Here is a 72089-nt window from a genome sequence, read left to right on the forward strand (position 1 = left end):
TTCCATGGTTAAGTAGGTCATCCCTCTGATTACGGCAAGAAGGCTGTGATTAAAAAAGAACAACTGATTTGTCAGGCTTGATCGCTGACAACTAATTGCTAAAAGAATTCAACCATTTCAATTACCATATTTCTTTATAACATTACCTGAAATAACTGTGCCTTTTGAAAGTGAGACTAATTCTAATGGTATCAATAGCACTTTTGCAATGTAAAAAAAAATTAGCAGATTATTATGAGAGGCACCCTCATGCAGTGTGATGAGTACTGGAGTAAGAGTAGGGCTCAGACAACCTGTGTGCTGTTCAGCTCTGACACTCACAAACTGTGTGGCCTTGGATGAGTCACGTGACTTTCATGAACATCAGTTTTCACATGTTAAGATGGGAATGATAATGCTTATTCCACTTTGAGTTTTGTTGATGGAGAAAATATTCAAATTCTAGGATCAGGAAAATAAAGAACAGTGGTGATATGGTTTGGATCTGTGTCCCCACCCAAATCTTGTGTTGAATTATAATCCCCATTGTTGGAGGTGTGGCCTAGTGGGCGGTATGGATCACGGGGCTGATTTCTCGTGGTTTAATACCATCCCCCTTGGCGTTGTTGTGGCAATAGTAAGTGAGTTTTCTCGAGATCTAGTTGTGCAGCCCCTGCCCCCAACTTCCTCCTGCTCAGGCTATGAGAGGTACTGCTCCTCCTTTCCCTTCTGCCATGATTGAACGTTTCCTGAGGCCTCCCCATGCTTCCTGTACAGTCTGTGGAACATGAGCCAATTAAACCTCTTTTCTTTATAAATTACCCAGTCTCAGGTGGTTCTTTATAGCAGTGCAAGAATGGACTAATACAGTTGGTGATGAAGCATTGACAGGAAGACTAAGACAAGCTTGATTCTGAAAATGACATGTATTTTCTTTGGAGGAGAGTGAATCCAAGCCGATTCTCACATCTGTATTCAACACAATTTCTAAACTTGAAGAGATACACTGATATTATTGAGGGTATGGGGGCAAGATGTCCACTCTATGGAAGAGAATGCATACTAGACTTCAGTAGAGTACCTGATGGAGGAACTAAACTGTGAACCACACAGGTAGTATATGCCTACACTCTAGCTGCAGGCAGATCTTGAGTACAAGTTGCTACTAGTCACATGTGTATGTTACATACTTGGGTGGAGGAGAGAAATGGAATGGGATTTACTTGGAAGATCTTATCTTTTATTATTTAATGACTATCCACCATCCTACAATGATCTCCCATTATAGATCCCCTCCCATCATAAAAATAATATTACCAATTATTATTGCCATTATATGTTGGTCACTATCCATATATAAACTTCCTTTAATATTGACAACAATTTTGAAGTATGTAGTATTACTTGCGTTTTACACATGAGCAAACCTTTGTTCAGATAGGCAAACTGATTTGACCAGGTCCCCACAACTACTAAGTAAAGGAAGCAGACATCAGCCCTAGGTTTGCCTGAATCCAAATCTGAATTTTCCTGGCATTCTTTTCATTCTTTTCATTCCCTGTATAAAACTGGAGAAGCACTCCATGTCCAGGATGGACTCCAAGCTTGGCATTGTTTCTAATGATGAATGATGGGCAAGGTTGCCTTGTAACCCCAGCTTCTCAGAACACTAGCTTTGTGACCACCTGGCTGGAGTGATTTATTGAAATGTATCAGTTCTTGTTTCGATGCACTTAAGTGCGTTGCCATTGTACCTTGGGGTAAATAGAATGTGGATGAAGAATGGCCACGGCAACCACCCATGGAGTTGTTTATGTCTTGAAGCTGCAGTGCATGGCCCCCAGAGGGCTCTTCATCCTGTTAAGGTTTGCTGCGGGTGGTAGAGGCTGGGGAGGGAGATGGAGGGATGAGCACTTACCTATCACCATGGAGACAGGGATGCTGATAAAGAGCAGGCATCCTGAGGAAGCAGCATCTGGAATAGCAGTATTGCATTTCTCAGAGGGCCCTGGTGAAGCCGACCTTTTTCAAAGGTTCCATAAACAATTTACAATCCATCTCCAAAATTAGTCCCCATGCTTTTTTCTTAGAACCTGCAATTCTTTTGGCAGTAACCAAATTCCAGCTCAAAACTTATTGTAATTCTTAAAACATTTTCACCTTAATAAGCCCTTTGGTTGAAATCAGATAATGATGTGGCTCATCTACCTTTAATAGCGGGAGTGGACATTTGGTGGATTTATGTTTGCATTTGAATTTCCTTTGAATAGCAGTTTATGGTTCTTCCAATGAAAGCTTCCCCCAAAGAGCCTCTATTTTCAGCTGTATTTAATTAAACTTTTAAGACTAAGCCTTCCCATCCACGTTGAAACCCAACCAAATTTTTCAGATAAAAAGTGAAGGAGAAAGTTAACTAGCATGTGTTGAAAACCTTATTTTAAAAATAGATTTTATTTATATGTTCCAACAAAAGGTAATACTTACTTTATACGGCCTTTTCAAGAATTAAGTTGTGACGCAGATGTGGCAAACTCAAAAGTCTATAGGGGACAAGAAGATAGTATCATTGGTGACATGAGCTATGTGCCATGTAACAGGGCAGAGTGGGACCTGGAGGAAACTGCAGAGCATGTGTCTAACCTAACATAGGTATTTATTACTCAGCTTTGCCATTAAAAAAAGAAAAAGCAACCAGAAAGGCAAAAATGGCAAAAATACATGGTAAAATTCCCCCATTTTAAAATGATGACAACTAATTTTAAAATAATGGAACAGCTAGTGGTTAAAAAACATGCCAACATACAAAACAAACATGTCATGAGCTTCCAGTTTGAGACATCAGTTGATGTACATACCTTAAAACCTTAGCACAGTGCTGGCACCTAGTAAGCTGTCAGTAAAAATTAGCTATTCATATATGTATATGAATATATATATAGTATATAATAAAGTGAAAAATATATAATATATAATAAAATATATAAATAAAATATGCAATAAAAATTATGTATAATTATATAAAAGACTCATATATATGAATTATATATATAAGTATTCATATATATTTTTGTACTTGAGATACTGAGGTTTTGTACTTTTTTCCTCATTTATGGAGGGGAAACTAAGGCTCAAAGAGCTGAACTGGTATGTGACCTACGTGTTTCTGATCTTGAGTCTCAGCTACCCAGCAGTGGCTGGTAAGAGTGTCATTAACAGCTTATACTTTTTTAATGCTGACCTGAATTCCATAATTTTTTTAAACAAAACATTACTTTTGCTGCTTTTACCACTCTTGTATTGCATGTCTGTCTTAAATTCAGAGAATTAATAGGCAGAAGCTAATAAGACACAGAAGTGTCTTATTTATTTATTATTAAAGGAAAAAGGCTCATATATGGAAATCTCAATTTAAAAAAAGAAAGACCTAGAGGGGTATTCTGGATTTACTCTTTTTAGGCCGAACTGCTTGCACTGTGACAGTTGCAGGATCTGAATTCACAGTTGTAACACTTTTTTCTTATCTTCAGAGAAAATAAGTCTCAAAAGACTCTTTGTGGCCTCAGTCTAAATTCTGGGTTCCCTAATGCTTTTTTACTTTAAGGATAAAAAGATTTCAAACAGACAAAAGCTTCCTCCATTCTTGGTATTGCTTACAAAGCAAAAACCATGAAGGTAATATTTCATGTTTTTGCATCTTTATTTTTGAGGTCCAAATATGTCCATATTCTAGTAAGGAGAACCAAGGAGCAAAATCAAGGTCATTGAGATGTGAGTTAATGACCCAGGAAGTAGAACAAGGTCAGTGAATGCAGATAAGTTATTGATCTAGGAAGTTGAAGTAGGTCAGTAAAATAAAATTAGAACTATGACCCAGGAAGTAGAAGGTGGTCAGTGAGTGAAACATGAGCTTGTGACCTAGAAAATAGAATCAGGTCAACAAAAGCAAGACAGTGTCTTAGTTAGAGAGTAGCTGTTGGAAGTCAAGAATAATGTTTTCTTTATTTCTGTGTCTTTATGCCAAACAAAGGCTGGTAACATCAGGAGATTATTTGAAGAAAAAAGAATAATTTCTTTTCTTAAGGCAGAGTCTCACTCTACTGTTTAGGCTGGAGTATAGTGATGAGTGATGTGATCATTGCTCACTGCAACCTTGAACTCCCGGGCTCAAGGGATCCTTGTGCCTCAGCCTCCCGAGTAGCTGGAACTACAGGTGCTTGTCACCACACCCAGCTAATTTATTTTATTTTTTTGTAGAGATGGGGTCTCACTATGTTACCCGTTACCCAGGCTGGTTTTGAGAGTCTCGAATGACCCTCCTGCCTTGGCTTCCCAAAATTTTGGGATTACAGGTATGAGCCACCACGCCCAGCCATATGATTCCTTTTAAATTAAACTTTGTAGGTTCTCTGCCTCTTTGCAGTTGTCAAGCTTTGGGGATTTCCTTAACCTCTTTCTGCCTCAGTTTCTTCATTTGTACAATCAAGATAATAATATGGCATACCTCACAGGTTGTTGTGAGAATTAAATGATGTATGTGAATGCTTAGAACGGTGCCCGATAAGTATTCAATAAGTACTTATTTTTATTATCATTATTAGTATAATCATTATTACCATTATTATTCTCTTTTAAATATTTCAAATTGCCTTTCTCTTTCTTAATGAGCATATTCTGTCACCTACTGGTGTGTTTCTCAATTATCTACTGGCTTCTTTATGCACAGAACCATCCACTAGTTATTAATTAATAGACAGCAAGGGGGTTCTTCGTGAGACAGGCTCTCTCCTGCTGTGAAATACTATCGAAATCACATCTGCTAATTCAGTAGCACCGAGCCCCAAATTCCCAGGGCATTCTCCCAGAGTAAATCTATGATAAATAAATTGATAACAAATGAGTTGTTTATTTCCCGGTAAAAGGAACATGGGAGAGTAAGGGATATTGGTTTTGTTTTATAAAACAGATTGTCATGCAAAGGATAGCTTTAAATCAGAGATTGTGGGTTTGATACACATAATGCCTGAGGGAAAGAGAAATCTCAGCCTGCTTTCCTTAGCATTACTTGACAGTTGAGTGGAAATTTCCTCTCTATTGTATGGACATAAGTATGATGAAAATCATGTCTACTTGGCTTGAGGTTCTTATAAAGATGAATTTGGGTAGGAGCTATGTATTAATAAAAAGCACACTGGATTTCTTCCCTCCATCTCCATAGAGGTCTGCTTTTGTGACCAATATCTTTTTTTGTTGTTTCCTTCTTGCTTTTTATTGCTCATTGATGTGCATTTTAACAAAATCTGTATTGCTTTATTACAAGGTGAGATTTTAAGTCCCTGGCAAAGCAGAAGTCTATATAATATAATGTATATGTCTAGCTTTGATAGCCTGGTTTCCACTGATTTGCTGACTACTTAAACTACTATACGGTTATCAAAGCAGGGCCACTACACACAGTGCATCCCTAGCCCCTGCCCCAAATTTCTACTTTCATAAAAACTGGTTTGGGGAATGCCATTTCAGCAGAATAATAACCATTCTTTCTGTGTGTATGGTCCTCTACAGTTTCAAAAGCCCTTTCCCACACAGCTTGTCATTTGATTTTCATAATAAACCTGTGAGTCCAGCAGAGCATTATCATTTCTATTTCATATATAAGGCAAATAAACCTGAAAGAATATAGTCAATTCATAGAAGGTCACAAAGTGACAGTGTGGGGATTTGAACTCCAGAATACATGACTCCAGGGTCCTTGCTTTGTCCTGTATTCTCAGGCAGAGAGAAGTGATTTCTCAAAAACCAGTCCATTCATTAGAGTGCCTCTTTTTCTAAAAGGATCTGTATACTGAAAGCATGCTTAGAGGCACAATCTGAGCCATGAAATTCAGCAGTATTTTTTATCCAGAGTGCCTCTGATCTTGTTCTGGCCCTTTACCTTTTTAAAACTGTTATGGAAAAAAACGCAAAAAAGTGTGGATTCTTTCTGGGTTCAAGTTTGTTAGGACAGAAAATCATCCAGAGGTCACTGATGTTGCTGGTCACTGGTGAGGTGGAATAAAGGGGTGAGGAGTTAGACCTGGGGTTGGGTACTGGAACCACCTGTTTCTAGTTGTAGTATCATAAGAAATCTCTGTAAGCCTCAAAGTATTTATCTGGTAAACGGGCACAATAACAATATGTGCCTTATATAGCTGGCATGAAGATTAAAAACTTATTTTCTATAAACTGCTTAGTAAAGAACATTGTTTCACAACCACTTAAATAAATTATAGTTACGGTTACTATTATGCCAATTTTGTCATTGCTATTTGAATGGTATAATACAGGGAAATAATCCTACTGGAAGTGCCTCAAGCACATTTTGCCTTTGGGGGTCTTACAAATCTTTGGTTCTTCAGACATAAAGATGATGAGTAAAGAGAAGGATACATGATAAGTGTTTGCTTTCATGCCCTCTATGCCCCATCTGTCCTTGTACAAAAACTGATCATAACAGTTACCACATTCCTTTCAATAAATTCAGTGTATTTCAACACGTGTTATCTGAGAGCCAACCGCATGTCAGTCACTGAGGGGAGAGATGGAGAGGACATGGGTTTCAGCTTCAAGAAGTTAATGGTTGAAGGGGGATGATGAAAAAACAGATGTCTTAGAACTGTGCTTCATGTACAATTATGTCTGTATGCCCAGAATAATGTGAAAACTATTTAGAGTCATTATGACATACCAGGGGCTTAGAAGACAGTGAGAGGAATCTTTAAAGCACTTTGACATTAACAAAGTATAAACAAAAAGTCAACAAGAGGTGAAAGATAACTCTGAAGTGGATTTCTGAAGTTAGGTTGCCTTAGTCAGTTCCTGCTGCTGTAACAAAATGCCTGAGACCGGGTGATTTATTAGGACAGAAGTATATTCCTTACAGTTCTAGAGGTTGGACAGTCAAAGTACCAGCAGAACTGACATCTGGTGAGGGTTGCTCCCTGCTTCCAAGATAGTGCCATGTTACTGTATCCTCACATGGCAGAAGGGCACGAAGGCCGAGGTAGTTTCCTCTAGCCCTTTTATAAGGGCACTCATCCCACCCATAAGAGCTTTGCCCTCATGACTTTATCACCATCTGAAGGCCTCACCTCTTAATACTATCACATTGGAGTTTAAGTTTTAACATACGAATTTTGAAGGACAAATGCATTTAAACCATAGCACAGGTCATGGGATGCTATTGATAAGATGTGGGCATTATCTTATAGGTTAGAGGTCATACAGGCACAGAACATGGGCCACATGCAGCTCATACAGATTTTGATTGATCACCAAGATCTTTTAAAAATGCATTCACATAAATATGAAAGCCTACTTCACTTAAAAATCTCAATGACCATCATCTGGAGAAATCACTCAACCCACATTTCAACACAATATCAATTAACTGGAACTAAAGTATGGCTACCTACAAAATACCAGGCACGCTAAGATTTGCCACAGTTTCTATCAGCCCTTTTAATTACACTTGGCCTATTGCACTCATTTTTACTATGTATTTGATACCCACAGATGTATGAGACTGCCTAATACTTCCTCCATCGTCCAGTGCTTAACACGCATATAAAACTACACCTATCAGAAAATTTAATGTCGATCTCTTTACTGCAATGAATACTGCTTTGCAAAGAGCCAACAAACTGCTCCACTCCCCAAACACCAACATTCCCATCAAATCATCTCTATCTGAATGCAGCAGATTAGAATAAGGCTGATAGGCAGGTTACAGCAAATTAATAGCAGTAATGTTGGTACTACTTCTTACTGCTGCTGATAATAGCTAACATTTATTTAAGTCGACACTATGCTAATAAATTTACATTGATTATCTCAGTTAATGGTCCTACAAAAGCAGTTATATTATTACCCCCATTTTACTGATGAGGAATATGGGGCTTAGAAGTTAATAAAATTGTCGGCAAGGTGCAGTGGCTCATGCCTGTAATCTAGCACTTTGGGAGCCCAAGGCAGGCAGATAAGCTGAGGTCAGGAGTTCGAGACCAGCCTGGTCAGCATGGTGAAACCCTGTCTTTTTGAAAAATATTTAAACAATTAACTGGGCTTGGTGGCATGTGCCTATAGTCCTAGCCACTCAGGAGGCTGAGGAAGGAGGATCGCTTGAACCTGGGAGGCGGAGGTTGCAGTGAACCAAGATGGTGCCACTGCACTCCAGCCTGGACGACAGAGCAAGACTCTGTCTCAAAAAAACAAAAACAAAGTCAAGGTTGGAGTATCTTAAATACACACACAAACACTCTGTAGTGCTGCATACTAGAGGGAAAATCCTCCCAGGTGGTACTGTGAGTAAGAGGGGAAAGGCAGAAACAGGAAGAACTGTGATAGAGTACATATACTGGGGCTTATGATGTTTGCTGTTTTATATCTTCAAAGAAAATATCATTTTAGCCCAGTTCAAACTTATTCAATGACAGCTGCTTGATAATTGGTCTAAGAGTTGTACAAATAAACCTGCCACTCAGCTATAGACCTGTCTATAGCTGACCACTGTAGCAGACAGAACCTATTAATAGTGATCTATAAACTCTGTCAATAAGTCTGAAAGAACTTCTAACAAAAAAAAAAACCAGAAAGACCAATTTAAATAAATTGGGGGACAAATTTTTAGATAAAAGAAAGGGAACATTATCCTGAAAACTCAGAAGAATAAAAACCTTATGGGTATTTGAGAAAACAGCCTGGTATTTTCAGCAGGATGTGAGAAAATCTTGCCTCTCTGAAACAAAGGCAGAGTCCCATAAGGAAGAACTGGTTAGCAGAAAAGATAGTAGGATGAGATGAAAATATGCAAATTAGTGAAGTAAAAGATGGCTAAGAAACGGAAAACACTGCAATAGCACAATTAAAATAATTGCCCAAAATAGAAAAAATAGGAGGAAAAGTCAGAAATTCTGCTTCCTGAATGGCAGACTATGAAATTCAGACTAACCTTCTGTTGAAAAAAATATTTTAAAAAATGGGCAAAATGTTTAAAACCAAAAGTATTTGCACATTTATTTGAATGAATTTTAGGGCCAATAAGGAGATAAAGAATTAAAAAGCCAACATTAAAGAATATAACAAAATCTTGAGAGATAGTTTTGGCCTTTAGAGCCATTTTTCTTTCTAAAATCCTCCCAGTTTGTCAAAAGGCAGATTAGGGGTAGGGAAGCTGAAATGAGATTTCAACAGCCTCATGGGTTTGTAGAGGAAACAAACAAACAAACAAAAAATGTGATTTCAGTACTTGTTAATGATGTGTAGTACTCCATTCAGGTCTTAGAATATGACCATACAGGCTACATCCTATGAATAAAGGTCAATAGATCAACCTGCAAAGGGATTGAAGCCGAGTTTTGAGTTATTTAATAACTGATACTAGATTAAATTATTTCTGAGTTGATCCTCTAGGTTTATGCCTTCTCTAGAAGAAAGTAAATCTCCTAAGGCTGAATTTTTGAATATATTTTTATTTAGACAATTCAGTGCTCAATAGAAAATTAACAGGATTTTATGGAGTAAAATCACATGATATAAAATCAAGAGAAAAAATGAACAACAAAAATGGATGCAGAGGTGACAAATATAATAAAGCTGTCAGACATAGATAAAACAAATAAACAACTCTGTTAAATATCTTTAAGAACGTAAATATAGGATTGATAATTTTGACAGGGACTTGAAAACTATAAAAAGAAACCAAATCAAAATTGTAGACATGAAAATATATAGTAACTATAAATAACTTAATGTATTATGTGTTAAAGAGTTAAAGAGCAGATTAGACAAAGCCAGAAGTAGAATTAGTTAACTAGAGGATAACCCCCAAAGTTATATTATATTTTATTATATCCAAAATAAAGCATGTAAAGACAAAAGAATGAAAAATCCAGAAAAATGTGTAGCATACATAGAGAAGCTAGCAAAAAAGTCTTAAATGCACATATAATTGGAGACCCAGAAGGAAAGAAGAGGGAGGGGAAGGGCCAAAAAACAATAAGAATTTTCTTAAAATGACAAAATAAATTACAGATTCAGGAAATGTCTAAATCTCATGCAAGATTAATATAAAGCAAACCACACCTACGACCATGATAACATGACTGCTAAAAACTAAGGGCAAAAATTAAAATCTTAAAAACATTTTCTTAATCCAGTCTATCATTGTTGGACATTTGGGTTGGTTCCAAGTCTTTGCTATTGTGAATAATGCCACAGTAAACATATGTGTGCATGTGTCTTTATAGCAGCATGATTTATAGTCCTTTGGGTATATACCCAGTAATGGGATGGCTGGGTCAAATGGTACTTCTAGTTCTAGATCCCTGAGGAATCGCCACACTGACTTCCACAATGGTTGAACTAGTTTACAGTCCCACCAACAGTGTAAAAGTGTTCCTATTTCTCCACATCCTCTCCAGCACCTGTTGTTTCCTGACTTTTTAATGATTGCCATTCTAATTGGTGTAAGATGGTATCTCATTGTGGTTTTGATTTGCATTTCTCTGATGGCCAGTGATGATGAGCAGCCATAAAAAATCATGAGTTCATGTCCTTTGTAGGGACATGGATGAAATTGGAAATCATCATTCTCAGTAAACTATCGCAAGAACAAAAAACCAAACACCGCATATTCTCACTCATAGGTGGGAATTGAACAATGAGATCACATGGACACAGGAAGGGGAATATCACCCTCTGGGGACTGTGGTGGGGTGGGGGGAGGGGGGAGGGATAGCATTGGGAGATATACCTAATGCTGGATGACGAGTTAGTGGGTGCAGCGCACCAGCATGGCACATGTATACATATGTAACTAACCTGCACAATGTGCACATGTACCCTAAAACTTAAAGTATAATAAAAAAAAGAAGAATGAAAATGGTTACAGAAGTGAAAGAATCTGTTTTATCAGATACAAGGTTTATTATAGAGCTGTAGTAATCAAAACAGTGCAGTGCTGGAAGTCTTGGTAAAAAAAAAAAAAAAAAAAAAAAAAAAAAAAAGTGAAGTGAGGGAAGACATATTAGCTTCAGATAACCAGCAATAAGACAGCCTATTTATCAGAGAAACAAAGAAAGCAGAATACGAAGGAATAATATCTTCAAAGTACTGAAAGAAAAGGATAGCCAATCTAAAATACCATACTTAGCACTGGGTGTGGTGGCTCACACCTGTAATCCTAGCACTTTGGGAGGCCAAGGAGGGCAGATCACCTGAGGTCAGGGGTTCAAGACCAGCCTGGCCAAATAGTAAAACCCCATCTCTACTAAAAATACAAAAATTATATGGGCATGGTGGTGTATACCTGTAATCCCAGCTATTCAGGAGGCTGAGGCAGGAGAATTGCTTGAACCCAGGAGGCAGATGTTGCAGTGAGCTGAGATGGCACTGCTGCACTCCAGCCTGGGTAACAGAGTGAGACTCCATCTCAAAAAAAAAAGAAAAACAAAAACAAAATAACAAACACAAAAACAAACTTAGGAAAAACGTCCCTCCAAGAATTAATGTAAATTTAAGATCTTTTCAAAGAAGCAAAAATGAAGGAAATGTATCACCAGCAGAATTTGCACCAATACAAACGCTAAGAACAGTTCTTCAGTGCAGAAAGAAGATATGTTATATGGAAGCTCTGAAATGCAAGAATGAATAATAACATCAAAAAGAATAAATGTACAGGTAAATGTAACATAACCTATAAAAATTATTTGATAGAGTTATCAAATAATGAGAACACACAGCTTTAGGAATGTGGACAAAATTTTTTAGTCAGCCACATGTGAAAGAAAACTTCTGCAGCCAATAAACATGTAAAAGTGTTAATCCTCATCAGTAATCAAGTAATGGAAATTGAAACCAAAATGACATGTCACTAAACACTCATTAGAATACTAAAATTAAAAGGGAGACCGTAGCTAATTGTTGGTGAGATTGTGGAACAACAGGATCTCTCATACACAGATTTGGAAGTTAAAGTGTAGAATCATTTTGGAAAACAGTATTGACAGAGCAGAAGCACCGTCATGTTGGACAAACACTGCCACTTTAAGTTCCAGCTCCCTTTGTAGTTTCATGTATTTTAAGAAAATCCTTTCTCCTCTAACTACAAGCAGCCAGAAAGAGCAGACAGTAAAACACAGATAAGACAGCTCGGGCACAGAGGGAGGTTGGGGTAAGTCTCCTGGGTAACTGCCAAACTTCACCCTCATACAATACGCCCCAGTAAAACAGTGGGCCTTAATAAGCACATTCCTTTTTCTTTAGGTGCGCTAAGATAGGGAAGCTAAAAGCAGATTTAGGGGTATGCCTGTAACTGCAGAAAAATGTATGGGAACAAACACACAACTCTCCCTCCCAGATAAGCACAACAGAAAGACACAGAAGCAGTCCAAGCCTCTGATAAACTCTCCCACCCTGTATCTTTAAAAACTCTTAGTCTATAAGAGAGTGGGCCTCTGATCTAACTTGGCCAGAAGCTCCTCTCAAGTTTGTTTTCTCTAAAATAAACCTGTCTTGACTAGTGAGCCACCTTTCATGTTTCTTTCCTCTTTCTTTAATTCTTACAAGTATAACATTATCAAAACTGAAGAGTGTCATGCTTTATGACCCAGCAATTCCATTTCTTTACAAATACCTAATAGAAATGTGAGCACATGCACAACAGGAGACACATTCAAGAAGGTTCTTAGAAGCAATATTTGTAATGTCCTAAACTGAAACAACCCAAATGCCCATCAACAATGACATGATGTGGGCACAGTGGCTCACGCCTGTAATCCCAGAGCTTTGGGAGGCTGAGGTAGGAGGATTGCTTGAGGCCAGAAGTTTGAGACCAGCTTTGGCAGCATAGAGAGACCCTATCTCTAAGAAAAGGAAAGGAAAGAAGAGCAGAGGAGAGGAGAGGAAAAGAGAGGAGAGGAGAGGAGAGGAGACGAAAGGAGAGGAGAAGAGAGAGGGAAGGGGAGCAGAGGGGAGGAGAGGAGAGGAGAGAAGAGAAGAGAGGAGAAGAGAGGAGAGGAGAAGAGAAAAAGCCAGGTGTGGTGGTGCTCACCTGTAGTCCTAGCTACTAAGAAGGCTGAGGCCGGAGGATGACTTGAGCCCAGGAGTTGGAGGTTACATTGAGCTATGATTGCACCACTGCATTCCAACCTAGGTGACAGAGCAAGACCTGAGACCCTGTCTCTAAAAACAAGCAAACAAACAAAGATATGATAACAAACCATGACCTAGTTGCATAACAGAACAGTGTAGATCAGGGATCAGGAGATTACAGCCTGTGGGTCAGATCTGGCCTACTATTTTTGTATACACATTTTATTGAAATACAGCCATGCTTATTTTACATATTGCCTATGGCTAATGGCCCTCAGGTCTGCAAATCCAAAAATTTTTACTGTCTTCTTTATGGGAAAAGTTTTCCAAAATAAACAAACTATGGCTACATTTGTTAACAAGTATGAATGTTACAAATAAACACTTGAGCAAAAAAAGCCAGACCAAAAAAAATTACATAAATATTATGCTTTAAACCGTATTTCTGGTCTCCTTTCCCTACTTCTCCCAGAGTTTTTACCATGTTAAAATGTAACCCTGTTCTTCCAGTTTCCCCCTACAAACATCTATGTTTCCACATCCAATTCATCAGAAATCTCATTGTGAACAACATTAAATATCCAGCCCCATGGCTCTACCATTCTGATTGAAGTCATCATCATCTCTCATGAGGATGATGATGTAATAACCTTCTCACTGATGTGTCTCTTTCTGCCCTTGGCCCTGTGCACAGCAGGCAGAGTAATTCTATTAAAAATCAAATTTGCTCATGGTATTCCTCTACTCAAAACTCTTCACTGCCTTTCACTCTTATTCAGTACAAAAGCCAAAAGTTTCACTCTTACTAATGTGGCCTTTCTTTATCTGGCTTTTTGATTCCTTGCTGGCCTCATTTCCTACTACTCTCTCTCTGGCCAGGGTCTTCCTGGAACACACAAGTATTCTCCTGTCTCAGGACAATTGCACTTGCTGCTTATTCTGTCTGGGAGACTCTTTGATGTATCCGGTTGGCTCACTCTCTCAGCTACCTGATGTTTTTACTCAAACATTTCCTTCTTAGTAAGATCTTCTTTTCTCACCCCATTTAAAAGTTCAGTTTCCCTCTTCTGACCCTCACTTTCACTTTATTTATCTCCAAAGTATTTGGCACTTTCTAAAATATTCTCCATAGCTCTATTTTCTTTTGTAGGCTCCACAAAGACAGATATTTTTGTTTGTTTGTCTCTCTTGTTCTCTGTTGTATCCCCAACACTTAGAACAATCAATGGCATAGGGTAACACTCAATATTTATTAAATAAATAGGGAATTAACTGAGAAGTTATTCTGGAATGCTAAAGAAAAAACAAGTGAGAAAACCACAACAGAAATGAATATGAAGGACAAGGGGGGGAGGTCTGCTCTGAAGGTGCAAAAGTTCACAAAGGAAAAAAAACCAAAGCAACTGCAACATGGGCAAAAGAGACATAATTTCAAAAGACCCTCATAGGAAATTAGATTAGAAGGTAATGACAAAAGTGCTCTTGCTTCTTTGATGAAATCAGTGAAAAAAAGACAGATTCCAGCAGTATTGATGTACCAGGATAAAGGAAATTTTGACAAGCACTCTCAGCTAAGAAAAAAGGAGAGAAACAAACAAAACAGGTTACTAACAAAAAGCACAAATCAGTATGACTCAGACTTCTTCACTATCAAAAGCCAGAATGAAGAGGAGTGACAGCTCATGAGTTTGAAGAGAAGAAGGTTGTGACCCAAAATCTTTACACATGTCCCAGCTATTTCTCATGCATGTGACAACAGAAATATATTCACAGCTCTCCAACAGCTTAGAGACAGGCTACCCATGGATCCTTATTGGAAAAAAAAATTACATGAAGAGATGACTATAAAATAAATTCAAATTTAAAAATATCAAGACTAGACACATAACAACATAAACATACCAATATCCTTTGTCTTTATCATCAGGGTAACAATGCCAAAGAATGAATACAGTCGAGCAGAAAGAGCAAAAGATAGAACATCTGGGTGTGAATCCCAGCTCATTCACTAATTAATGTTGTGACTTTGGACAAACCACTCAAGCTCTTTGAGTCTTAATTTTCTTATTTATTAAGTTAAGAAAGCAATACTTAACTCTCACAAGTTGATTGAACAGATAAAACTAGATAACGCATGTATGAGGGATTTGTAAATTACTCTAAAAATGTCAGTACTTATTATTATTCCCTAATGGCTTATGCATTTTTCAATTAAATCCTCACAGTGGCTTCCACTTTTCAAGGGATGGGCATATCCACGAACAGGAGAATTGTGGAGCAGTGAAGATAGCTCAGTGTATGCAGAAAACATAAATCTTTTTATTGTGGGTCTCAATTACCACATATCTCTGCAACACAATGACTAGCATCACTTATTTCTATAGAATGCTTAAGAATTGGATCTGGCCAGGCGCAGAGGCTCACGCCTGTAATCCCAACACTTTGGGAGGCCGAGGCGGGTGGATCACGAGGTCAGGAGATCGAGACCATGGTGAAACCCCGTCTCTACTAAAAATACAAAAAATTAGCCGGGAGCGGTGGCGGGCGCCTGTAGTCTCAGCTACTCAGGAGGCTGAGGCAGGAGAATGGCGTGAACCCGGGAGGTGGAGCTTGCAGTGAGCCGAGATCGGGCCACTGCATTTCAGCCTGGGCGACAGAGCGAGACTCCGTCTCAAAAAAAAAAAAAAAAGAATTGGATCTTACCCTTGCCTTTGTGAACGCCTGTATTAACAAGTCAGGTTACTCTTTACTGGAATCTATACCTCCTACCTGGAGCATGCTTATTTATTATTCAGGTTGTATGTACTTGCTCTCATCCTAGCTAGGGCTGCCTTGATCTTGTGTTCCAGTCTTTCCAACCTTTGCTCAAATCCCTTCTCTGCACGGTCTTTCCTCTTATCTCCAGACACCCATCATTTTTGGTCAGCCCCTTTAAAACCTTTAGTGTGAACCACATACGCACACTATTTGCAGCTTAATCATATTCTTTACTATCTTGCATTAGAATTTAGTATTGTGTTGGTTACATTTTTCATGAACATTTATACCGGAATTGCAACTAAACTATCACTGATGTCCATAAAAATATGTACACTGATCAGAACAATGTTCATGACATAACATTGAGAAGAAGTAAAATTATTTGTACCATGTGATCTACACAAAGTAAAAATGCTAGCAAAAGATTAGAAAGTCTGGGACGTAGGATTAGGACACTATTTCAGAAAATTGGTTTTATGGTGCTATAGTTCTTGAGCTATTCCAAGTGATCAAATGTTTAAGAAATTCTACAAGTGAAATCCTCCTCTTAAAAATTCATATCACAAGTAAAATTATTAAGTAATGTAGCATCATTCAGCTAAGATAATTGTTTAAATGTATCCTCAAATACAATTCTCTGGAACACATTTTGGAAACTAAACATTCCAAAATTTCCCTAGTGGACATAAACTATTTGAAAAAATATTTTTGTTTAAAGTTTTTTATATTAACAAAGTAACATATCGTCTTTTGAAGCAGTAGAACAATGCAAAGTTGTATTTAAAAATTAATCTTCTCTTCCCTTTCCATTTTATTTCCATTCCTAAGGTAAGAAATATTAGCAAGTTGATGTGCATTAATTCATTTCTTTCCCCACAAAACAAGTATAAATGTACTGATGCACAAATGCTTAGGACTTGAGTTATTTATTTTACAAATAAATTATTTACAAAAGCAAGATTATATTTACACGTTTTGCAAGTTTTTATTCTCATCTAACAAAATTAAATAACTATCTCTCAAAGTCTAACTCAGCCTTTCGATTAGCTGGATAATTTTGCAGAGTAATATGCCACCATTGATTTACTTATTTTTCTACTGATGGATATTACATTTGCTTCCATTTTATTTTTAACACAATTAATGATGCATCTTTGCACAACCACATTTACTTAGAAGCAATTCTGTTTTTATGGAATCAATGTCAATATGTAAAATTCCTGAGTTCAAGGACATACATTTATTTTGACTTCAGTAGATAATGTCACTAAAATCATTACTTTTTATTTTAGTAGATATGGTCATGAAAATCATTACTTTTCAATATTGTGACAATCACATTCTCTCTTGGTAAATATGCCCATTTCTCTACATCTTTGCTAGCACGTGATGCTGTTATCATTTTTATTTTAGTAGTGTAATGTAGAAAAATTAAATGCTTGTATTTTCTTAATAATATTGCCACATATGTCCATAAATTAATAATTCTTTGTTTTTCTTGGTTTTGAACTTGAAAAAACTGTATCCGGTTATAGGTGTTCTTTCACAACTTGATTTTTTTCCACATTGTTTTTAAAATCCATGTTGAAAATCATAGCTATGATTCTCATTTTCACAGCTGAACAGTATTTCACTGTGTGGATATATTTAATTAATTTATCCATCTCCTTTCAATGGACATTTATGCTGCTTCTATTCTTCCTTCTCTTTATTTCTACTAGCATCAAGACTACCATAAAGATTCCTCGGAATATCAATTGATATACATGCTCCATGTCTATACAGCTCCATAATTAGGAGTAAGGTTACTAGTTCATAGGATATACACAATTTTAACTTCATAATTTTATTTAGCAAATTCTTTTCTATTGAATTTTTTGATCCATTTATATATTAGAGGCTTTTACTTTGTTTTCTTTTGTTTTTTTGAGATGGAGTCTTGCTCTGTCATCCAGGCTGGAGTGCAGTGGCACGATCTCGGCTCACTGCAACCTCCACCTCCTGGGTTCAAGCGATTCTTCTGCCTCAGCCTCCCGAGTAGCTGGGACTACAGGCTCATGCCACCACACCCAGCTAATGTTTTTGTATTTTTAGTAGAGACAGGGTTTCACCATATTGGCCAGGCTGGTCTCAAACTCCTGACCTCGTGATCCGCCCACCTCGGCCTCCCAAAGTGCTGGGATTACAGGTACGAGCCACCGTGCCTGGCCTATATTAGAGTTTTATACAAGTTTTTATTTCCCCAAATTCTTTCCTATACTTGGCGCCGTCAGGTTTTAAACATTTCTGAAAAATGTGTTGGTTTCTAATGGTCTATCACTACAGTATCTCATTTTAAATTTTCATTTCCCAGATTTTTAACAGGGTGAGACTGGAAAGAACATCCTTTTTTGTTTCTTAGCCTTTCATGTGCCCTCTTCTTGCAATTGTCTATTTAAGGCTTCTGTGAATTTATCAATAAGATATTTGCCATATTTTACCTACTAATATTCTAGAGAATTATTTGTCTTTTACACCTGTGGAAGATACTGGTTAACAGTTGGGGGTTGTCTTCACTTTGTTTAATAAATTTTGATAGAGTTACTCACTGTTCCAGTTTGTTCGAGACTGAGGGGTTTCTTGGGACACAGGACTATAAACTGCTAAAACGTGAAAAGCCCCAGGCAAACCAGGGCAAGGTGTTCACTTCGTTTTCAATGACTACACATTTTTAATTTTGACAAAATTGAATGTACTAATCTTTGCATTTATGGCTAGTGCTTTTTGTGTTCCAAAAATAATGCTTCATTTCCTGGATCAGAAAAGAACATATTCTTGTAACTTACTGTCAAAGTTTATCTTTCATATTTAAGTCTACAAACATCTAAAATAGAATTTTGTGTATATTGTGATACAAGAATGCAATTTAACACATTTTAAAAGTTTATTTTATTAAGTTATTGTCTACATAAAGTCCATCCATCTTAAGTGAACAGTTTTGTCAATTTGGGGAATTATATACAGCACTGTAACCTCCACCATAACCAAGATACAGAACAATTCTCTCACCTTAAAGAAGTTTCATTGTGAGACTTCACTCCCAGCCCTGTGGCAAACACTGATCTGATTTTCATCCCTTTAGTTTTGCCTTTTTAAAGATTTAATTCTAATGGAAGATAGAGTATATAGTCTTAGATTTGACTTTTTTCACTTAGCACTGTTTTGAGATTGATCATGGATTTCATTTCTTTTTATTGCTAAGTGGTATTTCATAATATGATATGTCAAATTTGTTTATCTTTACCATTTGATTAGTTGGCACCATTTGGATTTGCTATTTTCAGTCTGCGTCTATTATGAATAATGCTGCTATGAATATTCACATAAAAGAGTTTGTGTGTGCATACATTTCCATTTCTCTTAGGTAAATACCTAGGATGTATGGTAAGTGCAGGGCTGACCTTTTAACATACTGCTGTACTGTTTACAAAATGGCTGTGCCACCTTTTTTCATACCAGCAATGTCTATACACTCTTTTTGGTTCGTCCAAGAAATATTTTCTTAAGCTAGTGTTAAAATGATTTCTTCCATGTTTTCCTCTCTAAGTGTTAATAGCTTTAGCTTATACGTTTAGGTCCCTGATTCATTTCAAATTTATGTGTATGGTGTGAAGGAATTGTATGATTTTTCTTTTTATTTTTGTACATATACACAGCAGTTTCATCACTGTTTTTGGAAATGCACACTTTCCACTCTTTAAATAACTTGGCACTTACGTGGAAAATCAATTTTCCACGTAAGTGCAGGTCTATTTCTGAACTTTCCATTGATTTTGGATCTATCTTTACTTCAGTATCTCTCTGTCCTGACTAATGTAGCTTTATATTGCCTTGAAATCAGGTTGTATGAGTTTTAATTTTTTTTCCAAAATTATTTTGGTAAGTGCTGTGGTCTGAATGTTTGTATCCACCTAAAATTCCTATGTTGAAAGCCTAATCACTAATATGATAGTATTGAGAGGTGGAGCCTTGGGGAGGTGATCTCATTTTGAAGGGGAACCCTCATGAATGGAATTGACATCCTTATAAAAGAGACCCCACAGAGCTGATCATCCCATCCACCATGGGAGGACACAGAGAGAAGGCGCCATTTCTATGAACCAGAAGGCAGCCCTCACCAGACACTGAATTTGCTGATTATCTCCAGAAATGTGAGAAATAAATTTGTTGTTTACAAGCTGCCAGGTTGACAGCATTTTGTTTTGGCAGCCCAAACAGACTAAGACAGCTAGTTTAGATCTCTTCCTTTTCACATAAATTTTTAAATAAGCTTACCAATGAAAAAAAAATGTTGTTAGAATTTTGATTGGAATTACCTTGAATCTCTAAATCAATATGTAAAGGACTGCCATCTAGGCAGTGTTGACTATTCCAATAGTTATCTCTGCATTTGTTTAGGTGCTTATTACTTTTTATTTGCAATGTTTTGAAGCTTTTGTTGTATAAGTATTAGGCATTATTATTAAATTTTCCACTAAGGATTTTTAATACTATTATAAATGAAGTTTAAAATATTTATTTTCTAATCACACATTAGTTGAATATAGAGATGTAATTGTTTTTGTATATTGGTATTGAATTCTGCAATCTTGCTAAAATCATTTATTATTCTAGTATATGTAGATTTTTAAGGCTTTTTTGCATACATGGTTATATAGCTGGAAAATGAGGACTGTTTTGCTTCTATTCTTCTAATCCATGTGGGTTTTATTTCTTTGTGTTGGTGGTGGCATTGGACTTCCAATATAATTTTAAATAGAAGTGGTGAGAGTGGATTGTCTTGCCTTGTTTGTGATCAAACATTGGGCTTAAAGTATGATGTTAAATATTATGATAGTTCTAGGTTTTAAACAGATGTTCTTAAATTGAGTAAGTTGCCTTCTATTTTTAGTTTGCTGAGTGTTTCTGTCATAAAATGGTGTTGAATATTTTTAAATGCTTTTTCCACACCATTGATATAATGATGTGGTTGTTTCCCTTTATTCTATTATTATGATGAAGTACATTGATTTGTTTTCAGATTTTTAATGAATTTTGAATTTCTTGTCAAAAAACTCTTGATCATAGTATCTCTTTTTCTATGTGGTTGGATTTGATTTATTACCTTTTTAAAAGGATTTTTATATTATGTTCTTGAAGAATATCGGTCTACAGTTCTCTTTTAATGGCCTTTGATTTTGAAATCAGAATAATATGGGTCTCACAAAACGAGCTGGGAAATGTTTCCTTCTTCATTGTCTGAAAGAGTTTGTCTGAGATTGGTGTTATTCTCTGAATGTTTGACAGAATTCATCAGTGAAGCCATTTAGTCCTAGAGTTTTTTATGTAGAAGATTTTCAATTTCAGACTCACTTCATTCAGATTTCTTCATATTTTGATTTCTTTGTCATTTATTCTTAGTAAGGATTTTTTGGTGGCAACTCAGTTTATGTTTTTCTCAATGTCTTTATTTTATCCTCATCCTTCAAATAGAGTTTACATGGGTAAATAATTTTAAGATATTGTCTTCTCTTCTGATTTCTATTGTTTTTATTGAAAGTACGCTCATAGTCAAATTTCTATTTCTCTTCCTTTATCATTTGTAAGCTTTTCAAATCTGAGTTTTTATCTCTGTAGCTAAGTATAAAAAATTTATGATTGGATTCTTATTCTGCATCTTTGGCAGGAATATCACAGGAGTAATGCCCTGTTCCTTCTTTTCTTGACTTCTGTTAAATAATGCCCAATTTCTATTTGTTATTTTACTCTTGATTCGCATTTTGCTTATTTCATTAACTTGGTATTATCTTCCTCTCCAGAGTAAAGTTTCCTTTATAATTAATATGTATTTTGTGGGGAGTAATTTAGAACTACATAATTATCGCATTCCTCACCAAACTTTCCATATTTTCACTTGCTTATTAATATCTATGTGGATTCATAGCTTCTTATTTTATTCAATGTATGACAATGCACTACTACCATTATTTATTTTAATGCTCCAGTTGTCTTTAATTTACCCAGTGGGCATCCCTTCAAGTTGGCTTCTGTGTCTTTTTGGTACATCTCATCCTTCTTTGTGTCTTTCCTTGCTTTCTGGCATCAAAAGATGTTTCAGGCCCATTGTATTTTTTCATGCTTCAGCTCTGAATCAGCCATTTCTCCAATGAACCCTCATTTTTTTTTTAATTTTTATTTTTAAGTTCTGGGGTACATGTGCAGGATGTGCAGGTATGTTACGTAGGGAGACGTGTACCATGGTGATTTGCTGCAACTATCAACCCATCACCTAGGTATTAAGCCCAGCATGCGTTAGCTATTTTTCCTAATGCTCTCCCTCCCCTGCCCCTGCCCTGCCAGGTCCCAGTGTGTGCTGTTCCCCTCCCTGTGTCCATGTGTTCTCATTCTTTACAGTGGAGAATGTTATTTAGAAGTCCTGCTCTGGGCCCTTTCACGTGTGCTCATTACTATTGGAGTGTCATTAGCCCCAGGATTTCCCAGTAGACAAAACAAGGGAATAATATGTGTGTATCCACAGGCTCACATATATGTATAAATACATATACACATTTAAATCTATATTTACTTTTCTATCTATACATACTAAAAATTGTAAATATTCTGTAGGCAGAATAATGGCTCTCCAAAGATGCCCATATTCTAATTCCTAAAACCTGTAAACATGTTAGTTACCTTATGTGGCAAAAGAGACTTCAGGTAGTAGATGGAATTAAGCTTGCTAATCAGCTGCTGTTAATAATAGGAAGTTTTGCTGGGCGCGGTGGCTCATGCCTGTAATCCCAGCACTTTGGGAGGCCGAGGCAGGTGGATCATGAGGTCAGGAGATCGAGACCATCCTGGCTAACACGGTGAAACCCCATCTCTACTAAAAAATACAAAAAAATTAGCTGGGCATGGTGGCAGGCATCTGTAATCCCAGCTACTGAGGAGGCTGAGGCAGGAGAATGGTGTGAACCCAGGAGGTGGAGCTTGCAGTGAGCCGAGATTGCACCACTGCACTCCAGCCTGGGCGACAGAGCAAGACTCTGTCTCAAAAAAAAAAACAAAAAAAAAAAAAAAGAAGTTTTTTTCCAGAATTATACAGGTACATCCAACGGAATCACAAGGGACCTTAAAAGTGAAAAAGGAAGGTAGTGATGCAATGTGAGCATGCCTCACCTGTCATTGCTGGCTTTGAAGATGGAGGAAGAGGGCACAATCTAAGGCACCCAGGCAGCCTCTAGAAGCTGAAAAAGGCATGGGAAAAAAATGACATCTTGTGTTTCATAAAGAAATGCACCCCTGCCAACACCTTGATTTTAGCCCAGTAAGACCTATGTTAGATTTCTAACTTTCAGAACTGTAAAATAATAAATTTGTATTGTAAATCATAAAGTGTGTGATAATTTGTTAAGGCAGCAATAGAAAAATAACACAACATTGATGTTTTAATTCCAATTCCATAGCCCATAGTCTATTCCAATTTTCTCCTGTTTTGTATTTATAACTACTCTTTCCAACAGTAAGAATTCTGTTTCTTATTGTTTTTAATAAACTTATTTCATCAATCTCTGGGTATGTAAACAATCTCCCATCCCCACCTCCACCTACCTGTAAGTGTAGATTTCCTCTACGCTCAAGTTCCAACATTGAGTCACCTTCATGCAAAGATGGCTGAATCCTGCTCAGTCTCTGACACCACATGCTGGACTGCCCCTTAATGGGCATACCTTCCTCACTCTGCTTGGGCTTTCCTTACCAATATCGAGTTCCCTTTCCCTCTGCATGAATGCCTTCTCACCCTGCTTAGTTCTAACATTCTGTGCAACTATTTCTCACTCCCTCAATCTACTGTCTACCTTGGTTTGTCCCAACTGATGGCTTTTCAGCTACATTATTCAGAAAAGGTAAGTTAAAGAAAAGGAAAGCAGGAGAGAGAGAAAAAGGAAAGCATAAGGGAGAGAAAGAGAGGCTCTTTTTTATATTTTCTGGACAGCAGATGTTTCACTTATTTTATATTTTCTTCACTCTGTGTTGCATTTTCTGTAATTTCCTTGACTTTATGTTCCAGTTTTCTAACACTTTCTTTAACCATGTCTCTCATTTTTTAAATTGGTTTTTGTTTTGTTTTCTTTTAGTTTGCATTTCCCCAATAACCAGTGGAGTTAAGGATAGTTTATTATTTTTTAACACTTACTGGAATTTTCTCTTCTTAATTGCTTAGTCAATATTTACTGCTCAAATTTCTATTGAGTATAAAACATTCTAACAATGGTTATCTCTGAATGATTGCACTATGGTTGGTTTTATTCTCTTATTTATAACAATCTGTGTTTTCTAAACATTATTTTATACTTGCATTCACCATCAGAAAATTACTAAATTTCAAAATAAAATAATTAAAAGTAGTTCTGTGACTTATTTCATACTTTCTTTTATGACAAAAACAGAATGACAAATGTTGAAAAATGAGAAAGGAAGGGATTTATTCTCTATCTCCTAAATAACTGCATCACCCCTATAAGCTTCCATTTTCCTTCTTCAAAGCCAGTAATATAATTTTATTACTGAGTTTTGAATAATAATTAAAGCCTTTAAAATGTTCTATATCCAGAGATGGATGATGTTTGATTTTCATGAGGTCTTCTGAGAATGTTACTGCCAGATTGCCAATGAAATGTCGGCCTTTTCATGAAAGGTATCACATTACTTAATGGATTCAATCTCTTGTCCCTGGCATTCAATAGATTAATTTTGTTTTTATTGGTTTCTGACCAACACCATCCTCAATACTTGAAGCTACACACTGCCCATAAAGGATTAATTTTACGCAAGAATATCACCAAGATTAAAAAATGGGGTGGGTGGGGAAACAAAAAGGAAGTAAGATATAGAGCTCCAGCTGAAGTGATCAATAGTAATCTACATTTCACTTGTTTTTCTTCTCACTTCTCTCACTGTCCTGTCATCTCTGCATATCTCTTTTTGCAAATTATAGCATTGTTTTGGTTTACAGGCAACTCAAATTTTGAAGGTGATTTTAGCTAAAAAGAAAAGAAAAGAAAAGAAAAGCCACATGGGGACCATGTACTATGCACTATGCTGTTGAGAAGTCAAGGACAGATTCTAGAAAACAAGAGGTAGAATGGGGAAAGGGAGGAGCTGGGGGTCGGCATTAGGCACACCTGAATCCCAGCTCCACTGCATCCTGCCTCCATTACCTTGGGGCACTTATTTAATCTTTGACCACAGTTTCCTCATCTATAAAGTGGTGACTAAAATTAACTGATTAATTCTTCATTAATTCAGTAAGTATTGCTTGAGCGCCTACTATGTGTCAGTAACATGAGCTATTCAAAATATTGAATCAGAAGGAAATGGCACATTCCAGGAAGTCAATAAACGCTAATTTCCTCCCTTTATATAAGAAACTATGTACAGAGGACATTGAATTATAATTTTCAGTTCCCTGATGATAACTTTAAACTGAAGTTATTCCATTATTGATCCATTAAGTTGAGTCTTTATGGTGAAAAGCAATATCTTATTACATGGAAATTGACTTGTAAGTTTAATAAGTAATAACATTCACAGCCTCGAAAATCCCAGGAGAGAAACGATGCAGAATGTAATTGAGATGTTCTCTGTCAATTTATTTAGTGGCCATTGAGAGGCAGGCATGAAGTTTTTTTTTTTTTTTTTTTTATTATACTTTAAGTTTTAGGGTACATGTGCACATTGTGCAGGTTAGTTACATATGTATACATGTGCCATGCTGGTGCACTGCACCCACTAACTCATCTAGCATTAGGTATATCTCCCAATGCTATCCCTCCCCCCTCCCCCCACCCCACCACTGTCCCCAGAGTGTGATATTCCCCTTCCTGTGTCCATGTGATCTCATTGTTCAATTCCCACCTATGAGTGAGAATATGCGGTGTTTGGTTTTAAATAAAGTGTTTTGCACAATACCTTGCATATACCAGACAAACCAATATTTGAAATTATTATCATCATCTTACTCACTTAAATAGGATCCTTTCATCTGAAATCCAGAAGTGATAAAAGAATCATGTAATCAGTGTTTCTTCACTACCAGTCTATTACATATGTGATAAACAATAAAAATCACTCACTCTCATGCACCACACACACACACACACACACGTTCATCTCAAAATTATATATTTTCTTTGGTATTGCGAGGCAGTAGTACCTGAGAATAAGCCTCATTTATAATCACTGTATTTGCCATCTGCTTCCACCAATTAAGATACAGTTTGTGATTTAAAAGTGGTGACTTTTTCCCAAATATAAAATTGTATCTGAATATTAATCCAATTTTTTTCTGAATGGGTAGCCTGAAGAATCACTGAAATGGCTAATTTCCAGATATTGGGAATCTGGAATTCGAAGCCCAAAGAGGAGACAGGACCTGCCCAAGTATACACAGCTTGTTGTTGACAGAACCAGAACAACACACAGTTCTCTTTTCTTCCAGAAAAGTGGGGCTGGTTCCATTTCTCACTCCTGTCTTCCTTTGGATGGAGGAAAATGATAATGAAACCTAACATAATGCCTATTTCAACTTCAGAAATTTTCCTCAAATAATTGAATCAGTAGGTTTGAGGCTTCTTGGGAATCATTATGTTAGACCTGAAACAGAAATAGCCAATCCCTTGGTTGAAACGTGTTACATTTAAATTGATACTGCTTTTCCCCAATGTGCAATTAGAAAAGACAAAGACCTACTTCTGTAAATGTTGTTAAGGGAAAATGGAGCAGGTGTCTCCTTTCTTTCATTTCTCTGGGTCAGTTGTACTCCTGAAGTCTCTCTCTGTTTAGATGTCTATTGTTGTTCTCGGTTGCCAGGGATGATTCTCCCAGTGGCTGCTGAGGATTGCTTTAGGTGAAAACATAAATTCACAGGGCCAGGGAAAGGGGCAACCTCAAATGTGCCAGACACTTCCCATGCACTGGCTCCTTCAGGCTTCACAACCACACTGGAGGCCACGCATTATGTTTCCTGTATGTATTATTTCATCCATTTATCTAATAGAATATTATTTAATGTCCATTAAGTTCCAGCACTGTGGAAGCAGTGATGAGACTGAATAAAAGAGACACTGTCCCTGTCTCTGTGGATCTTGCTTTCTGGCAGAAGAGCTGGACAGTAAATGAATAATTAAATACAATCTTCACTGTCAACCCCATTTTACAGATGAGGAGGCTGAGGCTTAGTTGGTTAAAGTACCTGGCAGGAGCCATTCACCAATTAACCAGGAGAATGTAAGGTCCACAGATTGCCCATGTTCCACCACACTGACCCTTAGCATTATGTTTCTGGAGAGAATAAACAGAGAGGAATCTCAAGGGGTCACTTCCTTTCAGAACACAAAGAGGGCTGAGCCATCACCAACAAACTCAGGCAAATGCAGAGCACCAACAGCCTGAGGTAAAAACCACCAGAGGATACTCACAGTTTCACTTTTTTTTTTTTAACAGAACTCCTCAGTAGCCTTTTAATTTTATTTTATTTTTAATAGACTTTATTTTTTAGAGCAGTTTTAGGTTCACAGCAAATTTAGGCAGAAAGTATGAAGAACCACACATGATGGCTTCCTCCACCATCAACATTCTGGACCACAGTGGTACATTTGTTACAACTGATGAACCTACATTGACACATCATTATCACCCAAAGTCTATAGTTCACACAAGGGTTCACTGTTAGGTGAGTGAACCCTAATGTGAACTGAGTGAACCCTAATGTGAACCCCTTATATCTCTTAAACTAGGGTTGCATATTCTATGGTGATACAGTTTGGCTTTATGTCCCCACCCAAATCTCATCTTGAATTGTAATCTGCACATGTCAAGGAAGGGAGGTGATTGGATCATGGGGGTGATTTCCTCCATGCTGATCTCATGACAGTGAGTGAGTTCTCATGAGATCTGATGGTTGATAAGCATCTGGCATTTCCCCTGCTTGCACTTCTCTCTCCTGCCGCCATGTGAAGAAGGTCCTTGCTTCCCCTTCTCCTTCCACCATAGTTGTAAGTTTCCTGAGGCCTCCCCAGCCATGTTAAACTGTGAGTCAAATAAACCTCCTTTGTCTATAAATTACCCAGTATCAGGTAGTATCTTTATAGCAGTGTGATAATGGCCTAATACATATGGATTTGGGCAAATGTATAATCACATGTATGGACCATTATAATATGAAACAGAGTAGTTTCACTGCCCTAAAAATCCTCTTTACTCCACCTATTCATTTCTTCCTCCTCCTTGATGCTGGAAATCCACTGATCTTTTACTATGTCATAGTTTTGTCTTTTTCCAGAATATTGTAAAGTTGGAATCTACAATATGTAGCCTTTTCAGATTGGCTTTTTTCACTTGGTAATTTGCAAGTTTCCTCCATGTCTTTTGATGACTTCATAGCTCATTTCTTTATAGTGCTGAATAGTACTCTATTGTGTAGATGTGTAGCTCTGTACAATTTTAATTCTGTTTGCTCCAGCGATTATCTTTGCAATTAAGAGCACCAGCTCAACTAAGGGGAGTTTAAAAAGAAGACACACACAATGAAATCTAAAAAGATATGAAATAAAGAAAAAGGGAAGCAATCTGAAAAGGGAGAGTGCTGGGAGCCCAAGACACACATTTTACACATTACATAAATTCTGAGAGCCTCAAATTTCTCACCTGTGAAATGCCTGAGGTAATAGTAACAGTCACTTCATACTGTTTCTATGGTGAGTAAATAAGCTGAAATATGAAGTCATCTAGGAGGATGTTAGGCACCAACAGGTGTCTATGAGTCAGAATTCTCCAAAGAAACAGAACCAATAGATATATATGGAAAGGAGATCTATTGGGGGTATTGGCTCACACAATCAGAGGCAAAGTCATAGAGATGATAGGCTGTCTGCAAGATGGAGAACCAGAGAGGCCAGTAGTGTGGCTCCCAGGAAAGCCTGTAGCATGGCTTAGGGCAAGTCCAAAACCTCAGAACTGGGGAAGTTGACAGTGGAGTCCTAGTGTGAGGCTAAAGGCCTGAGAACCTCAGGAGACCATGGGTTCGAATCCCAGAATCAAGAAGCCAAAAACCCTGGAGTCTGTTATCAAGGGCAGGAGAAGAAAAAGATATCCCACTCTGGCAGAGAGAGAGAGAGAGAGAGAGGGAGAGAGAGAGAGAAAGAGAGAGATGAGTATCCCTCTTCTTCTGCCTGCTTTTTCTTAGAGGGGCCCCCAGCCAACTGGATACTGCCTGTTCACATTAAGGGCAGGTCTTAGTTCACTGACTCCCATGTCAATCACCTCTGGAAACACCCTCACAGACACACCCAGAATAACACTTCACCAGCCATCTAGGCATCCCTTGATCCAGTCAAGTTGACATCTGATATTAACCATTACAAGGTGTTTCTTTCTTTGCTCTTGAACATAGAAAACAGTCAATAGTGCTTTCTACACTATGTAAGGTACGTTCCTGTAGCCTTTACTTTTATCCACATGATGTTTTGCTTGTGTTAAGAAAGATCTGCTATTCCCTAGACTAGACCCTTTTGGCATTTTTCAGACTAATGCTCTGGGGTGCATACGTTGTGCAGCAAACGTATGACATATTTTCTCAAATTTACATAAAGTTACTTTTGCTTCAGTGTACTTATTGCAAGCTTTTTTTTTTTTTTGAGATGGAGTCTTACTCTGTCGCCCAGGCTGGAATGCAGTGGTCCAATCACGGCTCACTGCAAGCTCTGTCTGCCGGGTTCACGCCATTCTCCTGCCTCAGCCTCCTGAGTAGCTGGGACTATAGGTGCCTGCCACCACACCCGGCTAATTTTTTGTATTTTTAGTAGAAACAGGGTTTCATCGTGTTAGCCAGGATGGTCTCGATCTCCTGACCTCGTGATCTACCCGCCTCAGCCTCCCAAAGTGCTGGGATTACAGGCGTGAGCCACCGCGCCCGGCCGCAAGCTTTTATTCAGAAACTTTTACGCATTCATTTCCCCTGATAGGCTGAGTTTTTAGAAAGCTCATACTATATCTATATCTTATTCCTCTTCATGTTCCTGGTAAACAGCCTGCTACATATTGGATGCTGATTAAATACTTGCTAAACAGAGAGTAAACTTAGATTATTAAAGTCCAATGCAGACTTAATATAAACATCCTAAAAATATCTTTTTTCACCCCATACTGTAATACTGGGTTTCTCAGCCTCACCACTGTTGACATTTTGGATGGGATAATTCTTTGTCATAAGGCTGTGAGCTGTTGAGCAGCATCCCGGCCTTTATCCACTAGACACCAGTGGCAATCCCTCCCCTGTGCTGTGACAACCAAAAACGTCTCCAGACACTGCCCAATGTCCACTGGGAGGCAAAATCACCCCTGGTTGAGAACTGCTATTGTAAGATAACTTGTTAATCATCTCACCCACCATACATTTCCAATTAAACTTTTATCCACTCCACAAAATATCCTGACTTCCTTTTCTTATTTAGTAGTATGGACTCCCTGGACTCCCAATGACTCAAGCTTAAAACCCCAAAGACTTCTGTGACTTCTTTTTGCCTTTGTTTTCTCACATCAAATCAGTGGTTAAAAGTCTTGAAAGCTCTACACTCAGGCAGCTAGATAAAATAGTTAAATTTGAATTCCAGAGAAGCAACAAATAATATTTTTGTGTAAGTATGTTTCAAATGTTGCAGGGGAGAGGTAAACTAAAAAAGTATTTGTTGTTTATCTGATATTGAAATTTAACTGTGTGCCCCGTGTTTTTATTTGCTAAGTCTGACAGTCCTATTCTATGCGTAAATTGCCTCTCAAATTCGTTCAACTTTTTCTTTTCCTGGGGACAACATCTTAGCTCAAGCCTTAATTACCATTTGCCTGGATAGTTCTGATGGTGTCTTTATTCATCAGCAAGCTTTTGGCTTTAAGTGCTATGATACCTTGATGCTCCTGGCTAAAATGATAAGAAAATGTATTTTCCCTAAAATAACACATCCATAGTGGTTCTAGGCACAACGGTAAGATTGCAGCTCAGCTTCTCTGCAATCTCTTGGTTCTTTATAACTCATGGGTCAGTCTTGCCTACTGACTGGTCCTCTCTTCTATGTGTTTCTTTTTTTATTTTATTATTATTATTAGCAAAAATCCCATATGTCTCCACAGGCCAAAACTCTAACACGTGTCCATGCTTAATCCATGCTTAAACCAATTCTTGGAAGGACCTCTGGAATTATTTTGGCTAAGCAGGATCCAGTTCCTGAGGCTTGGGCTAACCTCCTCTGCAGTACCTGGCTGTGTAGAAGAGTGAGGAAGCCAGAATGAAACTGAGGATTGATTTGAGAGGAATGGGGTAGGGAGATGGGATTTGGATATGTAACTGACACTGCATTACAGCCTCCTAATTGGATTCTCTACTTAATGTTTCTATTTTTTCAAAGCATATTTTACTTTGCTGCCATTTATCTAATGAACATTTGTTGAGTATCTACTTCATGCCAGATACTGATAGATAAATTTTCCTAAGACACAAATCTCTGCATACTCTCCCACTCTGAAAGCTTCAATGGCTCTCCCTGGCTTATCTAATTAAATATCCACTTGTCACCTTGTCATTCAAGGTTTGAATCTTGTGTTCTTCGTGACTCACGCTATGCTCAGTCAAGAGGCACTCAGTGTTTTCTAAAGATGCTGTCTGTTTTTATGACTGCTTTTCCTTATCCTAATTGATCCTTTAAACAGTAAAATGCGGCCGGGCGCGGTGGTTTACACCTGTAATCCCAACACTTTGGGAGGCTGAAGCAGGCATATCATGAGGTCATGAGATCGAGACCATCCTGGTTAACACGGTGAAACCCCGTCTCTATGTACTAAAAGCACAAAAAATTAGCCAGGCGTGGTGGCGGGCGCCTGTAGTCCCAGCTACTAGGGAGGCTGAGGCAAGAGAATGGCGTGAACCCGGGAAGCGGAGCTTGCAGTGAGCTGAGATCATGCCACTGCACTCCAGCCTGGGCAACAGAGCAAGACTCCATCTCAAAAAAAAAAAAAAAAAAAAAGAGTAAAATGCCACATAACAATCAACCAGATTTTCACAGCAAATATTAACTGTGATATTAACTGTGGGATTTTATAGATGTCCTATATTAGATGGCAGAAATTCCCTTCTTTTTTTTTTTATTATACTTTAAGTTTTAGGGTACATGTGCACATTGTGCAGGTTAGTTACATATGTATACATGTGCCATGCTGGTGTGCTGCACCCACTAACTCATCATCTAGCATTAGATATATCTCCCAATGCTATCCCTCCCCGCTCCCGCCACCCCACCACAGTCCCCAGAGTGTGATGTTCCCCTTCCTGTGTCCATATGTTCTCATTGTTCAATTCCCACCTATGAGTGAGAATATGCAGTGTTTGGTTTTTTGTTCTTGCGATAGTTTACTGAGAATGATGATTTCCAATTTCATCCATGTCCCTACAAAGGACATGAACTCATCATTTTTTATGGCTGCATAGTATTCCATGGTGTATATGTGCCACATTTTCTGAATCCAGTCTATCATTGTTGGACATTTGGGTTGGTTCTAAGTCTTTGCTATTGTGAATAATGCCGCAATAAACATACGTGTGCATGTGTCTTTATAGCAGCATGATTTATAGTCCTTTGGGTATATACCCAGTAATGGGATGGCTGGGTCAAATGGTATTTCTAGTTCTAGGTCCCTGAGGAATCGCCACACTGACTTCCACAGTGGTTGAACTAGTTTACAGTCCCACCAACAGTGTAAAAGTGTTCCTATTTCTCCACATCCTCTCCAGCACCTGTTGTTTCCTGACTTTTTAATGATTGCCATTCTAACTGGTGTGAGATGGTATCTCATTGTGGTTTTGATTTGCATTTCTCAGATGGCCAGTGATGATGAGCATTTTCTCATGTGTTTTTTGGCTGCATAAATGTCTTCTTTTGAGAAGTGTCTGTTCATGTCCTTCGCCCACTTTTTGATGGGGTTGTTTGTTTTTTTCTTGTAAATTTGTTTGAGTTCATTGTAGATTCTGGATATTAGCCCTTTGTCAGATGAGTAGGTTGTGAAAATTTTCTCCCATTTTGTAGGTTGCCTGTTCACTCTGAGGGTAGTTCCTTTGCTGTGCAGAAGCTCTTTAGTTTAATTAGATCCCATTTGTCAATTTTGTCTTTCGTTGCCATTGCTTTTGGTGTTTTAGACATGAAGTCCTTGCCCATGCCTATGTCCTGAATGGTAATGCCTAGGTTTTCTTCTAGGGTTTTTATGGTTTTAGTTCTAACGTTTAAGTCTTTAATCCATCTTGAATTGCTTTTTGTATAAAGTGTAAGGAAGGGATCCAGTTTCAGCTTTCTACATATGGCTAGCCAGTTTTCCCAGCACCATTTATTAAATAGGGAATCCTTTCCTCATTGCTTGTTTTTCTCAGGTTTGTCAAAGATCAGATAGTTGTAGATATGCAGCGTTATTTCTGAGGGCTCTGTTCTGTTTCATTGATCTATATCTCTGTTTTGGTACCAGTACCATGCTGTTTGGGTTACTGTAGCCTTGTAGTATAGTTTGAAGTCAGGTAGTGTGATGCCTCTAGCTTTGTTCTTTTGGCTTAGGATTGACTTGGTGATGCGGGCTCTTTTTTGGTTCCATGTGAACTTTAAAGTAGTTTTTTCCAATTCTGTGAAGAAAGTCATTGGTAGCTTGATGGGGATGGCATTGAATCTGTAAATTACCTTGGGCAGTATGGCCATTTTCACGATATTGATTCTTCCTACCCATGAGCATGGAATGTTTTTCCATTTGTTTGTATCCTCTTTTATTTCCTTGAGCAGTGGTTTGTAGTTCTCCTTGAAGAGGTCCTTCACATCCCTTGTAAGTTGGATTCCTAGGTATTTTATTCTCTTTGAAGCAATTGTGAATGGGAGTTCACTCATGATTTGGCTCTCTGTTTGTCTGTTATTGGTGTATAAGAATGCTTGTGATTTTTGTACATTGATTTTGTATCCTGAGACTTTGCTGAAGTTGCTTATCAGCTTGAGGAGATTTTGGGCTGAGACAATGGCGTTTTCTAGATATACAATCATGTCGTCTGCAAACAGGGACAATTTGACTTCCTCTTTTCCTAATTGAATACCCTTTATTTCCTTCTCCTGCCTAATTGCCCTGGCCAGAACTTCCAACACTATGTTGAATAGGAGTGGTGAGAGAGGGCATCCCTGTCTTGTGCCAGTTTTCAAAGGAATGCTTCCAGTTTTTGCCCATTCAGTATGATATTGGCTGTGGGTTTGTCATAGATAGCTCTTATTATTTTGAAATATGTCCCATCAATACCTAATTTATTGAGAGTTTTTAGCATGAAGGGTTGTTGAATTTTGTCAAAGGCTTTTTCTGCATCTATTGAGATAATCATGTGGTTTTTGTCTTTGGCTCTGTTTATATGCTGGATTACATTTATTGATTTGCATATATTGAACCAGCCTTGCATCCCAGGGATGAAGCCCACTTGATCATGGTGGATAAGCTTTTTGATGTGCTGCTGGATTCGTTTTGCCAGTATTTTATTGAGGATTTTTGCATCAATGTTCATCAAGGATATTGGTCTAAAATTCTCTTTTTTGGTTGTGTCTCTGCCCAGTTTTGGTATCAGAATGATGCTGGCCTCATAAAATGAGTTAGGGAGGATTCCCTCTTTTTCTATTGATTGGAATAGTTTCAGAAGGAATGGTACCAGTTCCTCCTTGTACCTTTCGTAGAATTCGGCTGTGAATCCATCTGGTCCTGGACTCTTTTTGGTTGGTAAACTATTGATTATTGCCACAATTTCAGATCCTGTTATTGGTCTATTCAGAGATTCAACTTCTTCCTGGTTTAGTCTTGGGAGAGTGTATGTGTCAAGGAATTTATCCATTTCTTCTAGATTTTCTAGTTTATTGCGTAGAGGTGTTTGTAGTATTCTCTGATGGTAGTTTGTATTTCTGTGGGATCAGTGGTGATATCCCCTTTATCATTTTCTATTGCATCTATTTGATTCTTCTCTCTTTTTTTCTTTATTAGTCTTGCTAGTGGTCTATCAATTTTGTTGATCCTTTCAAAAAACCAGCTCCTGGATTCGTTAATTTTTTGAAGGGTTTTTTGTGTCTCTATTTCCTTCAGTTCTGCTCTGATTTTAGTTATTTCTTGCCTTCTGCTAGCTTTTGAATGTGTTTGCTCTTGCTTTTCTAGTTCTTTTAATTGTGATGTTAGGGTGTCAATTTTGGATCTTTCCTGCTTTCTCTTGTGGGCATTTAGTGCTATAAATTTCCCTCTACACACTGCTTTGAATGCGTCCCAGAGATTCTGGTATGTTGTGTCTTGGTTCTCACTGGTTTCAAAGAACATCTTTATTTCTGCCTTCATTTCGTTATGTATCCAGTAGTCATTCAGGAGCAGGTTGTTCAGTTTCCATGTAGTTGAGCGGTTTTGAGTGAGATTCTTAATGCTGAATTCTAGTTTGATTGCACTGTGGTCAGAGAGATAGTTTGTTATAATCTCTGTTCTTTTACATTTGCTGAGGAGAGCTTTACTTCCAAGTATGTGGTCAATTTTGGAATAGGTGTGGTGTGGTGCTGAAAAAAATGTATATTCTGTTGATTTGGGGTGGAGAGTTCTGTAGATGTCTATTAGGTCCGCTTGGTGCAGAGCTGAGTATCCTGGGTATCCTTGTTGACTTTCTGTCTCCTTGATCTGTCTAATGTTGACAGTGGGGTGTTAAAGTCTCCCATTATTAATGTGTGGGAGTCTAAGTCTCTTTGTAGGTCACTCAGGACTTGCTTTATGAATCTGGGTGCTCCTGTATTGGGTGCATATATATTTAGGATAGTTAGCTCTTCTTGTTGAATTGATCCATTTACCATTATGTAATGGCCTTCTTTGTCTCTTTTGAACTTTGTTGGTTTAAAGTCTGTTTTATCAGAGACTAGGATTGCAACCCCTGCCTTTTTTTGTTTTCCATTTGCTTGGTAGATCTTCCTCCATCCTTTTATTTTGAGCCTATGTGTGTCTCTACACGTGAGATGGGTTTCCTGAATACAGCACACTGATGGGTCTTGACTCTTTATCCAATGTGCCAGTCTGTGTCTTTTAATTGGAGCATTTAGTCCATTTACATTTAAAGTTAATATTGTTATGTGTGAATTTGATCCTGTCATTATGATGTTAGCTGGTGATTTTGCTCGTTAGTTGATGCAGTTTCTTCCTAGTCTCGATGGTCTTTACATTTTGGCATGATTTTGCAGCGGCTGGTACCGGTTGTTCCTTTCCATGTTTAGCGCTTCCTTCAGGAGCTCTTTTAGGGCAGGCCTGGTGGTGACAAAATCTCTCAGCATTTGCTTGTCTGTAAAGGATTTTATTTCTCCTTCACTTATGAAGCTTAGTTTGGCTGGATATGAAATTCTGGGTTGAAAATTCTTTTCTTTAAGAATGTTGAATATTGGCCCCCACTCTCTTCTGGCTTGTAGGGTTTCGGCCGAGAGATCTGCTGTTAGTCTGATGGGCTTCCCTTTGAGGGTAACCCAACCTTTCTCTCTGGCTGCCCTTAACAGTTTTTCCTTCATTTCAACTTTGGTGAATCTGACAATTATGTGTCTTGGAGTTGCTCTTCTCGAGGAGTATCTTTGTGGCGTTCTCTGTATTTCCTGAATCTGAATGTTGGCCTGCCTTGCTAGATTGGGGAAGTTCTCCTGGATAATATCCTGCAGAGTGTTTTCCAACTGGGTTCCATTCTCCCCATCACTTTCAGGTACACCAATCAGACGTAGATTTGGTCTTTTCACATAGACCCATATTTCTTGGAGGCTTTGCTCATTTCTTTTTATTCTTTTTTCTCTAAACTTCTCTTCTTGCTTCATTTCATTCATTTCATCTTCCATCGCTGATACCCTTTCTTCCAGTTGATCGCATCAGCTCCTGAGGCTTCTGCATTCTTCACGTAGTTCTCAAGCCTTGGTTTTCAGCTCCATCAGCTCCTTTAAGCACTTCTCTGTATTGGTTATTCTAGTTATACATTCTTCTAAATTTTTTTCAAAGTTTTCAACTTCTTTGCCTTTGGTTTGAATGTCCTCCCATAGCTCAGAGTAATTTGATCATCTGAAGCCTTCTTCTCTCAGCTTGTCAAAGTCATTCTCCATCCAGCTTTGTTCTGTTGCTGGTGAGGAACTGCGTTCCTTTGGAGGAGGAGAGGCGCTCTGCGTTTTAGAGTTTCCAGTTTTTCTGTTCTGTTTTTTCCCCATCTTTGTGGTTTTATCTACTTTTGGTCTTTGATGATGGTGATGTACAGATGGATTTTTGGTGTGGATGTCCTTTCTGTTTGTTAGTTTTCCTGCTAACAGACAGGACCCTCAGCTGCAGGTCTGTTGGAATACCCTGCCGTGTGAGGTGTCAGTGTGCCCCTGCTGGGGGGTGCCTCCCAGTTAGGCTGCTCGGAGGTCAGGGGTCAGGGACCCACTTGAGGAGGCAGTCCGCCCGTTCTCAGATCTCCAGCTGCATGCTGGGAGAACCACTGCTCTCTTCAAAGCTGTCCGACAGGGACATTTAAGTCTGCAGAGGTTAGTGCTGTCTTTTTGTTTGTCTGTGCCCTGCCCCCAGAGGTGGAGCCTACAGAGGCAGGCCGGCCTCCTTGAGCTGTGGTGGGCTCCACCCAGTTGGAGCTTCCTGGCTGCTTTGTTTACCTAAGCAAGCCTGGGCAATGGCGGGCACCCCTCCCCCAGCCTTGCTGCCACCTTGCAGTTTGATCTCAGACTGCCGTGCTAGCAATCAGCGAGACTCTGTGGGCGTAGGACCCTCCGAGCCAGGTGCGGGATATAATCTCTGGTGCGCTGTTTTTTAAGCCGGTCCGAAAAGCGCAATATTCCGGTGGGAGTGACCCGATTTTCCAGGTGCGTCCGTCACCCCTTTCTTTGACTCGGAAAGGGAACTCCCTGACCCCTTGCACTTCCCGAGTGAGGCAATGCCTCGCCCTGCTTCGGCTGGTGCACAGTGCGCGCACCCACTGACCTGCGCCCACTGTCTGGCACTCCCTAGTGAGATGAACCCGGTACCTCAGATGGAAATGCAGAAATCACCCGTCTTCTGCGTTGCTCATGCTGGGAGCTGTAGACCGGAGCTGTTCCTATTCGGCCATCTTGGCTCCTCCCCCAAGAAATTCCCTTCTATTCCTATTTTTTGTGTGTTTTTATCATGACCAGATATTGGATTTTGTCAAATACTGTTTCCACATCTATTGAAATGATCATGTGGTTTTTGTTTTTTATTCTATTGATATGATATGTTACATTAATTGATTAATTTACATATTAAGCCAATGCTGCATTTCTGTTACAAGTCTCACTTGGTTGTCATACACATTGTTTAAAATATGTTGCTGGCTTCCATTTGCTATAATTTTGCTGAGGAATTCTGCATATCTTTTCATAGATATATTGATTTACAGTTTTTTTTCTTGTAAAATTTTTGTCTACTTCTGATATTAAGGAAATTTTGGCCTCATAGAATGAGTTGGGAAGTGTTCCCTCTTCTGTTATTTTTTGGAAGAGTTTATGAAGTATTGATATTAATTTTTCTATAAATGTTTGACGGAATTTAACATTGAAGGCATCTGAGCCTAAGCTATTTTTGTGGGTAGTTTTGTTGTCATTGCTGTTGTGTTTGTTTCGTTTTTTAATTAGTAATTCATTCTCTTTATTTATTATGGGTCTATTTAGATTATCTTTTTCAAATTGAGTCAATTTCAGAAATTTGTCTCTTTCATCTAATTTGTCTAACCTATTGGCATACACTTGTTCATGGTATTATTCTATAAACCTTTTTATTTCTGTAAGGTTGGTAGTTATGTCCCTTCATTTCTGATTTTAGTAATTTGAACCTTCTCTTTTCTTTTTGGTCAATCTTGCTGAAGGTTTGTCAATTTTGCTTATCTTTTCAAAGAACCAAGTTTTGATTCTGTTGATTTTTTTCCTATTGTTTCATATTTTTTATTTCATAAATGTATGCTCTAATTTTTTACTTGTATAAATTTATGGGGTATAAGTGAAATTTTGTTACATGCATAGGTTACATGGTGGTGAAGTCAGGGTTTTACGGTATGGTTCACTCAAATAATACACATCGTACCCATTAAGTAATGCTGTAATCTTTATTAGTTTCTTCCTGCCACTTGGTTTAGGTTTAATTTGCTCTTATTTTTCCAGTATCTTAAGGTGGAAAGTTGGGTTATTGATTTGAGATCTTTCTCATTATTATTTTAATACAGGCAATTATAGCTCTAAATTTCTGTCTAAGCAGTCTTTTAGCTGCATTCCATATGTTCTGGTTATGTTATATCTTCATCTCCATTAATTTCAAACTATTTCCTAATTCCCCATGTAATTTTTCTTTTATTAATTGGTTATATAGGAATGCGTTGTTAAATTTCCACATAATTTCTAGTTTTTCATGTTCCTTTTCATTATTGGTTTCCAATTTCATCCTGTAGTTCTCAGAATCAAATTTAAATTTAATTCCTTTAAGATTTATTGGGATTTATTTGAGGAGGGGGGCTAGAATATGGTTATTCCTGGAGAATATTTATGTGCACATGAGAAGGATATATAATTTGATGTTGATGATTGCATGTTCTATAGATGTTTGTTAGGACCAGTTGGTTTATTTGTATTCTTCATCTTCCATTTATTTGTTGGTCTGCTGCCTAGTTGTTCTATCCATTATTGAAAGTGGATTGTTATAGTTTCCAAGTGTTATTATTAAATTCTTTATTTCTTTCTTCATTTCTACCTGTTTCAGTTTCATGTATTTTGGTGCTCTATGATGAGGTATAACCAATACTTTAAAAAAATTATTTAAAATTTTTTAATGGATACACAATATTTATGCATATTTATGGTACATGTAATATTTTAATGCAAGCATACAATGTGTAATGAACAAATCAGAGTAATTGAGATATTCGTCACCTCAAAAATTTATCATTTCTGGCTGGGCATGGTGGCTCACGGCTGTAATCCTAGCACTTTGGGAGGCCCAGGAGGGCAGATCATGAGGTCAGGAATTTGAGACAAGCCTGACCAATACGGCGAAACCCCATCTCTACTAAAAATACAAAAATTAGCTGGGTGTGGTGGTGCGTGCCTGTAATCCCAGCTACTCAGGAGGCTGAGGGAGGAGAATCGTTTGAACCCAGGAGGTGGAGGTTGCAGTGAGCTGAGATTGTGCCATGGCACTACAGCCTGGGTGACAGAGGGAGACTCTGTCTCAAAAAAAAAAAAACAAAAAACAAAAAACAATTGATCATTTCTTTATGTTGAGAACATTCCACATCTACTCCTCCAGTTATTTTTGAAATATGCAGTAAATTACTGTTAACTTATAGTTAAACTTATAGTTTAAATTTATAATTAACTTATAGTTAACTGATGTTATATTATAGTTGCCCTATTGTGCTTCCAAACACTAACTTTTATTCCTTTTAACAATATTTTTACACCTAGGACAGGAACTCATTCTCAATGAAATCCAGGACAGGATTTCATTTACCTTTGTGGCTGAATAATATACCATCAGGTATATATACCACATTTTTGTTATCCATTTGTCCATTGAGAGAGACAGGTTGATTCCATATCTTGGCTATTGTGGATAGTGTTGCAATAAATATAGGAATGCAGCTATCTCTTCAATATACTGATTTTCTTTCTTTTGCATATATACCCAGGAGTGAGATTGCTAGATCATATGGTAGTTCTATTTTTAAGCTTTTTGAGGAAGCTCCATAGAGTTTTCCGTAGTGGCTGCACTAATTCACATTGCCACCAATGGTGTACAAACATTTCCCTCTCTCCACATCCTCGGCAGCATCTGTTATTGGTTGTGTTTTTGATAATAGCCATTTAATGGGCTGAAATAATATCTCCTTGTGGTTTTGTTTGCATGTCTTGGATGATTAGTGATGTTGAGCATTTTTTTCATTTTTCATTTGTATGTCTTCTTTAGAGAAATGTCTATTCAGATCTTTTGCCCATTTTGTAAACAGATTGTTTATTGTTGTTTTGGGGTTTTTGTTTGTTTGCTTTTTGCTACTGAGCTATTTGAGTTCCTTATATACTCTGGTTATTAATCCCTTGTCAGTTGAATAGTCTGCAAGTATTTTCTCCCATTTTGTAGGTTGTTTCTTCACTTTGTTTCCTTCACTATATTTCCTTTACTATCTTTTCTTTGCTGTTTCCTTTTCTATGCAGAAGCTTTTTAGTTTGATGTGATCCCATTTATCCATTTTTGCTTTTGTTGACTGTACTTTTGAAGTCTTACTCAAGAAATTTTTGCCCAAGACAAATGTCCTGAAGCCAATACTTTTTAATAAAAGAGAATAGAAAACCTTAGAATGTATTTTTTGCAGTCCAGTTAAGCAATGTTTGAGTAAGTATTGTTTTAGTTTTGTGTGTGGGGGGGTCTGTGTACATATTTTGATGTAAAATATAATTTTTATTATAAATTGTCATCAAAAGTATTTGAAAGCCATGACTGCCAAACCCTAGTCTTTGCCTTTGGGCTGTCATAGCCTGTACGAAAATCCCATCCCACTTCTCTCCTTTACCTGACCGCTCTTTTCATCAGCGTCAGTTTAGATGATACTTCCTTGAAGAGGCCTTTCTTAATTCTACCTGACAAGACAAGTTAATTCTGCTGCATATTCCCATAGCTCCCTGGACTTCCTCTACTGTAGAGCTTACTAGAATGATTTATCTCCCTCTCCTTCACTCTACTGTAAGGCATGTGCGGGTATGGATCATGTAAATCTTATTCACTGCTCCATTTCTGGCAGCAAGCAGATGCTTGGCAAGTCATTCGTGTTCAAGGAATATTTACTGAGGGCATAATGGAAGCACAGGATGGTGAAAAATGATACTTTCTATATTATCAAAGACTGGTAAATAAATATATTTATGAGAATTTACTGTGTGTTGGGCACTGTGTTAATTGCTTTACATGTATTATTTTATTTAAACATAACAATTTCATGAATGATGTATTATGGCTGTTTCCATTAGACAGAGGGAAAACTGACCCACAAGTAGGTAAAGTAACTTTTCCAATGTTACACTGTACTATTTAGTAAAGAGCAAAGCAAAGATATTAGGAATTGGGGAAAAAAGAGGAATTTACGAAAAAGGGATGATAGTGGACCGGAAAGGTCAATGAATGCTTATTATAGAAGAGAAAACTGTTTGGGGCCTTGAAGAAGGCTGAAATTGGGGCAAAGGTGATGAGGCAGGTGAGCAGCTCATGCTTAAGGGTGGGGAGTGGGGAATTAGAATTCCTCTGATGGTTGGATTTTCAAATATGCAAACTCTCAGCACAGCATCAACACATAAAAATAAAAAATTAAATTAAAAAAACTCCCTTTCAAGCTAAGCAAAGCAAAACTGTATTCGACTCCGTTCCTTCTCACAAGATCATTGGCAAGTAAGGCAGGCAAGTGGAATGACAAATTAGGATAGCTATCTGGTAAAGTGTTCCTTGCAATGGACTAAATTCACCTCTGGATTTTAGTGTTGAGGAAATATGAAGGCATTGCACCATCTAGTGGTTCTACTGGACCCACAGCTATTTTTTGCTTTCTCTGTTGGTTGTTACTGACGTTCTCTGAGACAATGCAGATTCTAGCTTGCTGAAGGATCAGGATAAATCTTTGTCCTTCAAGATTCTCAAAGACTGTGGTGTGTTCATAAAATAAAAAAATGAATCCAGCCTTTCAGGCACTACGGTGGATGCAGGTGTCTTGAAAGATCTGCTTTACTGCTACAAGTGCATAGAAAATCTTAGGTAGATTTTACAAGAAAATTATTGGAAATGGTGCTGATCTTAAATTCAAGAGAGAGAAAATATCTAAGAATTAACAACAGAAATAGATCTCAATGCCAGAGCTGTGAGCCACAGCTCGGGTCAGGATGGCTCGGGTTATGAGAATAAGTTGTTTCATTTGTTCCATTTCTTGGTTTTGATTAATTTTTATCTTCATTGTGGTTTGTATTTTGCTGCTTTTTGAATGCCTGGCAATTTTTATTGGATATCAGATGTTGTGAATTTTACCTGATAGAGTACTGCTATGGTCTTAATATTTTTAACTACCACCCCCACCCCACCATCCCATTCATGTATTGAGACCTAATTACCCAGTATGAAGGTTTTAGAAGGTGAGGACTTTGGGAAGTGACTAGATTATGAAGGCAGAGCTTCAGGAATGGGATTAGCATCCTTATAAAAGAGACACTGGAGAACTGCCTTGCCCTTCCCCATGTGAGAACATGGCGAGAAGTTGCCATTTCTATGAATCAGGAAGTGTACCTTCACTAGACACCAAATCTGCCAGCACCTTGATCTTGGACTTCTTAGTCTGCAGAACTATGAGAAATAAATGTCTATTGTTTATAGGCCATCCAGTTTATGGTATTTTTTCAAATAGCAACCAAACAAATTAAGACAAGTACTGATATATTTGTATTTCTATAAATAGTATTGAACTTTGTTCTAAGACCCAGTTAATAGCTTTGACATAACTTGATCCTTTTGGGTTTTGCCTTTAAGTTTAGTTAGGTAGGACCAAAGCAGTGTTTAGTTTAGGGCAGGTACTATTTTTTTGTACTATCTACAAGCCAAGAATAGCTTTTACATTTTTAAATTATTATAAAAGAAGAAAGAATATGCAACAGGGACTCTATGTAACCCTCAAAGCCTAAAATATCCACTACCTATCCGTTTATAGAGGAAGTCTGCTAGAATTCATTTTCCCCAGTACTAAGACAAGACCCTTCTTAGTATTCTAATAAATTCCCTATGTATTATGAGGGTTTTCATTCTCATTCTTGATGACTCTTACAAAGTCTGCTCGACTGTGGTATATGTCAAATCCACTGGCCTGCCATTAGCCAAAGAAACAACTAATCCCATCAAAAGTTGGCAAATGACACTCATAGATGTTTCTCACAAGAAGATATAAAAATGGCCAACAACCATGAAACATCACTAATCATCAGGGAAATGCAAATTGAAACCACAGTGAGATACCACTTTACTTCTGCCAAGAATGGCCATTATTAAAAAGTCAAAAAACAGTAGATGTTGGCATGGATGTGGTAAAAAGGGAATACTTATTCACTGCTGATGAGAATGTAAATTAGTACAATCTCTATGGAAAACAGTACAGAGATTTCTTGAAGAACTAAAAGTAGATCCACCATTCAATCCCATTACTGGGCATCTACTCAAAGGAAAATAAGTCATTGTATCAAAAAGACTCCTGCACATATGTTTATTGCAGTACAATTCACAGTTGCAAAGATATGAACCAACCTAAGTGACCATCAACCAATGAGTGGATAATGAAAATGTTACATAATTGAAAAATCTAATTCAACATATACACCTAGATTAAACAGGAGAGTCATTTAATGCAACGCTAACTTTGAACCTTCAGTATATGATTGCGGTTTCTTGTAATGATGTCCATGAGTTACCAATAATTTTTGTTTTAATTTGTTTATGTTTCGGTAATAATTTTAATAATTTTATATAAGCTTATTCATAATTTTAGTAGAAATCTTGAATCATACTATTATTAGGAGAGTTCAGAGTGCACATTTATGTGCATGTTTCCACAATTTCAATAATAAGAGATAGAGGCAGAAAACAAACAATGTATTTGGGCACCCATGTTCTTCCAAGCACTGTGTAGAACTCTTATATTTGTTCCTTCTTTTCATCCTCACAGCAACTCTTCATGGTAGGTATTATTAACTGTTTGATGGATAAGAAACTTGAGTTTTACAAAAGTTAAGTTGGTCATAATTCAAATTTTTGGGAAATGGTGAAGCAGGACTTAGAGCTCATGTCTGTCTGACCTGAGCCCTTGATCTTACCTGCCATGACATGATGCCACCACAGCAATCAGAGAGGGAAGCGGAGTCAGCAGCTACATATAATCAGCAATGTACACCCACAACAGTCCTTCCTTACTCATTCATACACGTTGGCCATTAAGAAAATGAGATCACTTTGGATGAGAAAAAGTCGAGACTCTGGGCTCATGGCAACTCATGATTCTCCTCTGAAGAAAAATCCAAATTTGATATTCACACTTTCTGATTTACTAGCACTGAAAGTAATGGTCTGGTCAAAGCAGTAATTTGGAATTAGTTCCTTGATTAATGACAAAAATATTATGAAAAAATTAAATGTTCTATATAAGAAGAGCATTTAATGGAAGATTCTCAAAAGAAATGATTGCTCACAATCAATCATTTTAACTTAATCTAGTTGCATCAATTGTCCTTACTATTAAAAACAAATTAAGCATAAAGCCTAATAATCCTTTGTGTAGTTTGTCCATAGTACAGTTTGTCCTAAATGTCCTTATGGACATTTGTTGTTTCCAGTTACTTGCGGTTATAAATAATGCTTCCTTTGTATCAGCTTTTGCTACAAAAGTGCAAAGTGAATATATAACTACAACTAATTTAACTACAACTCAATGAATATTTAAAAGGTCACCAATTGTTTATAGTCCTTAAGGCCCAGCTTTGGAACTTATACACTGTCACTTCCAATCGCATGCTAATATTCAAACAAGCCTCCTAGTCAAGCCCATGGTCAGGCCCATTTTCAAAGGTGGAGAACTGCTCCACTCATGATGGAGTCATGTGGACACGGGGAAGGCTAAAGTGTTAGGGTGAGTTACCTAGCCTTGGGTAACATTTTGTCAAAGTGTGTTTGAAATATATTTCTGGAAGTGGGACAGCTGGGACAAAAATTAAGTGCACATGTAATTTTCTTAGATATTACTAAATTCTTCTATTGAAATATTTTTAATTTCTACAGGCAATAGATGCGATTGTTTTTTCACAGCCTGTCTTGTCAGCCAGTATAGTTTTAACTTTTATTTCTCTTCATAAGAGTTAAATTAATAATCCTTTTATGTATTTAAAGCCATTTACATTCCTTTTTTGCGTGAACACTTTGTGTCTCTGGCCCTACTTAAAAAATTCGTAAGTTTTTGGCCTTTTACTTATTTATCTTAAAAGTTTTTTATATAATAAAGAAAAGGACCAGTTTCTTCATAATATACATGGCAAATATCCTTTCCAGGTTTTTTACTTGGTTTACTGCATTTTGTCATACACAGGTTTTAAATTTTTATTTAATCCAATTTATTATTTTCCTTATTTCTGCTGGATACTGAGGTATAGTTGGGAAATTTTTCCCCATTAGTGAATGGAGAAAAACTTCACCCATATTGTCTTCTCATACTTATATAAGTTTAATTCTTTTGTTAGAGTTTAATTCTCACCCTTAAATTTTTTATAAATTTATAATTTATTCTGTTTTAAATAATACAATATTAACTTTAAAAAAAGTCTATCCAGTTATCATACTTGAGATGCTGCTTTTTAAAAATATTACTAAAAGTCATATGCAATCAGATCTATTTCTAAATTTTCTACTGTGTTCCATTGGTATGTCTGCCTATTCAAGTGCCAGAACAAGCTTTTCATTATAGAGGCTTTACGTTTAAATGTCTGATGAGCTAGTTCATCCAATACTTATAATGCTTATTTATTTCTGTTCAGAATCCACTGTTTATTTGCATTCATTATCCATTATGGTTATATAACAATTACCACAAACAACTTTGGGAGGCCGAAGTGGGCGGATCATGAGGTCAGGAGATTGAGACCATCCTGGCTAACACAGTGAAACCTTGTCTCTACTAAAAATACAAAAATTAGCCGGGTGTGGTGGTGGGCACCTGTAGTCCCAGCTACTCAGGAGGCTGAGGCAGGAGAATGGCGGGAACCTGGGAGGCGGAGCTTGCAGTGAGCCTAGATTGTGGCATTGCACTCCAGTCTGGGCAACAGAGTGAGATTCCATCTCTAAAACTATATATAAATAATATATATAATACTATATATACTATATATAGTAATAATATACTATATAATATAAAATAAAAAATAAAATTACCACAAACTTGCTGGCTTAAAACAACATATATTATTTTCTGCAGTTTCTGTGGTCGGAAATCTGGGCATGGCTTAGCTCAGTCCTCTGCATATGGTCTTACAAGGCTACAGTTTAGGTACTGCCTGGGCTGCATTCTCATCTGGAGTCTTGACTGGAGAGGAATCTGCTTCCACTCTCACTCCAGTTTTGACAGCATATATTTCTTTGTTTGTAGGACTGGAGGACCCTGACTTTTTACAGACTATTTCCTGGAGACTGCTTTCAGCAAGTAGGGGCCACCCACAGTTTCTAGAAGCATCTAGGAACATTTCCATGTGGCCTTTCCCAACATAACAATTTACTCTATCAACTTATCAAGTATACTGTTTAGAATATGTCTGCTAGACAGTCTTACATAATGAAACATAGTCATTCAGTGACATCCCATCATCCTTGCTTCATCTTTTTGTTCAGAAGCAAATCACAATTCTCACCCACACTCAAGGGGGAAGATCATACAAAGGCATGAACATAAGGAGGCTTGGACAGCAGAGTACTTACCTCCAGAAAAAGGTAGCATTTTTATCAGACTTGTTTTAAATTTATAAATTAACTTGAAAAGATCAATTTTTTAAAGAGTATTACATTTTTCTGTCAAAATACAGAGTATATTTTCTTCAAGTCATATTTTTTAAACTTTCAAAAGCATTTTATAATTTATTTTATATAATTTTGAACATTTCTTCTTAATTTATCTATAAATATTTTATTTTATTTATTTTTAATTTTATTTACTATCTACAATGGGTATTTCTTCCCATTATTATTTCTAATTGTTCTTTTTATGTATATACGTGACATCTACTGATTTCATTGGTTAATTCTATTTTATGCTTCTCTTCTAAAAGTTGGCTACAGGTTTTGGTAGTTTTTCTGCTACTTCTTTTAGATTTTCCCAAATACACAATCATAGCTTCTATAAAAAGGGATAGTTTTACCTTTTCAATTCCAACTTTTATGCCTCTAATTGCATTCTTTTTTTCTAATTTCATTGGCTAGTACTTCAACGATAGTGTTAAAAGTAATAGAGATTATAGCCATCTTTTTAGTTCACGACTTTAATGAGACTGGATTTAATGTTTCCTCCATTAGGTAAGATGACTGTATCTTAATTTTATCATTAAATATTCCTGAATTCTTGTCTCATTGAATATTTTAAATACAAATGTGTTCAATTTTTTCAAAATGCTATTCTATATCTAATAAAGTTTTTCTCCATAGCTCTATTAATATGATGGATTATATTAATGAGTTTCTTAAGGTTAAGCCATCTTTAATTACTGGAATAAATCACCCTTGGTCATCATGCATTGTTTGTTAATGTGCTAATAAGTTATGTTTGCAAATATTTTATTTAACATTTTGCATCAACATTTAAAATTTAGACTTTTCTCTAGATTCCTTTTATTGCATAATGTTTATCAAATTTGTGGATCATATTTTCCTTCAAAACTAATTTTAAAATTTTTGTTTTTCTTTTTAATAGCGTTGGGTTTAAATGTGAGCTTTAAAGATTTAGAAAAATTCTCCTGCGAAACTATCTGGAGCTGGTGCTTTTCATGAGAAACCCTAACTATATTATCTACTGCTCATAAATATTAAGGTTTTTAGATTATGCCTTTACTGAGGTCAATTTCAGTTAATCGTATTTTCTGAAAATTATGTATTCCATTTGGATTTTGCAAATTAATTACAATGATTTAAAAAATTTTTCTACTTTGATGGCTTTTATTTCTAACTTTGTATATTTATATTTACTCTTTTTCTCATTTGGATTAGTTAGTTGGTTGTTTATCTATTTTTTGTTATTTTTATTGCTTTACAAAAGAACCAGCTTTTAGATTTATCTCTTTATGAGTTTCACTATATTTTTTCTAACTCATTATAATCTGATTTAATCTTTATTAATTATTTCCTTTTGCTTTTTTAGTGGTTTTCTTTTGAACTTTCTGAGTTGAGTATTTATGTTATTTTTTAATTTTTTGCTTTTTATTGATATAAATATGTTATACTATACAATCTCTGATAACTGCTTTATCTCATAGAGAGAATGTCATGCAATCATAATCATTTTTCAGAAATTTTGAAACTTTATCTTCCTCTTTGAACTAAAAATTGTTTATAGCATATTTTTAATAAATTCTAGATAGAAGAGGATTTTAGCTATTTTACTAGTTTTTTAGTTTTATTGCATTGTTATAAGAGAATGCTGTTATTATTATTTCAATTTTTTAAGATTTATAGAGGTTTTACTTGGGAATTAAGATGTCTTTAGTTTTTGTAAATGCTCCATGTGTACTTTTTAAAAAAACATCTGCCTTTTTGGTAGACTATATGTATTGTATACACACACACACATGCACACACACACGCGCACACACACACACACACAGATTACTTTATTGGTTATGCATTTATCTTTATTTAGATCCTCCTAGAGCCAACTCCAAGATAAGGTTTTGTGTGTATGTAACCTATATACAAGATCATCCCTGGAAACAGGAGTGAAGGACTAGAAGGAGTGGATAAAGGAGAAATAATCAATGTAAGAATGTGTTATTGAAGGTGCTACTTGAGGGAAATGGGGTTCAATGCTCACCAGCCTTCTTTGAGTATTTACAATGCCTCTTACAGTAGCATACTGCTGGGTGAGTGCTAATTAGCTGCAATGTTGAGGGTTACCCTTAGAGGCAGTGCTACCATGGAGTTAAGGAGGCAGTGCTTTTTGACTGTGCAGATGTGCTTGCACTGGGCTCTTACTAGCGTCTGGATGTAGAATCCCTGGGGCAGAAAGTGAAATACATTGCAGATACATGCTTGAGGCAAGATAGTGTCAGCAGGAGTTGAGTCAAAGCCCATCTGGAACTGTGTACCACCCATGTGACTGAAATTAGAGGGGAGATGGAGAGCTTTGAGTTGGGACACAAGTAGCATGAGAAACAGCTGATTAAGTCTTAGATATACTTGCTAATTTTTCGTCTGCTTCATCTGTGTTTGCTTAAGATATGTGTGTTAAAGTCTTTGGCTATTAGTCTATGTCTGTGTGTTTTCTCTTTTATCTCATTTAGACAGTGATTTATGAAATATGTTACTATATTATCAGGTAAGCAAATTCTAATAGCCGTAATTGCTTTATAGTAAATAGTTGCCTTTAGCACTATAAAGTGACTTTTAATACTTTTGGGTGTAAATTTTATCTTGTTAATTATTAAGATCCTGACCCTTTCTTTCCTTCTTTATTTTTATATTTTGCATTAGCCTAGTTTTGCTTTTTACTATTTTTGTATTTATTTATTTATATTTTATTTTTGAATAGGCTTCATTTTTAGAGCAGTTTTAGGTTCACAGCAAAATTGAGCAAAACGTACAGAGATTTCTCGTATACCCCCTGACACTCCCCACCCCACCCCACCCAGACAGCCTCCCCCATTATCAACATCCCCTACTACTACATTAACACATCATTATCACCCAGAGACCACCCAGGGATCACTCGTAGTGTTGTACAAGCTATACATTTGACAAATGTATAATGATATGTCTCTACAATTACGGTGTCATATAGAATTGTTTTGTTTGTTTGTTTTTTGATATGGAGTTTGGCTCTTGTTGCCCAGGCTTGCGTGCAATGGCGTGGTCTCGGCTCACCACAACCTCTGCCTCCCGGGTTCAAGTAATTCACCTGTCTCAGCCTCCCGAGTAGCTGGGATTACAGGCATGCATCACCACGCCCAGCTGATTTTGTATTTTTAGTAGAGACAGGGTTTCTCCTTGTTGGTCAGGCTGGTCTTGAACTCCCAACCTCCAGTGATCCACCTGCCTCGGCCTCTCAAAGTGCTGGGATTACAGGCATGAGCCACTGCGCCTGGCCACAGAGTCGTTTTATTGCCTGAAATACTCTTTGTGTTCTGCTATTTTAGCCTTCCCTACCCACAACCCTTGACAACCACTGATCATTTTACTGTCTCCGTAGTTTTGCCTTTTCTGGAATGTCATCTAGTCGGACTCATATAGTATATAGTCTTTTCAGACTGGCTTCTTTCATTTAATAGTATGCATTTAAGTTTCTTCCATGTCTTTTCATTTCTTTTTGGTACCGAATAATATTCCATTGTCTGGATGTACCATTCTTTAATTTTTAACCTTTTTGAATCTCTGGGCTTTAAGTATGCTTCTTATATATAACATAATATTGTATTTTGCTTTCTTAACTATTCTTAAAATATTTTCTTTTTAATAGGTAAACACATTAAATTTATTGACCTAATAATATGATGATATGTTTGGTCTCAGTTCAGATATTGCATTATATTATATATATGTGCATATAGCAATATTTAAATATGTAATAAATGCTATATATTTGTATTGTTACATCTAAAATATATTTATTATAAATTATACATATTATTTGAATGTGTAATATATAATTATCTTTATATATTAAAGTCTCTCAGTATCTTATTTATTTGCTCTCTTTTGATAAATCTTTTATTATTTAGAAAGGTTTATTTGTTTGTGGTCATAATTATCTTTCCCTCATATTTTTACATCATACCTTAGTGTCTTCCTTTTCTTCATTATTGTATACTATTTTCCTCTACGACACCATTTAAGTTAGCTAGTACCCTCTTCTTTTTCTCAGCATCTAAATTGAAGTAACACTCTTTTATGCCAAATACTGCATATGGTCACTAGCAAGTTTATTCTACTTTTCATATGCTTTCCCCATTTCCCCCCATTTTCAGAAAATTGCGCTGTATCTAAATTGTCAGAATACATAGCCATTACCTGCTATGCTGTCTCAGTTTAGCCATTATCTAGTCTAACACACACATGCACACACACACACCCCTATATGTACACACATATCAACACGTACACATCAACACACACACACACACACACACATACTCCTATATCCATCTCTCAAATACGAGCATGTGGGGATGCTGCTCTTGGGTCTCCTCCTTAACTCCATGGTAGTGTACTGATATTTAATTGGGTGGGCAAAACTATGAACATTTTCCTGATTTCAGAAATTTCTTCTCTGTATCAGGTTGCCCAGAGGATAACATTTCATTCTTGTCAATTAAGTTTAAGAGAATTCCTTCTAACCAACTAGGGTAAGAGCCACTTTTGTTGTCCTCCCTCCTTAACTTAGGAGCTAAAATTCTCTATCACCTTGTGAAAAACCAGAGAAAGTCCTTTGATTCCTCACACTTGTTGTTCAAAGTATTCTGTTTCTTGCCTTTTTGTCTATAAAGTTGGATAACTTTTGGCTTACACTGGAACATCAGCTTCGTGCACGATTACTGTTTCAATTCAGTCATGGCCGTCATAATTGCTAACTGCTAAACAAATCATGATTGTGACATCTGGATGCAATAAAGATTATGAAAGAAAGTAATGTAAAAGAGAGCTGGCAGACAAAAAAAGCAGTATAATGTTCTACAGGAAGTGATAATCGATTTGGATATGAATGAAAATGAAAAACGTATATTTGCTGTTTCGTTAGAGAGAAACTGATGCTGGGCGGCTTAACATCTATTCCGGTGTAGAACTTTACTCCTTAGGGGAAAAAGTTCAACTATGGAAGGAATCTTTAACGTGCCTCATCAGACAGATGTGAATGCCAAGTCTTACTACTGTTCACGACATAATCTCAGTGCCCTATCGTGGGAACATCCAATTTAAACCATTTGCATATTTATTTTCTAAATAAGAGACCATTACTACGAAAAGCAAAATTTTTTTGGTGCTGAGTGATAGGAAAATGTACAAAAATGTTGCTACATTGAAGCCATCATCTGTCCAATATAGCACTTGTCAAAATACGGAGCATAAAGAAAGTTCAGAAGTAAAACCAGTTACCCTGTGTTTTATAGCTCACTGGATCAAATGGCTGTACTATTGAAACAGGAAGAGTTCCCTTGTCCCCCTCTCAGGGCGCAAGATGTGGGTGTGGCTCGCTTCTTTGGTGCCCCACTACTCATACCTCTAGGGGAGCATGCACACGGGCAGGCTGTGGGGCTCTGACCCCACAGCAGTGTCTAGGGGTGAATGTGTATAGCTGAAGCCCTGTGGGTGTGTGTTATAGGGTGCTCTTTTAGCTTAGCCATCCACAGGCGGCTTGTGTTAGTCAGCTCCATTAGACCCCTGCCTTATTGCAAGGACAGAAGGATTTCTGTAACCCGAGGTTCTTGCCTTGGTGTACCAGAAGAATCGGATCGCATGTGGGCTTGGAGAATGAGTGCAAGGTTTTATTGAGTGGAAGTAGCTTTCAGCAGATGGGAGAGGAAGAAGGGAGATGGTTTTCCCTTGGAGTCAGGCTGCTCGGCGGCCCGGGCTCTCCTCTGACTGCCCCGGCCAAACTCTGCATTGTTCTGCCGGTAGGTGGCCTGCTGGCTTGCTGGTGCCTGCTGGTAGGCTCCTCTGGACGTCCAGCTGCCTGTGTATCTGCCTGCTAGGGTCTGGGTGTTTCTATAGGCACAGAATGGGGGCATGGCAGGCCAGGGGAGGTCTTGGGAAATGCAACATTTGGGCAGCAAAACAAAAACTCCTGTCCTTACATAGGTCAGAGGGCACAGGCCAAGGAGTGGAGCCCTAGCCAGTTACCCCCGTCCTCCTCTACTCATCACTTCCCTTCCCCCTTCCGTATCATTTAAAGGTACCACTCTCTTCCCTTCCCAGCACTTCCCTTCCCCGCTTCCATATCACTATGAATTGTTTTCTTTACCACGGTCAAGGAATGCATACATATTTTTTAACCAGTAATGTGATTTACTTGAGAACCCCATTTCCAATAGTGATAAAGGGGACACAATGAGCTTAATTTGCAATAAGGGGGGGTTTCCTTTCACTTCTAGGACAAAAGCCTCTGTCTGAACCAGATGAGGTAGATCGCACTCAAGTGTGGAAACACATTGCAGAATATGCTGGCTTCATTTCTCACCGCATAACACCTGGCAGGGTCCGGAGAACAATTTGTTCTCCAGCTTATTACTGTAGAAACTAAACATTCCCATTTTGTTCTCACTGAATCCAGGATGTATGGAAACTTAGGTTTGTAGCTAACGTAAGGTCTTTAGACATCGTTCTATTCACTAGGCAACGGACACACCTTCCAAGGTCTCTATGGAGCTGCCTTTCCTAACTTACGTAGGACTTGCTGTTCTCTCTTATCTACTTTGGCATGCACTACAAAATGCTTTCATCGTTACTCTTTCATGAGTAATGCCTTCATTTGCTAGAAAGCTCACTGGGGGTAAAGAGTGTGGATTCTGTATGTTTCAAAACAGACTTCGGGTTTACGCTTTCAGTCATAATTTGGTCCCAGCAGTATTGCTTACTGGTTCTGTGTACTTGATCAAAGAGCCAGTGCTCTATTCAAGTTCACCAAATATCAAGCAATAGATGAGTATCCATGCTACCTTTAGATACCAATGCTGCCATTAGCACCTAAAAGTAGCATGGCAACTCATGGATGTTCCCATTACATATGTGAAATTATCCACCTTCATTTTTTAGATGCTATGCTAAATGCTTTACATATGTCAATCCATCTATTTCTTTTTTCTTTTTTCTTTTTGAGACGGAGTCTCGCTCTGTCACCAGGCTGGAGTGCAGTGGTGTGATCTCGGGTCACTGCAACCTCCACCTCCCGGGTGCAAGTGATTCCCCTGCTTCAGCCTCCCGAGTAGCTGGGACTACGGGCGTGCACCACCACACCTGGCTAATTTTATTTTTTTCCTTTTTTTTAGTAGAGATGGGGTTTCACCATGTTGGTCAGGATGGTCTCAATCTCCTGACCTCGTGATCCACCTGCTTCAGCCTCCCAAAGTGTTGGGATTACAGGCGTGAGCCACCACGCCTGGCCCTGCCAACCCATCTTATCATCACAATTACTTTATGATGAAGCTACTATTATTATCTTCCTTTCAGTGATGACACAGTGGCAACAAAGAGACTAAAGTGAGCTGGCATTGAACCCGGAGAGTCTACCCTTTTTGCTCTTGGCCACTATGCTAAACCACTGTGGGAAAGCACCATGCAGAGTGACTGGCACACAGAAAGTCTCCAACAAGCCTCTGTGTATCTCTCACAATAATAGTTTACAAGGCATGACTGAATTGATAGACAAAAAACCTGCAGGCTGAAGCATGGTATTTTTTAAAGTGTTGTCTGTGGGCTACACACATCAGAATCTTGGATTTGACTTCAAACCTACTGAATCAGAAACTGCGGGGACTGAGGCACGGGAAGGCTCATGTTTTGACTATCTCCTCTGGCCAATGTTTTAAACTCTAAAGCTTAAAGCCTGTCAATGTGGTTAAAAATTATGAGCTGGACATCAAAACATCTGGGACATGAATAGCTCTGTACAATTTGCAATTTGCTTTTGTGTGTGTATGCAAAATAATGTCAAAAATATGTGCATATTTTAAAAGTCATTTTATTGTAAAATCCCAGAGAAACATCTTAGAGTCAACTTCTAAGTATAGCCATTGCAATTAGTAAAATGGTTTGTGGTGGGAAAGAGGAAGTAAGCAATACTTTATCAATAACCTTTTTTTTTCCTGCTGGATATAAGCTTTATGGAGTCAGTAACCAGTCTCTCTTACTCCCTGTGTCTTCTAGCCCACATATAACTGACATTTAATGATAACTGTATAATTGAGCAAAAGGATTCCCTACAATAGGAAAGAGTTTTCCAAGCAATATCCAACCTAGCCATTGTGCTTTTCCTGCCTAAAGTCAGATAAGTCTATAAAATGCTTCTTATCAGGGCCAAACATTTTTATAATGGCTTCCACAGGCAGAAGGAATTTATCAGAGCAAGTTTACACTAAAAGACCTTTCAGAATGTCTGAATTCATCCAGATTTTTATAGTGCCAAATAATACAAATTAAAGGTAAATATGCACATTTACATAAAGAAATTCCACAAACTTCTGGTAATTAGCTTATTAGCTCTGAGATAGAAAAGTGGCAGATCGGGTGTAAACCTGAAATGTGATGGTGCTGAATTAGGCAAAGAGAAAGAGGAGGGACCATTCAGTCAAATGGAAGAAGGTAGTGTCCTAGTAAATTTGTAAGAAGGGTTGGTAATTAACACCATGATATGGTTTGGCTGTGTCCCCACCCGAATCTCCTCTTGAATTGTAGCTCCCACAATTCTTACGATGTTGTGGGAGGGACCCGGTGGGAGATAATTGAATCACGGGGGCAGTTTTCCCCATGCTGTTCTCGTGGTAGTGAATAAGTCTCACGAGATCTGATATTTTGTAAGGGGAAACCCTTTTCACGTAGTTCTCATTCTCTCCTGCTGCCGCCATGATTGTGAGGCTTCCCCACCCACGTGGAAATGTGAGTCCATTAAACCTCTTTTTTGTTATAAATTACCCCAGTCTTAGATATATCTTTATCAGCAGCGTGAAAGTGGACTAATACACACCACATCTGTATTATAGTTAGTCCTAAAGTTATATGGATTAAAATTTGCTGTAAATATGAGCTTAGACCAGATGTATGCAGGAGCAGCTATTTATGTAACTTTAACCAACAAACTGCCATCTGCAACTCATCTTCTCATGAACCAAACCCATGGAACAGTGGAAAAGAAGGGGAGCTCACCAGCCTAGATAACTCGATTATCCAAGCAACCCTGGTGATCCACAGGATGATGATAATACCCAAGATAGATGTGTCAAGTAAATGTCTTTTGAAGAAGGGTACTTTTTTTGAAGAAAGGTCGATAACTTGTTCAAGAACACAGCTAGTAAGGAAACAATATTTAAAAGAGGGAGTTCCTCACATGGGAGGGTGTCCTTTGGGTCACAGTACAGTTTCTATTAACAAGCAACATGTTGTTACTGAGTGAGGCTCTCTCAATCCCAGCGTCCTGATCTTTGAAGTGAGTGAAGTGGAATGGGTCAACTTCAACGTTCAGTGAGGACGAATTCTATCCTATAGGGCTGGTCTCAGCACCCATTACCAGCAGAGGGCGCCAGAGCCCTTTGAAAGTGTTTTTTTTTTTTTTTTTGCCAGTCAGTCTTGGCATCAAATTTCTCAGCCTGCATGAATCAAATTATTGCTTGGGGGTGAGTGGAGAGGGAAGTGTCACGGAGTTATCTGACTCCCTCTTTCACTTTCTTAAGGAGGGAGAAAAACCTCTTTTCATTAAATTGTAAGAGATATGCCGTCACAGCGTTACTTGTTAATCAAAACAGGTTTCCCAAATCCAAATGCAATTAAAGCCGAGTTTTTCGAGCTTTATCTCCTTCCTCCTGGGTGTGTATCCCCCTGTGGGAACTCCTGCTGGGAACACTGCTTTGGAAACACTAATATGTGTTGCAGGCCCGTGAATATGGCACCAGAGAAGACGGAGGAGGGAAGCTGGCCTGTCAATTAAGCGAAAGGAATCTGAAACAGGAGAACAGACACAGTGGCGTTCTGCAGGGACAGAAACCTCTGCCAGGGAGACTCGCCCCACACGCTAATAGCAGATTCAGTCTCTCCTGTGGTCTCGGTCGAAAGAATCGCTAATCAGGAGCCACCAGCCAAATTCATGGAGAGGTGGTTTTTTTTTTTTTTTTTTTTTTTTTTGGAGGGAGCTATTACAAAGGAGTGCTGACATAGTGTGAAGTGCATGAAGTGCATGTCATAGGGTCTTAGAAAACATCACCAGCTGCATTCGTTAATACTTAGGCCTAACTGGGACATTCCAGAGAGGTAAATTACTCCTTTGCAATTATTCTTGTAGTATTTTTCACCATGATGTTAGATATTTCTGACTCAAATGAGTATTTCTGGGAAGAATTGTTGTTTGTGGAAATAAAAATGTCAGCCTCTTCAATCTTTGCTCATTTGAAAACCTTTCTTATATGAAACTGAATTGAGAGAGGAAGACAGCAAAATTAAGGCATTTGCTCTGCTCAGGACCAACGTAGAGATAAGTTGCCCTTCGCATTACTATCACTTCTCTTCCAAAGGTTGGTTTTCAAGGGTAGTATGGGAGCAGGAAAAAAAAATGTCATCTGCCCCAGTTTCGGGAACACGTAGGGGGCCCAGGGCAGTGGGATCTAATGTGAGACATGAAGGATGAGGCTGACTTAGCCAGGCATAGAGGGGTTTGGGACACATGTTCTGGACTAGAGGAAGCAACACCAGCAGGGCTTACAAGGGAGATTGTGCTCTCAGTATTTGGCCCACTTTTCTGGGAAGGTGATGCCACGGAGAATGAGCACTTGGCTATGAATTAAATCAATTTAGTAACGTTTCCAATGTGAGGTATGAAAGAATTTGGTCAGGTAGAAATAGTGTATTCCAAATGAAGAACTGGACATTGGATCAGGTCTAAAAATAATTTTCTGCTGAGGTGAAATCTAGTGGGGGACAGGAGACTCAGAACTATTTCAAAACCCAAAGGACAATAAATATTCAACCCACATTTCTGTGCAATCTGATATAGAGAGTAGGAAGGAGAGAAAAGGAAGAACACGATCCTCAATTCAGTAGGTTTAACGGGGGCAATTTTCCCACTTACCCGTAATGGCAGCCTATTTTCTACTTAACGTGTTTAACTTGAGATCTCTTGTTTTAGGTGTGAATGACAGTAGGATGCCCTTTGCCAAGCCTGGGGACTTAGGCCATGTTTTCTTGTAGCCTTAAACACTTGAACAGCTCACTAGAAAATAAAAAGTCCAAATTTGAAATTCTTCCATTTCTTTCTATCTAAATTACCTGACTCCAGGGCATTGTGAATGCAGATGAAAGGGCACCATCACTAAAGGGATGTAATATAAGAAAGATCCAAAGAAAAGTCCCAGGAAATGGAGGCGTGTGCATCTCTGTGGTTGCTACTTTTGTGTTTAGAGTCTGAGGAACTGGCGTGGGATGGAGGTAGGGAGGGTAAGGGCCATCTTCTAGGGGTTTCTGGAGGGAAGGGGTTCTGGTAATGTAAATTCCCTGGCTGTAGAGTTGAATATTTGAGCTTTAATGGAATTATGGGTGTCCACAACTCAAATCCTACCTGTGGTAAAAGAAGAAATGAAAGCCCAGAGAGACTGAGAGGACAAAAGATTTTCCAGAACCTCTTTTTATATCTCAACCATCATTGTCACAATGAATCCCAAATGTATCATTCCTTGAGTTCTCCCTACACTCACAGCATGAAGGCCTTGTAGACACAAAGCTGTTTACTACACAGTCTCTTTAAGGGGGCACAGCACAGAAAATTCATGAGAAAAGTATTCATGAGAGAAATAGGCTAGACACCATCCGATAGAAGGGATTTTGTCTTATTCATCCCAAATTCGAAGTTGCCACAGTAATGAACTAGGTACTGTGGAAGGACACAAGGAGGCGATATTCGCGTTGGAGACTTAGAGATGGCAACAGAAATGGCTTCACAGAGGCTGTTCTAGCAGAGCTGCAATGAGACGTGAAAGATGTGTAAGAACATGAGAGAAGGAATGCAGGGAAGGACATTCCGGGAAGAATTCATATGTACATATTGTTTGGAGGACTGCCAAGCAGCTTCACAGATGGGGGAAAGCATAGGAGGAGTTTCAGGAGATACTGGAAGAACCACGGACACAGACTGGGTCAGGAAGGATTTGGAGGGAAGTCTTTGGATGTATCCTGTAGAGCTGTGCTTCTCACATTGTCTGTGGTACAGGACCAGTTGTGGTGGTTGTTCTTACCCCAACCGTGCACCGATTAAGCGTATGGAGTTGGCCCCACAGGTGACTTACCGTGTGAGTTCCACAACACCCTGGGTAGACTCTGTTTAATGACACCAGTCTACTTACCACACATGTGGATAACATGGCGATGTCAAATGTCCATAGATACTTCCAAATGCTCTCTCTACTTTTGTACTTATCTTTCAGGGACAGGGACAAAGTTCACAGGCTGGTGCCCATCCGCAGACCATGCTTGGAGCAGCATGACTGAGGATAAGGAACCACTAGGAATATCTAAGCAGGGAAATAACTTCATCAAATTTTGCCCTAGGAAGGTTACACTGGCAGCAAGATGGAGAAAGGTTTTTGGGCAGAGACTGAGTCAAGGAGACAATTCAAGACACCAGAAGCATCAATGCAGACAAGAGATGCGAGGATCTGACCCGGGGCCCTGAATATCCTTAGGGGGAGTAGACTATGCATGTAAGAACCATTTCAGAGACAATGCTGCGCTTGTCGAGTGTTGAGTATATGAGACGCGGGAAAGGGAAGATTCAAGATTTCTGGAAAACTGTGGGCATTAAGATCCCATTAACTGAGGTTTGAGCTTGGGGCCTTAAAAGAGGATCCTGAAGGCCAACCTAGGGTAGGGGAAAGCCCATATGGCTAAAGGAGCTTTTCTCAGGACGGAACAAAGATAACACAAACTTTGAGTCAGAAGCAGCTCCAAACAGCCAAACTGGTGCATGTGTGTGTATATATATCTGTATGTGTTTTCAACTTGGTTGTAGCAATGCAGTTTTGCCGCAGAACATTCCTCTGTCCTAAAGTCATGGGCAGAATCACAGATCTGTCAGTGTAACCTTATCCCAGCTTCCTGTTTGAGCACTTCCTATCTTTTCACAGACTCAAAAACAAGCCCCAGCTGGTCTGATAAAATGGAAATTACTCGTAAGTGCAAAGTGACACTGGACCCGCTCTGCCACACAGAATGCAGTTCTGCTGTTGGGACTGGAGGGAGAATTTGGAAGGGAGGATTTTGGGGTGTAGGGGAGCTTGTAGCCTGGAAGAAATGGTTTGTGTCTCCCATTTACTTACCCAGTAGAGGGAGAAATGATTCCAAGGGTCTTCTTGAGTCGGCTGACACGTGCCAACTCCCCCGCCCCACCACACACACACACACACACACAGACACCTCTGCACATCACACAGCGCAGGTGTTCCACCACCTGTCATTTTCCAAACGTGTCTCTTTCCTGTAATGATCGCTGGGCCCCCAGCCTCATGGAGACAAACTTCCCCAACCCCCACCACACCCATAGACAAGGCCTGTTTTAGACTGTCAGACTGAATATGGACTCCAAAGTGGACACTGAGCTAGGGGACTGCATCTGGAATCCCTGTAACCAGGATAGTGCTTGGCACGTGGCAGAAGCTAAATGAATGGCTGAGGAGCAGATGAATGGGGCTTGAATCTGGAAACTGCCCCCAATCAGGGATTCCTCCCTTCTCCTTCCTTCCCATCTTTCCGACTTCTCTCTCCCTCTTCCTTCCTTTATTCTTTCATTTTCATTTAATATATGTTTACTAAGCACCTACCATGTGCTAGAATCTGTTCTAGATTCCAAATAATCCTTGATAAATAAACCAGACAAGATTCTGCTTTCTCCCTGGATCATATAATTTCTGTAGTTTCAAAGTTGGAAGGATTCTTAAATGTCCTTCAGTCCAGACCCACTTTCTGCCCACGTAATGGTTGCATCCATCTATACCAGCCCCTATCCACTAGCCACCTGGTCTTTGCTTACATACCTGTAGTGACGGAGAACTCACTACCTTTGAAAGCAATTACCCTTCACTGGACCATTTTGACAGTGAGAATATTCCTCTTTCTGAAAAACCTAAATGCTAACTGTTGTTGCCTTTGTGCGGTGGAGTGATGAAAGATTTGGGTTCCATCTTTTCTGCATTTTGGTGTTTTCTAATTTTTCTCCAAAAGAATGTTTTGTTTTATTAGAGAAATTGTAATTTTGTTAGATAATTATTGAAAAGCATTTTGTAAGAAATAATTTTGTAAATTCTTCCTTGGGAATTTCTCAGACCATGAGCTGAGAACTCTCTCCATGTAGCTTCTACAGATTGACCCAGTTTTGTCCAGAGGAAGCAAGAATAAGCTTATACCTTTTTTTTTTTTTTTTCCTCTTTTAGCATTTAATGACCTCTGTCCTTTTAGGATGTAGTTGCTTATTTTGCTGCCAGTACTTGCAAAGTGTTTGGCTTACTCAGCATTACTCGAAGTTTATTCTAGCAAATGAGGCTTGCATATATTTCCATATTTTTAAGATGTGGATCATTCAGTCTCTCCTTCACTGAAGATATTTGATTTATATTTGTTGACTTTACATGCTATTTTCTGCTTTGGCAGTCATGACTATACTAGAATAGGCTGTTCTGAGAATTTTGGGAGGCAGGGTACCATACTGGTTAAGAGTATACATTTTGGAGTCAGGGATATGTGTGCAAACCCAGGCTCTATTAGCTTTGTTGTTTTCAAACAGTTATTTAATATCTCTGGGTTTTGGCTCCCTCATGTATATTATGAGGATAATGATGTTCGACTAACATAACTGGTGTGAGGATTCAACTTGCTAAGATACAAAAGTGCTTAAAATAAAACAGATAAGAAGGGAACAATAGACACCAGGGCCTACTTGAGGATGGAGGATCAGAGGAGGGTGAGGATCCAAAAACCACCTATCAGGTACTATGCTTATTACCTGGGTGACAACATAATATGTACACCAAACTCCTGTAACACACAGTTTATCTATAGAACCAGCCTGCATGTGTACAGCCAAAACTAAAATAAAAACTAAAGAGAAAATAGAACATGTGCCATAATTGGGTCTTACTTATTCGACAGAATTCCATTTATTTACATATTTATTTCTAATTAAGTGAATAAACATTGATTTCACAAATAGATTTTTGAACCCTTTTATTAACCAAGATCTCTGCTTGCTCCCGTCCTCCCAGGCATTAAAGACTATGCTCTTGGTATCTCCTAACTGGTTGGTTAGGTTCTACCTGAGAGCAGACATCCCACTAAGTGTGAGTTTCTTGGTGTAGACATCAGAAAACTTACAACTGGCTTTATCATGGTCCTCATCTGACATCTCTTGATTTGGACAGGAAGACAAGAATCATCCGAGAATCCAGGAATTCAGGCAGGAAATGGGAAAAATTCCAGATGGACATGAGAACAGCCCAAAGGAACTTTCACTAGTTAAGAAAAGGCCCCTGTAATTTTCAGAAGGGAGATCCTTTACATCTTCTGTCAGATTTGCACCATAGTATTGCACTTTCTTTGGTGTAATTGCCAATGGTATTGTGCTTTTAACTTGTTTCCAAATGTTTGCTGTCAGTATAAAGAAATGCAAATGATTTTCTGTCTTGATTTTGTGCTCTGTGTGGTTCTAGGATAATTTTTATTTTTGGTAGATTCCTTGGCATATTTTATTTCTTCCTTTCCAATCTGTATGCCTTTTATTTATTTATGTTTCTTTCTTTATTGTGCTTGCTTGAACTTTCATCACTGTGTTGAATAAGAACACAGAGGGTGGATGTCTTGGCCTTGTTCCTGATATTAGGGAGAAAGCGTTGAGTCTTTTCACCTTTAAGCATGAGGTTGCGTAGGCGTGTTGCAGATGTTCTTTCTCAAGGTGAGGTCATTTTCCTGTATGTCCTTGCTGCTTTTCTATCCAGTCATTCTGTCATTTGCCATGAGCTGGATGTCAGAGTCCCTAAGTATCATTTTGGAATTGTTTGTTTCTCCTTTCAACTCTATCAGTTTTTGCTTCATTTATTTTGAAGCTCTGTCGTTTGGCACATATGTGTATGTATGTATATATATATATATATTTTATATTTAGGATTGCTACTTTTTCCCTGGCAAATTGAGGCTTTTTTCATCATGTATTGTCTCAGTTGTATCTTTCTTCATTTTCTTTTTTTACTATATAACCCGTTTTTTTTCCACTTTACTCTGATAAACCTGTTTTCATTTAAGATGTAATAACATCAGTGTGATATATGTCTATTCAATTTGATTTGAAAAAATGCTTTGGCTTACAAGAGCCACAAACTTAATGGAAATCAACTTAACAAAAGGCAGAGTTAAAAGATTTACATATCTGGGAAGTTGAAGAAGGTAGCTCTAGTTTTGAACATAGCTGGATTCAAAGACAAAACATTCATTTAGTCTCTTTCTTTCTCTCTCCCTCTTTCCTCCTGCTTTTCTGTGTTAGCTTATTCCCACTTAAATTTTCTCCATACACTGTCCAAGATTATAACACATGCTGTTAGCAGTTTCAGATAAACCAGATGGTCGTTTTTGTCAATGGCTTCAGGATTTTTCTGGCCTGTGTCATGTCCTCATGTCTAAACCAATCCCTATGGCCAGGGAAATGGGACACTGTGACCAGTTTGAGTCATGGTCCCAACCCTGTGTCATCACAGGCTGGACCATATAAGTGACCAACTCAAAAAGAACATGGTGGTGGTTGGTGGGGTGGGGATGAATTTCTAAAAGGGAAATATTATGAGAGATAGAAGTACCCCAAATCTTCTAAAACATCCTGAAGTCAAAAATTACTACCACCCAATATGCAGCTCTTTATTGTATGCCTCAAGTAAAAATGATTTGAGTATTCAATGAGGCAATAGTAATGAAAAGCCAGTTTGTTTCAAAGCCCTGGTTATGTCACTTTCCTGGAAATATTTGCAAAGAAATAGGAACCGTCTTCTATATTAACTTCCTGAGCTACCTATTATTTTCTCTTGTTCATTGTCAAGCAAAAATAAATAAAAGCAAAAACCTTTGCCACATGAGTTCAGGAGGGAGGTAGGATAGGAAGTTGTATTAGTCCATTCTCATATTACTATGAATAAATACCCAAGACTGGGTAATTTGAAAGGAAAGAGGTTTAATGGGCTCACCGTTCCTCATGGCTGGGGAGGCCTCACAATCATGGCGGAAAGTGAAGAGCAAGCAAAGGCACATCTTACATGGTGGCAGCCAAGAAGAGTGTGTGTAGGGGAACTCCCCTTTATAAAAACCATCAGATCTCATGAGACTTATTCACTATCATGAGAACAGCACAGGAATATCTTGCTCCCATGATTCAGTTACCTCCTACCGGGTCCCTTCCACGACACGTGGGGATTACAGGAGCTGCAATTCAAGATGAGATTTCAGTGGGGACACAGCCAAACCATATCAAGAGGCAAAGGAAAAGACTGGAATGATTGGTTGTCTGAGACACTTAAAATCCTGGGAGGTTGTTCTACACATCAGGAGTAACACAGACACTGACATTCACAGGCAGGAAGCATATGGCAAGAATGAGTAAAATCGGAATGGAAGGTTGTTGAGAGGAAAAATGAAAGAAGGTTGAAGAAATTTCAGGAAAGGAGAAAAGTACCAATTAGCCTATGTTTAAGGAGCCGTGAAGGACCGCACAAGTTTATATGCAAAAACACAGCAAGGAGACCGCTCTGCACCTCATTATCTTTACCCTCCCTTTTCTTACTGCTGCCCTCTGGCCTCCAGTTCTCAGCCTCCCAGTCCCAGCACAGCCTGATCCGTCCCATCTTCAGTGGGCACCCACCTCCATTGCAGCACATGCTCCATTGTACTGTAATTACCTGTTTGTGCGGCTTTCTCTACCATATTACAGGTGCATTTTTCAAGGTCAGTAACTAGACACTATTTATCTTTGTGACCGCGATATAATAAAGCTTTTTGGACTAATGAGTTAATTATGATAGGAAATTTTCAATCCCATTACTTGTAATAGCAGAGGTGGTCATTTCCCCTGGTGCACTGTTCCTTTTGATTAAGCAAATGCTCCAGTTTCAGGGAAAACTAAACTTTCCTTTTGAAGAATGGTTTCTTTTAATAACCGATGTACAAAAATCTGATCATGAAATCTTGGCTAAACATGTAGCTCTTTAAGTGCAGCAGGAAATTCATATCTGGGACCTCCCGATCCTCTTCTCTCTTTTGCTTTTTTTTTTGGTGGGGGCGGGGGGAAGAGGCCCTGTTGTATGATACAGTAGCTTGCGGTGCCAGCAGTCAGGGTGAGAACTGCTGGCTTCCTTGGAACGGCGTTCTCTCCCCCACCCTACCTCTGAATCCCTAATTGACATGCTCAACAGCTGTACCACACTGCTGCCCACATCCTTCAAGACTTTAATGACTGTTTGCAGGACTCTCCGGCCTGCTAATTGTGCCTCTCCTGTTACTCATCTCTCACGAGTGATACTGACATTGTTTATGAGTCCAGGCATTACAGATCAGAAAGATCCTCAATCCCAGACCGCCCTAGGCTGATTTGCTGGGAGTTGGAAACCTTCTGGTATCTCATTCCACAAAGGAAATGATATTCTCCCAGGAGCACTAGTCCCGGCCACCCTGCTGTTGATAACAACCCTCACTTTCATCCACGGGCTTCAGGCCCCTCCTGCGTCCTTTCCTAGCTTTTAGTAACAGCAGCAGCTGCCTAAAGCCGTACAATTTCTCCTTGTTGTTCTTGTCCTCTTTCTATCTGCAGTTGTGTTGTTGTTGTTTTAAAGGAGCCTACCTTCCTTAAACTGCTTTCCCAATGTGAGGCCAAAAGATTAAATCGCCTCCGGGTAATTCGGACACACCAGCTGTTACTGCTGGCTTCCCATGATCGTCAGTGACTTCATTGAAAACGTATGTGTGATCTTTCAACATATGCACAAGTGGAGGGGAAGAAAAAAGCTTGCCCCTGGAAAAAAGTTCCCTGATGTGTCACTAGGTGCATACACATGATGAAACAGGATCTCAGGACAGTCATTGCAAATGACTCCCTGGCCCCTCTGCTTCCTTTCCCCTGATTTTAGAGCCAAATTCCAAAGCTTTGCCACACAGAGAGTAGAGTATTTGGGCTGTGCAAGCATAGAGCTCTGGAGGAAGCAGGAAGCGTGAGCAAGGCTGGGCCACCCACTCAAGGCCCGTGTCGCTGTTTTTATCAGTGCAATTGCTGCATTTCTAGTAACTTCATTTCTCAGAGCAGTCTCAGCACTGTTCATGCATTCTTTCAGCAAATAGACACTGGGAGATGCCCTGCAGATGGAGTGGCTTCTTTCAGGGGGCTTCCAGTCTAGTGGGAATGAGGATTTGCAAAGGTAAATAGAGCTGTGAAATGCAAAAGTGTTGCTGTTATGGGGATTAAAACAGAATGACTTATCTAGTTTGGAGTGAAAAAGAGCCAGAAACACCTCTTTGAAGAGCAGCTGATTCTAAAGTTATATTTGGTGCATTGAACATTATTAAGCTTTTACAAAACCAGTTCCGGGCCGGGTACGGTGGCTCACACCTGTAATCCCAACACTTTGGGTGGCCAAGGCGGGCGGATCACCTGAGGTTGCGAGTTCGAGACCAGCCTGATCAACATGGAGAAACCCCGTCTCTATTAAAAATACAAAATTAGCCAGGCGTGGTGGCGCATGCCTGTAATCCCAGCTACTCGGGAAGCTGAGACAGGAGAATCGTTTGAACCCAGGAGGCAGAGATCGCAGTGAGCCAAGATCACGCCATTGCACTCCAGCCTGGCAACAAGAGTGAAACGCCATCTCAAAAAAACAAAGCAAAACAAACAAAAACAAAAACAAACAGTTCTCATGCTATGTGTTGCAAATACAAACATAGAGAAGACATGGCATCTGCCTCCTCAGCCACTCCGTGGTAAAGAGAAATGGAACTGTTCAGTAAAAATAGATTGTTGTCAATCCTGTGATAGAGATAAACCAGGGGCACACATAAGAAAGACAGTTAATATAATCTTGAGAGATCTGAGCAGTTTGAAGGAAATACTCCCATAGCTCTCAGTCTTGAAGGATGGGCAATACAATAGTAATAGCACCTGACAGGTATCGAGGCCCTGCCTGTGTCAGGCAGTGTTTTACTTGCTTTCCATGGGCTGTCTTGTTTAACCATGGCCACCCCTCTAGATAGAGTTAGTACTGGTTGACCATCCCACATTCCAAAATCTGAACTCCAAAATGCTCTAAAATGATCCTGGATAAAGAAATCATTTGACCGTAATCTCTCCAACTAGCATTATTGGGTTAATTGGCCAACATTCCTTTCAAAGGAATAAATTAGTTACTTTCTTGATGGTCACTTTTATATGTGCAAATGACCTCTGCCCTAGAAAGAGAGGGATGGTTAGAACACTGGCCAGAGGATGAAGAAAGTTCAGGTCCCATCACTTATTAACTGTTTGACCACATGTATGTAACTTAATCTCACCAATTTTTCATTCCTGCCCCTGTAACTGAGGATAGTACTATCTACTGCCTGTATTACCCAAGATTATACATGTGACCATGCTTTGCAAACAGCTAATTGAAAACTGCAGTACACATGAAAAGGTGATTATCTAAAAATGCTCAGTATTGCAACTTCAAGAAAAAATATCTTCCAGAGTTGAAAAGCAGAAGTGTTAAGGATTGGGTGGAAATTTTGCTTGGAGGTATCAATTTCTAATAGGGTCAGGTCTGGGAAAGAGTAAACCCATGAGTCTTTTCTTCTGGCTTCATAAGCCTGATCAACTTGTCCTTATGAAACTTTTAAGATTCTTGTAAGCTGATTTTTCAGTATTTTTTTCTTTCTGCTCTTCACCTAGTTAAGCCCCATTCAGTCTTCATATTTCAGTTGAAATATGCATTCCTGCATGCATTCCTTTATGACTCCCTCCTCTCACAACCAAGTAATGCCCCGCTAACCCATGGTCTCATAACATACAGACTTCTTTTTTACACAAATCTTTTTATAATCATTTAGCAGTTTTTTATATTATTATACTTTAAGTTCAAGGATACATGTGCAGAACGTGCAGGTTTGTTACATGGGTATACATGTGCCATGGTGGTTTGTTGCACCCATCAACCCATCATCTACATTAGGTATTTCTTCTAATGCTATCCCTCCCTAGCCCCACACTCCCTGACGGCCCCCAGTGTGTGATGTTCCCCGCCCTGTGTCGAAGTGTTCTCATTGTTCAATTCCCACCTATGAGTGAGAACATGAGGTGTTTGGTTTTCTGATCCTGTGTCAGTTTGCTGAGAATGATGATTTCCAGCTTCATCCATGTGCCTGCAAAGGACATGAACTCATCCTTTTTTATGGCTGCACAGTATTCCATTGTGTATATGCATCACATTTTCTTTATCCCGTCTATCACTGACAGGCATTTGGGTTGGTTCCAAGTCTTTGCAATTGTAAATAGTGCTGCAAGAAACGTGTGTGCATGTGTCTTTATAGTAGAATGATTTATAATCCTTTGGGTATATACCCAGCAATGGGACTGCTGGGTCAAATGGTATTTCTGGTTCTAGATCCTTGAAGAATCACCACACTGTCTTCCACAATGGTTGAACTAATTTATACTCCCACCAGTAGTGTAAAAGCATTCCTATTTCTTCACATCCTCTCTAGCATCTGTTGTTTCCTGACTTTTTGATGATTGCCATTTTAACTGGTATGAAATGGTATTTCATTGCGGTTTTGATTTGCATTTCTCTAATGACCAGTGATGATGAGTTTTTTTTCATATGTTTGTTGGCCACATAAATGTCTTCTTTTGAGAAGTGTCTGTTCATATCCTTTGCCCACTTTTTGATGGGGTTGTTTTTTTCTTGTAAATTTGTTTAAGTTCTTTGTAGATTCTGGATATTAGCCCTTTGTCAGATGGATAGATTGCAAAAATTTTCTCCCATTTTGTAGGTTACCTGTTCACTCTGATGATAATTTCTTTTGCTGTGCAGAAGCTCTTTAGTTTAATTAGATCCCATTTGTCAATTTGGGCTTTCGTTGCCATTGCATTTAGCAATATTTATAATGCCTTTCCTCTTAACTAGATAGTATTCTTCACAGGGGCAGGAGCTGTATCTGTTTAGTTCGCCTCCACATTTCTAGTACCTATTGCAGTACCTGAGATGAGTTAGGTGCACAACAAATATTTGTTGACTCCATTTAACACTAGACTAATTTTTTTTCCTAATCCTTAACCTTGATATGATCTTTCATACAGTAGCTCGTGCTATATTCTTCTAAGAATTATTAAGGATGGTAACTTTGGAAAGGAAGTCCTAATTTAATGCCTGCATTCTACTGAATGGAAAACTGAATCATAAGAAAGGAAATGATTTGTTGAATATGAACAAGCTAAATAGTGCTAAAAGCTCAGAACTGAGTTTGCTGCCTCCTAGCTCAGTGTTCACTTTGTTGGAGCATGTTGTGTGAATGGCATTTCCAGAGTTTCTGAGTGTTACTCTATAAGTCAGGGTTAGCTTCAACTATATGCCAGGCAAAATCCCAAAATACAGTTTAGTTTAAGATGGAGGTTTACTCCTCTCTTAGGTAAGGTCGGAAGGCGTTGTATTCAGGACCAAAGTCTTCCTAGCTTTTACTCTTTCACACGTGGCTTCCATTCCCAAGTTTATCTTATTAACTAGGCTGGCCCTTCCAGCTAGCAATCAAGGAGAAAGGGGAAGGCAAGAACAGCTCCCTCCCATGAAGGACATTCCAGGAAGCCACCATCAGCATGTTGCTCACACCCCACTGGGCAGAATGTGTCATGTGGCCACGTCTAGTTTCAACAGAGGTGGGAAAATGTTCATGTTTATCATGTTTATTTTAGGCAGACATGTGCCCAACTGAGAAAATAGACTTCTGTTACTGAGGATGTTCTTTTTTTTTTTTGAGATGGAGTCTTGCTCTGTCACCCAGGCTGGAGTGCAGTGGCATGATCTCGGTTCACTGCAACATCCACTTCTTGGGTTCAAGTGATTCTCCTGCCTCAGCCTCCCAAGTAGCAGGGATTATAGGTGCCGCCCACCACACACAGCTAATTTTTGTGTTTTTAGTAGAGATGGGGTTTTGTCATGTTGGCCACACTGGTCACCAACTCCTGACCTCAAGTAATCTGCCTGCCTTGGCCTCCCAGAGTGCTGGGATTACAGGCGTGAGCCACCATGCCCAGCTGGAAGTTCTTCTTTTTAATCTCTGAGTAGGATTTGCCAGGGCTGTAATAAGAGTAAAAAAAAAAAAAAAAGAAAGAAAGAAAGAAAAGAAAAGAAAGTCGAAATACTTGGAAGTACTCCCATGACATGACAAAAATTTCACATATTTTCCTCCCATGACATTTCAACATGTGTTATCTCAGGAGAGATATGTGAATCCGTGAATTTTGCCTCTGGATTGACTCCCTTGTGGATTGGGTAAGTGTGAAACTGAAAATTCACAGCACTGGTCTCATAAAATATTTTAGTTTTCTCCATTTATACATTAACTCACTAATTCATCCATTCATTGACTGAACATGTATTGAGGGTCTGCTAGGTGCCAGGCACGCATTCAGTTTCTAAGTGTTAAAGCTGGATGAACACATCCTGACTCTTCCACTCTGCAGGCACCATGCTGTAATCAGGTGCTGACTGAGCTGTGCAGCAACCATGTGAAATGTTCTATCATCTCAGCAATCTTAAACTTTAAAAGCTAAGGCTGGATATCCTAAGAGAGGATTACATTGTTTTTTAAGATGCTGCCCCTATAAAATGCTATCTTGCTTCCTTAGGGTGGGCCATATTGCAGGGCAAAGGACTTTTCAGTTATGTGTGCTTAACCTGGGGTCTGGCACAAAGCAGGCTCACATGCAAAACTACTATGTTGTTCTATTTCTTTGAGCATGTGCCAGGCACTTTGGTTTATGGAATCATATTGAATTTCTCAATTGCTCTTTGAATAATCACGGTTCCATTGGGGTAAGTTGAGGAGCCTTGGGTCCCACGACCTCACACAGCCTACCTCAGTGACCTCATTCAAACTACCTCAAATATCAAGCAACGTAAGTAATTTCACTGTGCTTGTGCTTGCTACCTTCACAATTACAGACTCAAGGAAGATCAACCAGACTGTCTTCAAATCAGATCAATACTTTAGTCTTATGAAAATTCTAGTCCTGCCACTGCTGTGAACAGGCGTACCACTATGCCTGATTTACAGAGGAAGTAACAGAGATCAGAGAGGTGAATGGCTTCCTTAAAGCCGCACAGCACATAAGTGACAAAGCCAGGATGCAAGCCTCCTGCCATAGGTCCAGTTTCATTTTTCCCCAGGAATACTGTCTGAATGAGTCAATGAACTCTCAGGCAAGAAGGTGAATGCTCAGGCCTGGTGGGAGCCCCCTTGAGCTCTGTCCTTGTTTCTACAGAGCTAATTGTGTTTGGGCAGGATGCAGATTGCTAACATCTGTGCACAGCCAAGTGTCTCTCAAAGTGGGGCAATTAACCACTTGGAACTTT

The sequence above is a fragment of the Pan troglodytes genome, chromosome 7 (genome assembly GCF_028858775.2).
Source record: "Pan troglodytes isolate AG18354 chromosome 7, NHGRI_mPanTro3-v2.0_pri, whole genome shotgun sequence".
Taxonomy (NCBI): domain Eukaryota; kingdom Metazoa; phylum Chordata; class Mammalia; order Primates; family Hominidae; genus Pan; species Pan troglodytes.